This window comes from Anabrus simplex, chromosome 3 (genome assembly GCF_040414725.1).
Source record: "Anabrus simplex isolate iqAnaSimp1 chromosome 3, ASM4041472v1, whole genome shotgun sequence".
Lineage (NCBI taxonomy): Eukaryota > Metazoa > Arthropoda > Insecta > Orthoptera > Tettigoniidae > Anabrus > Anabrus simplex.
Window position 1 is genome coordinate 14,684,228 of NC_090267.1, and position 72,089 is coordinate 14,756,316.

At 39.1% G+C, this 72,089-nt stretch overlaps 1 protein-coding gene across 4 annotated transcripts; it reads right to left on the reverse strand.

The window, feature by feature from the left end:
- Positions 1–257: 257 nt before the first annotated feature.
- Positions 258–54,389, reverse strand: LOC136866946 (zinc finger protein OZF). Of its 4 annotated transcripts, none has more exons than XM_068226958.1 (6): positions 54,301–54,389; positions 51,032–51,102; positions 41,890–42,021; positions 27,611–27,718; positions 16,333–16,415; positions 258–642 (listed from the first exon to the last, which is right to left on the reverse strand). In XM_068226958.1, exons 2-6 carry the CDS (start codon positions 51,095–51,097, stop codon positions 591–593), a joined length of 441 nt encoding a protein of 146 aa, XP_068083059.1. In that variant the 5' UTR covers positions 51,098–51,102; positions 54,301–54,389; the 3' UTR covers positions 258–590. The 4 variants fall into 4 exon arrangements, with proteins under 4 accessions (XP_068083059.1, XP_067000137.2, XP_067000138.2 ...); XM_067144036.2 differs by having other exon boundaries at positions 258–3,623; XM_067144038.2 differs by lacking the exon at positions 258–642 and adding an exon at positions 7,030–7,330.
- Between the last annotated feature and the right edge of the window lie 17,700 nt (positions 54,390–72,089).

Consider the following 72,089-nt stretch of genomic DNA (forward strand, 5'->3'; position numbering starts at 1 on the left):
ACTGGCCGCACTTAAGCGACTGCAGCTATCGAGCTCGGTGATTGTTTACTTTAATAGAAATACAACTGTTAGCAAAAGTGAGACTTTAACTGTGCAGACAACAGAGAGATTGCTAATGAAACATAGAATAAATATTTTCAGATAATATTAATGCACAGCAAAAACTATTGATTCAGTTTCTTCTGGGGCTTTCGCAGAGAGCATTAACTCTATTTAATAAAAATGTGAACTTTACTTTCATTTTGTTGTACATTTATTTCTCACATAAATATTTAGTGTATACTAGATGTTTTATTACATATAAAAGTGCATATTTTCCTTTCTTAATGTACATGTGAATTCGTCCTGTAATTATAATGGTTTAGCTGCAGGCATCCTACTAAGCATGCTGTGGATTAAATTCTGGTCAACGCTGAGTTGAGAGGTTCATCTCAAACATCATGTGGTACCAGGAAGGGCATTCATCCAAAACAAATAAAGCCTTCAAGGCACACAACCATAATAAACTGAAGAATGTTTACACATTTTTCTTGAAGTACAAAGCAGTCCCAGTCCATTCACAGTGAACACCATATTGAGTTTGAACAGCTTTACCAACTTTTCCAATTGGAATGCTTCTTGAAGTTAATCTTTTGAAGATGCCTTTTTGAACAAACAGAAGTAACTGAAGTTGTTTCCAGAAAATATCAGTTTATCACAAGCATTTTGGTATTTACAGGTATTTGCCCGTGCATGTCATGTGAGGGCAATAGCCCATAAGCATGAATACCAGAGAGCAGCTAATTTTAAAAATAGAATATGTTATTTTCTATCTGAACATATGCAAACATAATATATACCATTCTAAGCAGTGGCTCTTAGAACCAATCAAACCAATAGCACTGCTTGCAGAAAAGTCATGTTGCAAAAGTATTCATCCATAATATGAATTGAAGAAACGTTCAGTCATTTTCTAAGTAGCAGAGCACCGAATGCCCTTTGGAATAAATCCTAGCTTGATGGCATTTTGAAATAGATGTCATAATTTTTTCTGCCAATTCCGGGCCTGTTTTGCACCATTCTTCCATGACATAGCATCAGAGCTTCTTTATTTTTAATACTCTTCTTGCTCAGATTACATTATAATTCCAGTGATACAGTTTAAGTCTGGGGACTTGGGTGGAGTCTGCAGCATATGAGGTGTATTGTAGAGTAGTCATTCCCTATCAACCCAAGGAGTGTACATAGGGTCATTATCTAGCTGGACGAAGCACTCACCTTCAAGACATAATTTTGCTATGCTGGGTATGAAGTTTTGCTTCAATATATTCAATACAACATCTTACCCATCTGTTCCAGTATTATATGGCAGTTATTCATCCCAACTGCCAACATACACCCCCCTTATCATTATGGAACCTCTCACATATTTTACAGTTACTTGCAGATTTTCACATTGGAGCTCTGTGTTCTTCTTTCTCCATACATGTTGCTTCCCAGAGCAATTAAAAAAATAGAATTACCCTTGTTAGTAAACAACACACATTACCAAAACTCCGGTGGCTTCCTAATGCACCCTATGGCAAACACCTGTTTCTACTTATGGTTCACCACATATCCAGGGCTTCTTCCGGTTTGTACACCCCAGCAAACTAGCTCCATGTAACAGGCGTCATACGGTGTCGGTGATGATGTTCTTCCCAGTGGAGGCTTGTACATCTTTTCGAAGCACAGGCACAGACACATGGGGGACTGTGCTGGACAGTGTGCAAAGTACTTCGCTCTTCTTGTGTTGTCAGCTTCCTTAGCCAAACAGTTCATGTCCTGATGGGTACAGTTGCATTTCTCTTATATCACTGCATGATTCCTGTATTTGTTTTCTCAGCAATTACTCTCTGAAAATCACCAATTAGATGTAGTTGGATAATTAATTTGCATTCAACAAGAGCTAAGTCCCGTTTCTTAGTCATTGTAAATGGAGCATGTACTAGATATTGACTCACCAACACTGGACTGAGATTGGTGATGAGTCTTACTTCCTCAATGCTGTGATTATTATAAAGACCATCCACAAGATGCACAAATATTCTTGCATTGCCATTTCCTAGCACAACAACCACCGTGACTTTTTGTTAAAGAGTAGTGAAGTGCAAGAGGGTATATTCTGCAGTTATTATAAGAATAAATTGCATATACAATGTGTATAAATTTTTGAAGTACCTTAACATTTCTAATTCATCTTTGGTGTTAAATATAAGAAGAGGGCAGCTGGATGAATACTTATGCAAGAGGCTGCGTTTTGTTTGACAAGCAGAAATGCTCTGAAGGGACAGACTAAATGAACCTAATGCTGTAGGAACAAGCGGCGTTACATGGTAAAGGCCATTGAAACATTTAATCTAAAGCATACACCATCACAATATTGTTAATTCTCAATCATTTATCCACATGTTTTGCAGGATTAAGGCTTTGTCACAACAAGCCTTAGTCAATAAATACGAGGCTAACCAATTTTGTATTCTTGTTTAAATGTGGCACAGCTCTTTCCAAAGGACACCCCTAATGGAGATAACTATTAGGTATACTAAAACGCATACTAATTGACTGGCTTGAAGTCATCAAGTTTATGCATTTCCGAAATGTGAGGATACTCATAAACTGTGGATAGCTGGTAAACAAACAGACGATGCTTTGAATCTTACTACTCCACAATATGTTCATATTTGAAGCAAAATTATATTTTAAGGGTCATTAACCAATTACCAACATCATCAATATCTGGCACTAATGAGAATCGAATCCCGCCTCCAAGGACGGCAGCTATTATCACAAGTTCTTACACTACGGGCGATGTTCTTGAAGAGGATTGACTGTCAACATCAAGACATCTATGCTGCAACAAACTTGGCAACTTCGTAAATGCCTTGCCACATGAAGAACAACAATATGGTTTCACCTTAGCGTGGTTGGTAACATGAACTCTTAAGTTTCTTTTACTATAAAAGGCACGGCCACAAGTAGCACAGGCAAAAGACCTGACATTACTATGTATTTTTTCATGTACTCTGAGCATCGAAGACGTTTTAAAAGAATTTTCACAAATCGAACACCGGAAAGGTCGAATGTCCGTATGAACTTTCTCGTGTGCTCTTAAATTCCATGTATTTCGAAAAGCATTTCCACAGATCCCACAGGAGAATGGCTTCTTATCACTATGAACACTTTCGTGTCTTTTAAGATGGGTTGACCTTTTAAAAGAACTTCCACAAATAGAACAAGAAAAGGGTCTTTCATTTGTGTGCCATAATTCATGAATTTTTAAATCCGCCAAACTTTTAAAAGCATTACCACAAATTGAACAGGAAAAAGTCTTCTCTTCAGTGTGTACATTTCGGTGAGCCTTAAGGGTCTTAGCACGTTTGAAAGCACATCCACAAATTGAACAAATAAATGGCTTAATTGCTGAATGACACAACATGTGGTCTTTGAGTTTACTTGGCCTTGCGAACATCTTGCCACATAATGCACAGGAGTATGGCTTCCTTCCAGTATGAGTATGTATATGCCGTTTGAGATCATATCGGCGTTTGAACCTCTTACAGCAAAGTTTACAATAATGCGCCGAGCTTCCAGCACTCTCCACACTGAAATATATGCAAAACTTCTAACCATTTCTAAACAGCAACATAACACAAGCAATTGCTTGTCCATGAGCAGAACTCATAGTTACCCATACGTTGGTGGTCCTGTTTGAATATAACTTTATCATTAGATTAAATTCTTCGAGCAACAATTAAAAAAGAGGATCTAAAAGTAAAGAGCCAGTTCCGACATAAAATGAGAAAATGACATTTATAAAACGTACTCATTTACATGAAATGAGTTCCTGCTCACAAAATTACTCCTGAACCATGACGAATATAAGAACCAAGTGTGATGACTCAACTGTTATAACGTGGTAGTTTGTGGACCCGCCACTGCGAGCACTGCAAACGTCGGTGTCCAACACGTACTTCAATAGACCGGCAAACCATGTGTTGGAAAAGTGCGGGAGATGTTATCGTACGAGATATTTCAAGTCAAGAAGTTTAATTTCCTTTGCTTTCAGTTCCTTAACTCAGTTCATTGTGTGTTCTGCACTTAAAGCACGTGTTTTATGTGGCCTGATTAAATTAATAGTTCAACATGCCGTACTGTTTTGTGCCTGGCTGTAAGTCAGGCTATGGTAGAGTAGTTAATGGTATAAAATTATTTTCACCACCGAAGGATAGAAATAAATTTGAAAAATGGGTCAGAGCTTTTCCACGAAAGGATACTGTGTTAACGCGTAATAGTAGAATTTGTCAAATTCATTTCTCTGATGATTTGAGAGTAAAATCAGATAACTTTATAGTGAATGTTGAAAAAGTGGTTATGTCTCGTGAGAGATAGAAATTACGTCCAGGAGCAGTGCCTCATATTTTCCCTAATTTGCCGAAATACCTTTCAAGTGAGATTAAGTCCCATGAAACTCCCAACAAGAAAAAAGAAACTAGACACCACTAGGAGAAGAAGAAAGACGGGAGTGTAGCAGCAAATAGAGAATTAAAAGGTCAGTCTAATGTTGATCAAAATTTGGGTTATTCTAGGGTGCTTTCTGATGCCGAAAAGACAATATTATCGCTCAAAAGGCGCCTAAAAATGCTAATCGAAATTTAATTCGAGCTAGATCCAGTCTAAACTCAGCAAAATCGAGAATTAATTTATTGGAGAAGCAGGTTAGAAATACACAGTTCGAAACTCTTTAGTGAACCATTTGGCTGGGTACGTTGTTAAGCACTCCTCTAAATTTATTAAGTGTTCGCCCTGTGCCCATTCTCTACGTGATAATAATCATAGTACATTTTCAGTTCTCTCCGAAATAAAAGACTACGGTTCAAGCAATAATTAAGTGTTTTAACACGCCCTTCGAAAAGTATATGTGACATTCTTTTCCTGGCCGAGAAAGTATTTAGTGAAAAACTGAACTCAAAATCGATATGGAGCGAAATATTTTTTGATTTTATCGATTCTATAGACAAAATTTCAGTTGATCCTTCAGGTGCTGGCTGTTGTCTTCAACATGGTATGAATATATTCCCCAGCCTTGTTTATCATTATCTGAACTGCCGATTTTTCTTCAGAATGAAAGAAATCCGGCGAGATTTACAATCTCGAACATCCGCCAAATCTTCATGCAAGCTTTTGAAAGTCCAGTAACCGACAAATTGAGATTGTAAGTAGAGTATTAAATAGTTCATGGGTGTTTTTTTAATATGTTGGGAGTTTTGTCATTTATGTATATATACACTCGAGTACCTTGTGCTTTTCGCAACATGTGATGAAAGTCGATGCTCTTATTTCCGTATATGATATTTTTCCATTGTTCTCTGCCGTGGTATTTTAATTGTAATCTCTCATTTTTTTATAAAAGACAGTGTATATACTGATCAGTTACGGAGTAATACGTTTCCTGTGTCACCATTCCTAAGACCAGCTGATAGGTATTGTGGAGCTACCAAACTCTAGCGCTGCCTGGCGGGGCGCGCCTGAACTCGATGAGTCATCACACTTGGTTCTTATATTCGTCATGCCTGAACTTTTAAGTACTGCGCACGCATGTATGCATAATCGAAATTACGTTCATGGTTCTGCTACTGCGTAGATGCATGAAAATGCATCTTGACTCTACTGGTGTGTCATCTCTTGTAAAGTACTGGAAACAGAACAGCTCTGTAAGCACTCTTTTGCATGCGAAAATGTGACTATAAAAGAAAGCTGTTTGTTTATTTGAATGCCATAATGGTTGGCCAAGTGTGGGCTGACCATAGTAATAACATTTTGTGTATGATCGAATCTCATCCAGAATAATTCTAACCTCGCTTAAAAGATTATTGGTCAACTGACTACCAGAGCATTTCATTTGCAATACCCCATGGATAAGGTGTAGTGATACCATGTTGGATGACAAATGGAATGTTTGCTCGCATGGAGAATGAAGGTGTGTGCTAGGTTGACAGTAAAAGTGATTATAAGTAAAATTCAAGTCATGATGTTAGTGTTGTGAAAAAAAAATGTGCTCTCAAGTGTCTTTGGAGTGAAAGTAGATTGTATTTGACACATAGAGAAGGCAGCTATCAAGTCAGCAACATGAGCGAATAATTTGCATGCATGGAGTGCATCATGCTTGCTTAACATATTACGTAAACTGTTAAGGCAGTTGTGTTAGAATACTGAACCAATTACATATACCAGAAAAAATTCAGGGTTGGTCCCTCAGGGTCCAAATATACAGTCAGTCAGTCAGTGCCACTGCTTCAGATCATGCAGTTCTAAAAGAATATTGGCAATGGGAATACAGATGCTTTTATCTGCTGCATCATATTCCCCGGCTTGGGTTTAAATAATATATGTCATTGGCTTTGCATCCCACTAACTACTTTTATGATTTTTGGCGATGCTGAAGGGTAGGAACTTAGTCCTATACAGTCCTTCTACATGCCAGTGAATGTACCGACACAAGGCTGACATATTTAAACACCATCAAATAACACCAGACTGAGCCAAGATCAAATATCTCACAAAGTGTACCAAAATTAGTGGGCTCATATAACTCTTCATAGATGCTGAATGCATTCATCTTCACAAAATAGGCAAAGGTGGATCTGGCAATGAGGTAATTGAAGTTTTGTAATAGTAACACCTTGTCAAAGAATCCCAGAACATAAGCAAGATTTTCTAACTACCAAGAGAGATTGTTGCCCTGAAATCTCCCCAATATATTGCAAATAGCTGATATAATCGTGGCCAGTTTAATAGTTTCTCCTCACCTACTACATTTTCTTTAATTCTTGTTTGCTTCTATAGGATCACCCCTTTCCCATCACATTTAATAGGAAGTCCATCAGGCAATTGATTACAGACCCACAGAAATTTAAGAATATGAAAAAAGTAGAGTTATAATTATCATCGAGCATAAACAGTCTATGCAACGCCTATATTGGTAGTTATAGGCTTGTTGCATCATGTACTATTATTATATTCAATGCAAATTTTGGCAATTGTTACAATATGTCAGTAAATATAAATGGTTCTGTTCATAGTCAAATTTGGTCTGCACAAAGCTGTTTCCAACTGTGAACTAAGAACACAAACGTTTTTCTTATTCATGAATAGCTTCGTAATTAGTCTGAGAATGATGACAGATACTGCTCTGAAAATCACGATATTGGGAAGAATGATGAAAAATTGGGAGTCTTCCGCTTAAATCGGGAGACTTGGTACATCTGCGAGACTGGAAAACATTCTTCCCATAATGAGCTGACAGTACGACCTGAGGTGAAATAAACATGAACTAATAAAAGTACAATTCATGTAAGTACATAATAATGACATACCAGCAAAAAAGGAAACTGTACAATATGAGAAGGGCCGGTCATTGAAGGAGTGACCCTGTTAGATTTCTCCAAAACGTTTGTGTCCAAACTTGTATAAGGGACGTGTCTGTCACCCTTTTTCTTGGACATAAACATTGATCCCTCATGGAAGGTTTAATTTAGGCATTGTTTTTCATTTTAGAATGAAAGGCGCAAGATTTCTGCCATCAGCTGTTACAGCAAGCATTGCAGTAAATCGTTGTTCTTCGCTTCCAGTAGTGTGTACGATAAAACATGATGTCCCTTTCTTATCCTTCAGTTTATGCTTCGCAATCACAAAGCAATTAAAATCTAACACCATACTTTTTGGTTGAAATCATTTGGTACTTTTTTGGCATAAGGATTTTTTTTTTTATCAAAGAGAAAGTCCATTTCTCTTCATAAAATGAATCATCCAGCCACAGCTAAACTTCAAATCTGAGAGACTGATTCCATGTGGAGCACCTATTTCCTCATCCCTTAAAATACAGCATTTCATGAGAAAGAACATACTGAACGTTGCAAAATGAAATCATATATATAAGTAGATTCTCCTCTACTGGCGGAAACTTGCCGCTTTTTGGTCCGTGAAATGCTTTGCAAGACTTGTTAGTCATTTGAAGTGCACTCTCTGTTACCAAGGTAGCGAACATTGCATTCAAACATTGAATACTTATGGCTCGCTGCCCTACTCCCATATGATTCAGCATAACTGATCACTGTGAGTTTATATGATATGGTATTACTCGAATACTTGCTAAATGTGGACTAACAAGCAATTCTGAGATCACAGAAAATGCATGTTCCATACCCAAAACACTCACAAAATAAGTTTGTACCAGACAGGAATAGAGCATCACTAGTCACTACTGTGCTGATTCTCTCACTGAACTCGTGCAGTGGTATTTCCTACTGGCTGATAACAGCAGGTTGCCCAGTATTTGGAATGCCTGGTTTTACAATAGGAAGGCTTCTGACTGAATAGTTGAGATCTTTAATTCAAAACGTATCCTGAGATGTGTGATGGATGTTCAAAGAACTGTTGATATTACTTTTTCTCCACTTTGGACCCTAAAATACTGGGGTACGTAAATTATGTAAGGGCGTTAATTATGCGAGAAAATACAGTAGTACATCATAGGGGAAACATTCAGGAGACAATAACAATATCAATTGGCTCCAGTTAACTTTCCAAATACTTATATTGTAGTCTATTATCAGCGCTTGTGAACCACATGTCAATAGAAAATGAACATGGGTTGTATAACTTTGTACAATTTCTTAGTATAGAATATGTTACATCACTGTAGAAATCTGCTGAAATATACGTACAACTGCAGTAATATTCAATGACAAGTAAAATTAGTGATATGAACATGCAGTAACTTTTTAATGACAGCTGAATACATACTGTAGTGTTGAAATGCACATAATATACCACCTACAAATTGCTGCCTTATGTGGTATTTTCTATTAATGGCTAGTAATTTTTGTCATGTCTGCCTCTGTGGTGCAGTGTTTAGTGTAATTAGCTGCCACCCCCAGAGGCCCGAGTTTGATTCCCGTCTCTGCAAAGATATTTGAAAAGTGATAGGATTGGTACAGGGCTCCAATCAGCCTCAGGGCATTCCATTTCCACCTCAGCCATCCTTAAAGTGGTTTTCCATTGGTTTCCCGCTGCTCCTCCAGTCAATTGCTGGGATGGTATCTAACTTAAAGCCATGGCCACTTCCTTCCCTCTTCCTAGCCTATCCCTCCTAATTTTCCCATCCCTCACACGGCCCATGTTCAGCATAGCAGGTCAGGCCATCTGGATGAGGCATTGGTCCTCCTCCCTAGTTTTATCCCCCAAATCAAAATCTTACACTCCAGAACGCAGCCCTTTATGTGGTAGATGTGGCATCCCTCACAGAGTCTGAGGTAAAAGCCAACACAGGAGAGAAAAATGGATTGAGAAAGAAGACCTTTTTGTCATGTTTTATAATGCAATGTAATAATTAATTCATATACTGTCTTTAAGGTAATAATAATAATAATAATAATAATAATAATAATAATAATAATAATAATAATAATTGTACCGCGAGGGTACACCTGTCCTGTCCATTTAAATCAAGCACCTTGCAAAACGACATCTTATAATTAAAACATGAAACAACTAGTGCAGAAGATCAGACGTTGATCAACAGATTTCGCCACTCATGTGATAAAGTAATTTTGTCTTCCTAGGTTTACTACACTGTGTTGATTGTCTTTTGTTTTTGGCATTTTAAAGTTGTCAACACCACAACATCCTGCTGCCAACTTCAAATGTTGCCAATAGAAAATACCTGTATTTAATTTTACACCTATCAGTATTTTCTTCCACATATTTAATTATCCTACAAAATTTGAGGGATGTGTCAGGCGTTAGTCCAGATCTTTCTCAAACCTTCCTCTCAGGTACAAAACCTGGCAATTTTTCAAGCTACCTTGTCTTCTTGATTATCGAGTGTACAGAGTGTGTGCTAATAGTGGAGGCTGTTGATCATCGAGTGTGTGTGCTAATAGTGGAGGCTGTTGATCATCGAGTGTGTGTGCTAATAGTGGAGGCTGTTGATCGTCGAGTGTACTGAGTGTGTGCTAATAGTGGAGGCTGTTGATCATCGAGTGTACTCAGTGTGTGCTAATAGTGGAGGCTGTTGATCATCGAGTCTACTGAGTGTGTGCTAATAGTGGAGGCTGTTGATCATCGAGTGTACTCAGTGTGTGCTAATAGTGGAGGCTGTTGATCATCGAGTGTACTCAGTGTGTGCTAATAGTGGAGACTGTTGATCATCGAGTGTACTGAGTGTGTGCTAATAGTGGAGGCTGTCGATCATCGAGTGTACTGAGTGTGTGCTAATAGTGGAGGCTGTTGATCATCGAGTGTACTCAGTGTGTGCTAATAGTGGAGGCTGTTGATCATCGAGTGTACTCAGTGTGTGCTAATAGTGGAGGCTGTTGATCATCGAGTGTACTGAGTGTGTGCTAATAGTGGAGGCTGTTGATCATCGAGTGTACTGAGTGTGTGCTAATAGTGGAGGCTGTTGATCATCGAGTGTACTCAGTGTGTGCTAATAGTGGAGGCTGTTGATCACTGAGTGTACTGAGTGTGTGCTAATAGTGGAGGCTGTTGATCATCGAGTGTACTCAGTGTGTGCTAATAGTGGAGGCTGTTGATCACTGAGTGTACTGAGTGTGTGCTAATAGTGGAGGCTGTTGATCATCGAGTGTACTCAGTGTGTGCTAATAGTGGAGGCTGTTGATCACTGAGTGTGTGCTAATAGTGGAGGCTGTTGATCACTGAGTGTACTGAGTGTGTGCTAATAGTGGAGGCTGTTGATCATCGAGTGTACTGAGTGTGTGCTAATAGTGGAGGCTGTTGATCATCGAGTGTACTGAGTGTGTGCTAATAGTGGAGGCTGTTGATCACTGAGTGTACTGAGTGTGTGCTAATAGTGGAGGCTGTTGATCATCGAGTGTACTGAGTGTGTGCTAATAGTGGAGGCTGTTGATCATCGAGTGTACTCAGTGTGTGCTAATAGTGGAGGCTGTTGATCATCGAGTGTACTGAGTGTGTGCTAATAGTGGAGGCTGTTGATCATCGAGTGTACTGAGTGTGTGCTAATAGTGGAGGCTGTTGATCATCGAGTGTACTGAGTGTGTGCTAATAGTGGAGGCTGTTGATCATCGAGTGTACTCAGTGTGTGCTAATAGTGGAGGCTGTTGATCACTGAGTGTACTGAGTGTGTGCTAATAGTGGAGGCTGTTGATCATCGAGTCTACTGAGTGTGTGCTAATAGTGGAGGCTGTTGATCATCGAGTGTACTCAGTGTGTGCTAATAGTGGAGGCTGTTGATCATCGAGTGTACTCAGTGTGTGCTAATAGTGGAGGCTGTTGATCATCGAGTGTACTGAGTGTGTGCTAATAGTGGAGGCTGTTGATCATCGAGTGTACTGAGTGTGTGCTAATAGTGGAGGCTGTTGATCATCGAGTGTACTGAGTGTGTGCTAATAGTGGAGACTGTTGATCATCGAGTGTACTCAGTGTGTGCTAATAGTGGAGGCTGTTGATCATCGAGTGTACTCAGTGTGTGCTAATAGTGGAGGTTGTTGATCACTGAGTGTACTGAGTGTGTGCTAATAGTGGAGGCTGTTGATCATCGAGTGTACTCAGTGTGTGCTAATAGTGGAGGCTGTTGATCACTGAGTGTACTGAGTGTGTGCTAATAGTGGAGGCTGTTGATCATCGAGTGTACTCAGTGTGTGCTAATAGTGGAGGCTGTTGATCACTGAGTGTACTGAGTGTGTGCTAATAGTGGAGGCTGTTGATCATCGAGTGTACTCAGTGTGTGCTAATAGTGGAGGCTGTTGATCACTGAGTGTACTGAGTGTGTGCTAATAGTGGAGGCTGTTGATCACTGAGTGTGTGCTAATAGTGGAGGCTGTTGATCACTGAGTGTGTGCTAATAGTGGAGACTGTTGATCATCGAGTGTACTGAGTGTGTGCTAATAGTGGAGGCTGTTGATCACTGAGTGTGTGCTAATAGTGGAGGCTGTTGATCACTGAGTGTGTGCTAATAGTGGAGGCTGTTGATCACTGAGTGTACTGAGTGTGTGCTAATAGTGGAGGCTGTTGATCACTGAGTGTGTGCTAATAGTGGAGGCTGTTGATCATCGAGTGTACTGAGTGTGTGCTAATAGTGGAGGCTGTTGATCACTGAGTGTGTGCTAATAGTGGAGGCTGTTGATCACTGAGTGTGTGCTAATAGTGGAGGCTGTTGATCATCGAGTGTACTGAGTGTGTGCTAATAGTGGAGGCTGTTGATCACTGAGTGTGTGCTAATAGTGGAGGCTGTTGATCACTGAGTGTGTGCTAATAGTGGAGGCTGTTGATCATCGAGTGTACTGAGTGTGTGCTAATAGTGGAGGCTGTTGATCACTGAGTGTGTGCTAATAGTGGAGGCTGTTGATCATCGAGTGTACTCAGTGTGTGCTAATAGTGGAGGCTGTTGATCATCGAGTGTACTGAGTGTGTGCTAATAGTGGAGGCTGTTGATCATCGAGTGTACTGAGTGTGTGCTAATAGTGGAGGCTCTTGATCACTGAGTGTGTGCTAATAGTGGAGGCTGTTGATCATCGAGTGTACTCAGTGTGTGCTAATAGTGGAGGCTGTTGATCATCGAGTGTACTGAGTGTGTGCTAATAGTGGACGCTGTTGATCACTGAGTGTGTGCTAATAGTGGAGGCTGTTGATCACTGAGTGTGTGTGCTAATAGTGGAGGCTGTTGATCACTGAGTGTGTGCTAATAGTGGAGGCTGTGGATCATCAAGTGTACTGAGTGTGTGCTAATAGTGGAGGCTGTTGATCACTGAGTGTACTGAGTGTGTGCTAATAGTGGAGGCTGTTGATCATCGAGTGTACTCAGTGTGTGCTAATAGTGGAGGCTGTTGATCATCGAGTGTACTGAGTGTGTGCTAATAGTGGAGGCTGTTGATCACTGAGTGTGTGCTAATAGTGGAGGCTGTTGATCACTGAGTGTGTGCTAATAGTGGAGGCTGTTGATCATCGAGTGTACTGAGTGTGTGCTAATAGTGGACGCTGTTGATCATCGAGTGTACTGAGTGTGTGCTAATAGTGGAGGCTGTTGATCATCGAGTGTACTCAGTGTGTGCTAATAGTGGAAGCTGGGGCGTTTCGCACTTCATCGAGCAGCCCAGCGCAGTAAGGTAATGGCAGCCATGTTCTAACTAGGTGATAGCCTCTGAAAGCTAAACCGAGGGTAAGGTTTCCAGTCTTTAAGAATGTAACTTTAAATTTCTGATCTCCAATAATCTAAACTTCTTCAAATGTTAATCTCTAAACTAGCCTAGAAACTTAGCTTAAATTCAGGAACAAAGAGTGTGACACCCTCTCGAGTTCCCCATCAACTTGTATTTGAGATGACTATGTTTCTGTAACTGTTTTATATCTGTAGCCTTGTAATTAAAATTTTCTCCATCTAGTCACTTCAGTAGTATGGGATTAGACTCTGTAGCGTTGGGCAGTGAGCCCTACTAGGATTTTAAATTTCTAAGTGTCAGTGTCATGGAGTGCAAGTGTCTGCCTCTGCATTATTTTGGTTTTCAGGCCAGTAGCTTTAACCTGTGTTTTTTCTTCCCACCAAGGCCCAGTAGAATGGGTATTCGATACCCCTGTATCATTCAATTCCTTTCTTTTAGGTTAAGTAGTTAGATTGTTGTGTGTCTAAGACAGTGAATACTGTTGGAATTGTAAATAGTAGGTGGTACCCTTGACAGGCCTGGTCGTTTCTAAAAATTCTGTGTCCTATTGTAAAGTTTTAATAGTGCAAAGATGCTCTTTGTCTCTTGATGATTAAATGATGCCTTTTGGAAGGTGGTAACGTTGTGGTGGAGCAAAAGTGCTCTTCGAAGAGTTGTACCTTGTTAAAAGATATTGGGAGATCTATCTCATTGAGTGTGTTAGAAAGGAGAGTCAGTGCTCTTGGAAATTATCAATTTAAGGGGGCTCATACACCGCTCATAGCCATCTCTATATTGTTACGATTCAAAACTCTCTATCTACGTTGTTTTTCAATGTAACTGCATGAAATTTTGTAAACCAACAAAGGAGACCTTCTAATTGCGTTTACTGTCCATAAACTAAATTTTTTGGTAGTATGATGAAAATATTTACGAAGAAAAAATTATCCAATTTTTTTATGATAACATCTCACAAAAACACGATTTCAGCAAAACTACTCATCATATTAATTTTAATTTTGTTTTCTGATTAGCAAACGACATGTAGCCGGGGATAAACTAGTATGAATGGTGTGGGACTATTACTAAAATTTCTGCATATTTTTATGTTTCAGTCAGGTAAAACTTCTGATTTTTCCTTTATACATCTATCAATACTTCAATGATTTTCTGATTGTTTGTAATTATCTTAGTATGTCCTCTAGAATCTGTATAAGGTAATGTACTTGCAAGTTTCATGGAATTTGAGCGGTAATTGTGACAGTTATCATGTCTTTTGTAACCAAATTAGCAACTTTCGGGGAATCAGCTTTAAAAGTAAAGCAAAAAAACTTGCTTTCATACTTCATTAAAATGCTCCAGCAGAGTATGTTGCGCCTTCCTTCTCGATGTTTTTGTTGAGCTGTTCGAGTCTCAGCCTTCTCCTTGTCCTGCTTGCCTCCTTAGTGGACTCACAAAGACGCTTTTCTGCTGACCTCAACCTTTCATAGTCAAGCTGACCCCGTGCACTCCTAGCAGATGCACTTTTAGGTGTTTCGTAACTGTTGGGAGAATTTTCATCACCCTGACATTTTGAATACCTATTACCGCGAAAAGTTCTTCTTTTACAACGAGCTACGCCCCCGTCCTTATTCACAATTCACCAATATCGCACAGACAGAAAAAAATCAAATCAACTTAGCACTATGTGATGGTAAATCACAGAACACCAGTGGTAAATCAAAACAAAAAATACCCAGTCGCCAAGGAGTAATTAACAAAGCAACCTTCTATTCCATGGTTAAAAGAACATCTCCGTGGTTACCAGAACACAGCAGCCATTGTTAGTCCAATAAGATTAAAAGGATGCACTGAAAAAATTACTGAAAAATAAATCTGCTTGTCATGCCATGCCCACTCAGCTGACAGAACAGCACATAGTATTATTAAAACTGCGATAACTCAGCGAAATATGAATATTTTTAAATAAAACTTCATATATATGTCCCGAAAGAAAATGTCTTTCAGATGAGACCACAAACAAAAAATCGATAATTTTCTAATTAAGCAGTGTATGAGCCCCCTTAAAGAGCGACAAGCTCAGGTTCCTAATGTGTTGCTTGTTGAATGTTTTTTTGATTGTACCTACATTGTGCCTGATCTAACCAACTATTTCTGCAAATGAAATCCTGTTTTTGCTAAGTGAATTGATTGTTAATATTTAATTTCTGATAATAAAACCAAACGTTGGGAAAAAAAGGAATATAACTTTGATTTTTAAAGCTTTAATTAATCTTTTTATTATAGTAGATAGATCCATTCTGACAAGCACCTTCTTTCACCTCTGTCCACCACAAAAAAATTTAACAATAATAATAAATATCCTGCCAGTGTACTAAAATTCTATTCAAAATTAAATTTGAATAGATTTATAAAATTCCACCTTATACAGGATCTTCTCAATTATAGAGCTGTCATCTTAACACTTAACTTATGAGGAAATTTATCTTAAAATTATTAAAACACTCAAAACCAAACACGCTGATTTGCGTTTTACAATACTGGTTCAAATGGCTGCATTATTTTGTGCTGATGGCACCCTAATAGATGGATACTGGCTATATCAATCACTGAAGGTTTGATTTCTGTGCTTAAATACAATATTTAGATATTTGTTTGTATTCCAACATCAAGAAAGATCAAACTTGTAGGTCTTGTATAAAAACTGTAGAAACAGCTTCCTCTGCTATAATTGCCACTAAAAAGGGAATTCACAAATGTTTTCAACAAAATAGTTGATGACATTTCAGATAGTGAATATAAAATGACAATATATGCAGTGACAGTTGTTAGGTACTGAAAGCAAACCTGCTTTAGAAATGTATTGGTCAACTTCAAGTACTTTTCTTCAATGAAACTACTTCCAGAAACAGGTTTAAAATGTAAATTCCCTAAACATTTTGCTCAATTCTCTTTCCTACTTCTTTTAAGAAATTAAACTTTAAGTGTAATATTATTAAATAAAGGATGAAATTGACAAAAATGGCAAGCTCAGGGAGTTCCAATAATCAACACTGAGGATAGCTGTCAATGTATAAATGACCTGCTCAGAACTGTGTAGAGTTAAAGTTACCAAACTGAACCAAACCGTACTTACTTGTTGTCTTCTTCAAAACATGGAAAATGTTGACCAGCTTTATGTTCGTCTATAAAGATTTCATCCTTAATGCCCGTCGAGTGCTATAAGAAGTAAGAATATAAGTTAATAAACAAGGTAAAGAGGTAACAAGAATAAATATATATAGAGAGAAGGAACAATTGAACAAATGATAAAAATAAATTCCATACTTGCACAACAAAGTTACCTTCCAAAGTAAAAAATATGAATACCATACATATACGAGAAATCCTGGATTATTTTTTCTCAAAATCTGGAATTGAGATGTTTGGGAGGAAGTATTATTTGCACTAATGTTGGTAATATGCTCCTAACACATAGAAATCTGAAAGTGTGTATTTTTCCATTCACTGTGTTGGCAACTCTGTTCCATACACAATCGAGAAGCATACCGCGTAGATTTCCTGTCATTTGCAAGGTGTCAGCTTAAGAAGAAGCAAATGTTCAGGATGGCTGGCGAGAGTTTCCATTATAAGTCGTTCACGGCTTTAAAAAAATTGCACAATACTGAAGAGGAAGAACAAATTGGTCATTACACTGTGGAAAGAATGTTGAAGTATATCACAGGAGGAAAAATATGACTAGTTTTTAACATAAAACGAATAACTGCTAGAATTCATGGCACAGAAAGCAAAGTCTCAATAAAAACCAGGATATTATAATATGTGATTGACAAGGGACAGTTTTGATGTGCAGACACGAGTGAAATGCGTCTGATGAAAACTATAGCAATAGAATGAGGGTTAAAACTGATGCGTTTTGAAGTTAGCTGTAGATGGCTCGCACACATTTTTGAATGAAACAACTTCAGTTTCATTAAAAAAATGTCTCGTTATTAGTCAATGCAAGAGAAATTCGTATTTACGCTCGCAAACTGGAAATGCAGACCAGACATCTGTCATGACAGATCTATTCTTTATTGTGTAATTATTTGTACTGTCATATTTACAGCTTTCAACATAAATATCTAACAAAGTTTTTTTCAATATTTCCCTTCCTAAAATTAGAGCTCGGCAATTATTCATGTATATAAAGTAATAGAAAGGAGAAAAAAGGGCAGTGTCAAATCAAGTCATATAGGCAGAGAAACATGAAAAGGATCGTAAAATATTTTAAACACAACGAAGAACCAGAGTGAGAAGAGGGAGCAACAGAAAGAAGAGAAGGTGTGATGTTGTGGACAGCATGCCAAGAGTACTGGCCCAGGTATATAAGACAGGCGAGACTTGTTGGGGCTTAGGAGCAAGTTGGCCGTGATAACAGAAGGACGTACTTCCTTCCCGCTTAATCATACACTGTCCTTTAATTAATTTACATTACTGTCCTTAATATTAATTTGAGCTAATTAGCATAACTCATTCAAAGGTTTTTTTGACTAGTTTTGATCAATACAACGATCACCTTCAGCATATAAAATAAGATAAAAAACACAACTAAGAATGAAACATAGCTATCTAAACACATAATGGTGACATGTCCATTTAAAGAAGTCAAGTGACCCCATTAGTGTGTTGGAAATGTGGTGGAGAAAAAAAGAAAAAGAAGAGTGGCTGAAGTCTTACTCAATCAAATGAGGCTTATTATTCTTATTATATAGTATTATATAATTCAGACTTTTTTGTGGAGTTTTGCAAGAGTGCTGCTGAAGGCATTTTGATTCCAGTCTACAACACCAAGGCTATAAACTAGAAATTTGTCAGATACCTGTAATTCTCAGTGAACACATAGTGATCGGGTGCATACGGGTTAAGAGAGGGGTTTTATTTACAACAATGAAAGTTTTAATCCCACCTAATCAATACATCAATTTGAGCTAATTAGCATTAACTCATTCAAAGGTTTTTTGGACTAGTTTTGATCAATAAAATGATCATCTTCAGCATATCTAATAAGATAAAAAACACAACCAAGAATGAAACATAGCCATCTAAAAACATACAGTAATAGTAAAATGCCTATTTAAAGTCAAATGGTACTGTGAAAGTCCTATAAGAGAAGAACAGAATAAGCATGAGAATAAATACAAATTATGGGTTAATGATTCTAAAAGTTACAAAATTGTCAATAGTGACAGACGAGCAACCGTGCAACAAATCATGGCTCAATTCAACACAGGCCATGCTAGACACATCTTCCAGTGCACAATCCGTAGGAACAGTGGTTTTATGGGGTATGGGAGCCGGCGCCACACACGGGTGCCACTGTTAACCCAACGTCATAGGGCACAATGACGCGCATTTGTTGCCAGTCACCAGGGATGGACACCGGAACGATGGCAGAACGTAATATGGTCGGACGAATCACGATTTCAACTGCACCATGCCAATGGGAGGCATGGACTATGGTGCAGACCACATGAAGCGATGGATTCCACCTGCCTCGAAGGTGTGGTCCAGTGCGCTGGTGTCTCTGTTATGGTCGGGGGTGCATTTTCCTGGTATGGAATGGGCCCCCCAGTTATTCTGGAAGAGACTTTGAATGGTACGCGGTATGTTGAGCTGCTCGGAGACCATCTCCACCTAGTTTTGGCCTTCCAGCGCCCAGACGGTTCTGCGGTGTTTCAAGATGACAACGTGCCGCTACATTGCTCCCACGTCACCCGCGAATGGTTCCAGGAACATGCAGCGGAGGTCCAACGACTGCCATGACCACCCAGGAGCCCCGGTATGAACCCTATTGAGCATATCTGGGATGTCCTGGAACGCAGGCTCCATGCCATGGATCCTGCACCCACGAACAGACCAGCATTGGTGGCTGCTCTGCAAATGATTTGGTGTCAGCTGCGTCTAGAGGACTACCAAGGACTTGTCGACTCACTTCCAAGGCGTCTCACTGCAGTTCGCAGGGCCAGAGGAGGCCCCGCACGCTATTAGGTGACTATCCCATGACATTTGCTAAGTCAGTGTACAAGTAATAATGTTTGAATATTTCAGATATGGGCCTCAAAACCTTGTAGTCAGACCAGGCATTGGTTATTGGGTTTAACACTCGCTACAATGACTGGCAGTTCATTGAAGCTGTGCACTGCAAGTCAGGTGCAGATGACAAAGCATTCACTGGGGACCTATTGCAGAATATCTCTGATGGCCAGCAACTCACTGAGACTGTGCAATGGGATTCAACTAATGATGGCAAGCTAGGGACCTCTTGTAGACCATCCCTTATGACCAGAAACTCACTGAGACTGTGCACAGGCAGTCAGCTGTAGATAGCAAAGCTAGGGACCTCTTGCAGACCATCTCTCATGACCAGCAACTTACTGAGACTGTGCAGTGGGAGTCAGCTGTAGATAGCAAAGCTAGGGACCTCTTGTAGACCATCCCTTATGACCAGAAACTCACTGAGACTGTGCACAGGCAGTCAGCTGTAGATAGCAAAGCTAGGGACCTCTTGCAGACCATCTCTCATGACCAGCAGCTTAATGATACTGTGCAGTGGGAGTCAGCTGTAGATAGCAAACCTAGGGACATCCTGCAGACCATCTCTCATGACCAGCAGCTTACTGAGACTGTGCAGTGGGAGTCAGCTGTAGATAGCAAACCTAGGGACCTCTCGCAGACAATCTCTCATGACCAGCATCTTACTGAGACTGTGCAGTGGGAGTCAGCTGAGGATCACAAAGCTAGGGACATCTTGCAGACCATCTCTCATGACCAGCAGCTTACTGAGACTGTGCAGTGGGAGTCAGCTGTAGATGACAAAGCTAGGGACCTCTCGCAGACCATCTCTCATGACCAGCAGCTTACTGAGACTGTGCAGTGGGAGTCAGCTGTAGATCACAAAGCTAGGGACATCTTGCAGACCATCTCTCATGACCAGCAGCTTACTGAGACCGTGCAGTGGGAGTCAGCTGTAGATAGCAAAGCTAGGGACCTCTCGCAGACCATCTCTCATGACCAGCAGCTTACTGAGACTGTGCAGTGGGAGTCAGCTGTAGATAGCAAAGCTAGGGACCTCTCGCAGACCATCTCTCATGACCAGCAGCTTACTGAGACTGTGCAGTGGGAGTCAGTTGTAGATAGCAAAGCTAGGGACCTCTAGCAGACCATCTCTCATGACCAGCAGCTATTGAGACTGTGCAGTGGGAGACAGCTGTAGATGACACAGCTAGGGAACACTCGCAGACCATCTCTCATGACCAGCAGCTATTGAGGCTGTGCAGTGGGAGACAGCTGTAGATGACACAGCTAGGGAACACTCGCAGACCACCTCTGACCACCAGCAAATTGTGGAGGATATGCTCTAGGAGTCAACTGTAGATGACAAAGCTAGGGAACACTCGCAGACAATCTCTGACCACCAGCAGCTCATGGAGGACGAGCATACCCAAACAGATAGGGTGCATCGCACAACCGACTTTGACACGATTTGCCGAGTTGCCACCGAGCACTTTGTTGTTGTGTTAATAGACAAGTTTCGTTATGATTGTGATTTATGTGACAGGCTGTGATACATGAAGAACGTTAAACCCCAACACTCCAGAAATCTTGGAAAACAGATGTGCAGCTTGGATCATCATATGAAACCACAACTGTAATCACATTCTAGATCTGATGTGCTCCAGTACTTACGTAAATCGCAACAACTTCCTCCTCTGGGCGTAATAATGAAGAGATCTCTATTGCTTCAACTACCTCAACCTTCTCCTTTTGTCAGAAATATGTATTCTATGCCATAAAACTTGCAACAATATCCACACAGCCCATCATTTTTTAAATAAATATGACATGATACAGAACCAATAGAATTTATTTCACCTTAATTTATTTCACTCATTATTCCACCTCCCTGGAAGAACAGACATACTAAATATGTCCAATGATTTACCTGTTCCAGTTTGGTACTCCTGACCTGATATTAGCTCAACTGCATCAACATCGGACAAATTATGGTCAGAAGTTTTCCAGCCCACTTCACTGCTTCTTCCTTCCAAACTTCAGATAACTCACCTAAATTCAGTTATGCTTTCAAATTACAATTAATTTGGGCAAACTTATTTAACAGGATAACTGTCACAAGGCATTTATCAGCCTGACATATGAGACATACATAGAAAAGAATATTAAAACATGGATAAAAAACATGATAACAATTATAAATCCGTTGTAAGAGGGAACAACAAAGAGGATACAGGAACAAATACAAAAACACAAATAGAAGCAGAAGATTTTTAATTGAAAAGGATAGATGGTATGAAGATGACACTATATTAAAATATGAAAACTGCCCTTGTCTTTCTGTATTTTTATGTTTGTCCTACTACACAGTGCACACGACTTAACTGCACAAATAAGCAGTATTTTTGCACCTTAACTTGTTCCTTTTAACTTAACGAAATGAGACATAAATAGAATTCTTTGAGCGATAGCTCAATAAAAACCCTGATAAACTGGGGTTTAGGATCCGAACTGGATGACAGCAATAATGAATGATTTCTTCTTTCTGTCAGTAACTTGAGTAAAGATTCATATTTAATTATAATGATAAAAGCAATACGCTTCCCTGTTTACATAATTTTCTTGAATTTTATGACACAAAGTGAAAATGTTCTTAATCGTACTGTAGAAGAAGGATTAATTTTACTGATCATATTTTGTCTTTTAGGCAGTGTATTACCCTCTTAACTGGGTATTTTTGATGTGCTTGGTGTAACATGCCCTGTGTATATTTTCAGCAGATTGCTATTACACTGCAGGATAGGCAAAAATGTTACTAATATCATTAATCAGTGATACAAACAGTAAAATAAAGGAATTTTAATGAATTCATTATAATGTAAGAGATATATTTCTTTTCACCAGTTTTACACAACTGTAAGGTCATTTACCTGGTTAGAATTTGAGTGCTTTGTTCATATGTTAGCACCTAAAATTAAAAGAAATAAAAGCAAGGGATACTTTTGAAAATATTCCAATATATTGAATTCATCGTCGAAGTCCACGTACCCAAACATCCCTACCAAAGAAACTGTAAGAATCATCAGTGATAATATCAATAAACACAGCGGCCTTAGTAAGATGGAAATTGAAGAATTCATGAAGATATTAAATTTTGTCTTAAGCAACAACTTTTTCTCTTTCAATGGAAAGTTTTACCAACAAACGGGCTTAGCGATGGGCTACCCTCTTACTGGCATCTTAGCAGACATTTATACGGACACAATAGAACACACAAAAATTATAACACAAATAAAAGGTGTATGTTTATGGCTGAGATTTGTAGACGATACTTTCATAATTTTCGACAAAAATGTCACTAATAGTGACGAGATCTTGGAGTCCCTAAACAAAATTGATCCCAATGTTAAGTTTACTAAAGAGGATGAGGTTAGGAACTCATTAAACTTTTTGGACTTGACTATTACACGCGGACATAATACCTTCGATTTTCGAATATACAGGAAACCTACACACTCTCCCTTAACTATTATGAATTCATCCCTACACTCCAAGTCCCAAAAACAAGCCTCTTTCTATAATTTAATTTATAGAGCTTTAAAAATTCCTCTTTCTCCCAACAATTTAAAAATTGAACTGAAGTACATAAGGAATCTTGCTCAACTCAACGGGTTTAAAATAGATATGGTCAACCGTTTGATTAATAAAATCAAAATTAAATTGTCCACAAACCTCGTCCCAGAAAAACCTAAAAAAAAATAGTTTCGCCACATTTACATATAACAACCCAGCCGTCCATCAGATCGCAAATACTTTAAAGAAGCGCAATATCAATATAGCCTTCAGGACAGTTAACACCAATCGAAACATATTTTTTAACCACAACAAGGTCAATCACAATAGCAACCATTATTCAAGGTCCGGCATATATAAACTAACATGTACACAATGTGATTTTTCTTATATCGGACAGACTGGCCGGAGCTTTAACACGAGATATCTGGAACATTATAACGCTCAAAAACACAATAAGTACTCAGCGATGAGCCAACATATGAGAGAAACGGGCCATCACTTTACATCCATAGAGAAAGATCTTACCATCATGAGAAGCATAGGTAAAGGGAAATTAATGAATGAACTGGAAAATCTACACATCTTTCTAGACCAAACCTACAATAAAAATAAAAATCTCAACGACGTCAATGAAATTAAAAATCCTTTGTACGAATTAACACCTAGATTAATTAATATTGTGAATTCAGATCAAAACAAAATCCCTCAATTATTTAAATCTCCACACTCAAATGCTTCATCCACCATGCCAAAAGTTAAACCCGCCCATATCGCTTCTAGAAACTCCCCTCCAGCAACAGCACACACGCCCACAGACCAGCCTATCCCCACTCTACCTCCATGCCCCGCCCCTCCATTACCGCACCAGTACAACACCAGGAGTAGAAATGGTGATAAGACAGGCGCTGCCGGAACAGACAGGTCCATCTAGTATTCATTGAACAAGTAAGTCATTTTACAGTTAAGAAGTGTTAATTTAATACATTTTATCACAACGCGTGCTCTAAATTTTTAATTCAATATTACTTTTCTACTTCATTACAGATATTCTTAAGATCCCTCCCAAAGACCAAGCAACACACCAACGGGAACAATATTCACACAAGACTGTGTCAAGTGTCTAGGATGTTCCTACTCAATTAAGCAGCAGCCTAAAACTATGAAACAGCTTATTATTGTACTCTTGTCAATTCCTTGACGTTACATGAGACCAAAAGTCAAGACGCTAACAGTTTCATTCACAACGTTCTTAACCAGTCTACCTACTCCACTTGTGCATGACAACACATTTAAATTTTAGTTACGTCAAGAACATGAAAATGAAAATCGTGGGTCAAATAAGCCCCAGTTTTAATATCACCCCTTCTCAAGACTTATGAAAAAAGATCCATCTCATTTTATTTTTATTTTTGAACATTTTAAGTTAACCAGAATAGAACTGCCAAGTTAAAAGACATTTAATTTAAATTTATATTTTCAATCTTGACCAACCTACAAGCAACAATCAGTTCAAATCTCCAGTTATTGTTGACGACACATCCTCTCACCAGATGCGGTACGTCAAGAACTTAATATGATATAGGGGTCACATAAACCCCGATATGTAACCCTCTTTACCAAAAGGAAGATCCATTTTAGTTTTGGACATTTTTCATTTTAGATAGATTAGGAACAAAAACTTAACTGATTAACTTATGTTACCCAACTTAAGAGTTCATTAATGTTTATATTTATTGTATATAATGTATATATTGTATATAGTGTATATTTTGGTATGTTTATATTGGTTAAAAAGGTCTCAAACCTTGACCTAAAGGTTGTTTACAGGCTGAAGATGCCCAGAATAATGGGTGAAACATGTACCTGACCTAAATAAGTCTACATAAAATCATGTAGATAATAACCACATTAAACGTGGAAAGTATTGAATAGGTGGTTTTTTATTAAATTATCCTTGATATCTATGCCTGAAGTCCACGTTTACACCACCAGTACCAGAAAATGCAAACTTCTGAAGTGAAATATCATGCAGCAGGAAAAGTTCGAACACATCATCATTATGTTCATCTTTTTCTCCATTCTCATTATCGGAACCACATTCACTCTCAGACCTTCATCTGTATCAAATCACTCATCTTCGGATTTCTGAGAAGATAAATCATCACACTCATTCTCTTAAGTGTTGAATAATCTCATCTTCTTTGAGTGTTTTGAACTTATGCTTTCTATTAGATGCTGACATATTTGGCCTACTGTGAACAAGTAGCGCCGCACAGTAGTAAAATAAAAACAAATAAACTTCAAGATGTAAAATGTGGAATTTGCTGCCATCCTCCAGAGAAAACAATGTTCCATGACGCGGCAATGTAGCTCGTCATAACCAGGAGATATTCGCAGTAAAAGATTGAGTAAGTATATGTTCGTCATGCCCATTAACCTGTAACATGGAGCATATGAATATATATTTCATGCCCTGTTAAGAGGTTAATACTAATGTAGCAAATTTCAATGTGAATATGAAAAAAAAAAAATTGCATGCATGTTTTAAAATAAATGGAAACAAAAAAAGCTCAAGTCTGTAAGTTGGTTCTGATCGAGTGCTGACAAAATAACAAATAATACTTACAAATATCATACTTGCTCGCATATAACCCGCACTTTTTGACCAAAAATAAGTGTGAACATTTTCGGTGTATGATATATGCAGGGATTTGTGTGTGAAAGATCATATTCCCAAAAAAGAAAAAAGTCAAAACTGCATTAGGCCATTGAAACAAGACAAATGGCATACTTACTTTATTCATTGTCACTACCTTCAATCTCTGCATCATCCTGACTTCCGTCCAACGCATTTGCTCTGCCTGTATTCAAGAAACTCTTCACAATAATGTCTGCCAACACCACAACCCATGCCCGCATAGCCAATCACACACGAGTTCAACTGACAGCCTCTTTCTTGCGGTACCCTCTTGCCATCCATTCGGCATACAACCTACGTATATTGTCCTTGAAGGGCCAACGGCCGTAGCCACGTGAAACACCGGATCCTGTGAGATCTCCGAAGTTAAACAACATTGGGCGTGGTCAGGAGTTGGATGGGTTGCCACGCGCTGTTGGTGGGGGGTAAGGGAATGGAGGAGCGGAAAGGAACTGGCCACACCCTACCGCACGTAAACTCCAGCTCAGGAACACCTCTGCGGAGGTTCAGACCTGCCTGTGGGCAGAATAACCTTTACCTACCTTGAAGGACTTGTTGACAGAAACATCTAAGGGCTGCAGACAATATGTGGGTCCACCAAGCGCTGAAGCAGTGCCTCTGCCTGTGCTCCCCACACCGTATGGACCCAGTCCAGGACAAGAGCTGTACCCATCCATCCTTTCTCTTGAACCCGTACATGAATGCCTGTGGTGAACTTTGCTTTAGGCACTGTTTTTCTTTTGAAAATAACGTACGGTGGCAATCTTCTTCCATCTGCAGTTATTACTAGCATGACAGTGACACACCCAGTTGTACGTACAAGCACGCTAGATTCTCCCTTCTTGTTGATGGTGGTGTTGCATGGCATGTCGAAGTTTATTGGGGTTTGATCTGCATTGCCAATTTGAGATAAAAGGCAGTTGTTTTCCTTCCGTATTGTTGTCATGTGGCAATGAGAATCTATGATTTTGTGGCTGAAATCGCTTGGCATTCTCTGGCAGAGAGATGTTCGACTTTGCAGACACAATCCCTTTCATGTCATGAATGTACGGATCCAACCCGGCTCACTTTCAATCTGAACAGCTGTTTCCTTCTTTAATCGCTAGTTTGCGTGCTTTGAAATGTAATATCTCATGCAAGATATTAAAGCCATCATTTTTCAAGTCTGTAACATAATGAAGCAACTCGTCTTCCAGCTCAGGAAACTTACCGGCCCTCTGAATGCCTTACGTGTTCAGTTGGTGGTTTCTAGCACAGCTTTCTGTTTATGCCAGTACCGAGCATTAAACTCAGTCACACTGAAGTCTCAACCAGCAGCTCTGTTACTATGTTCTTCAGCATATTTTATTACTTCGAGTTTAAACCCAGGCGTATATCTCCCACGTTTCTGTATACCTTAAAGATCGATCTAAACAGGAAAACATAACTGAGAAACAACAATGAAAAGTGAAGACCGAATACTGACACTTGTCAACAATACAACAGATGGACGATACCTAATACCGTAATCACTTGACTGCCTGGACAGGTAAACACTCTCAGTTCGCACGATCAGCTCTGCCGGACAGGTAGCGGAAACCATATTGACGAAGACAGAAGAGTGAGAGGGATGACCGAGTGTTACTGGCTAGCTAGGGGTGCGGCCTTGGGGCGGGGCTTTGTGAGTTAGGTATTTTTGTTACAACAGCTAGCTTCAGCCGTTCTGCAGGTAGAAGGAAATGCAGCTTTTTCTTGTACTGTCACGTACAAAGTACCATAACAGCAATTGGGACAGTCTCGATATTTAATGTAAGCACGTCCATGGAATACCCAAACTTTATTTTGTGTAGGCACCATATATTTTTATGATAAGATCAGACATGAATGAGAGTTATGTGCAGGGAATTTTTTCCTTGAAATTTCAAATGGTAAAAATGGGATGCGAGATATACGCAGTGGTGAGTTATATGCTTGCAAATAAGGTATTCTCAGGAACTTGAACACAAGAGAAGAAATCATGCAGAAAATGTAAATCTGGACATGTTGACCTGTGAAGGAATGGGAACAAATCCCCACAATTTCACAATGTTACTCCTGGAGCACATACCTCTTTGACTGCATCTACATCAAGCTCTTTCTCAAATGTGGAAGTAAATGGTTTTAGATCATCCTTCCCCATCACCTGGTTATCTGTTGAAGGGTGGACACTTAGATCCTTAAAGAAAATTAAAACAAGAATAAGGTTTTTAAGTTAAAACAATTATTAATTAGTAATAAGTCTACAGATTGTAGAATACAACAGAGACATGTGGAACAATCAATATCACAACCCCACCACATTCAGAAATGAAAGAGGACAAGCAAATAAAATGGAAGCCACATATAGAAAGACAGGCAAGTGTATAACATGATAAACACGAAGAAAGGACAGGCAATAACAGCAAGAGGAGATGAGGACATGTTTTGATAGTTGTTGCAATCCTTCTTGTTCCCTTTATAATCGATAGGGCCGGTTACTGCACAGTTAAAAACAGCCCCGTATAACACCATTAACTAAGAGATAAAAACCTCAAGAAAATATCGTAATGAATAACCCTGGGTTAAAAGACAGTAATTAAAATAAAACCATGAAGGACTTTAGAAAAAAATTAGACCTCGAGTTCATTCGCCACTGATCTGCATTTAGTCGCCCAGGTGGCAGATTCCCTATCTCTTGTTTTCCTAGTCTTTTCATAACCCTTTCGTACTCAGCAAACCAATCTATCGGGCCAAGATGTTATGGTGAAAAAGCTCACGGTGCCAATACATCGGCTCTGTCCTATTTAGAGATTTTAGTCATATGAGCGGCTGTTAAATGGTAAGAGTTGATCGTAACAGTAACTTAATGTGTTAAATTTGCATTTTACTTTACAGATATATCCACCAGCCCTACAAAATATTTTTATATTCGACAAATGAAATCTGTTGACCATGAATGTTTATGTTGTGGTTATTCAAAGTTGTTTTTGTGTTGATCAGTTTTGGCTGGCTTATGAATACAAAAATTTGATCTTGCTATTAGTTTAGTTTAGAGTTTATTTTGCTTCTTTGGTATATCGTGTGTTCGCTGTACTTCGCAAACAATAATTTTACTCCTTCACATTACTCTGTTGTTGCAGGTGCTTGCGTCATCTTTTTATCGCAATGGCTAGGCTATATTCAAGGCCGAATGAGGCCGATATCTTTGAATTTTCAGATGATTTATTCAGTAATAATGACCTTCTTTTGCTCATTATGTGGGAAACGGCACAGTCCCAGCTGCTCACCGTGCATCGGACCGCGAGGACCTGACATCGATGAGAGTAACGTGTACAGTGAATAACTTTGTGCCATGCTTCATGAATGAATTGCAGCACACACATCATATTGATATCAAATTGTTCTGAATTAAATGTTCTTTCTTTCAGATCTAACAGTAAAGAAGCAAAATGCAATAATGTCTGATCTTTCTGTCATTGCAAACCATAATTTATTTTCAAAGTTTAATATTATTTTTTCTCTGCAAATAACATCAGCCTTTGTGGGTAAGGTTAACTTCTGAAAGTAACCAGGGGAACCCGACCTCTACAGAGTGCGTCCCCAGGTGGCGGACAGGGGGGCTCTAGAGTATGAAGGGCTGGTTGAAATACCCAATATAACCCACAGACCAACAGGTACCCCAATTCCTAGGGACATTAAAATACGGGGACACCCTCTCTCCAGGGGTCATAAATATGGAGGGCTCCTGCCCTTGGTTATGGGTAAAGTAATCAACGGTATCTACAGCGGAAGAGATGAACTTTGGTAGGTTGGAGAAGACGGAAGGGGCAAACCTGTACAACCTGTACTCCAGAGGAGCAGCTATGAAAGGCATGTCTCCGTGTTAGGGGCGGCCAAGTTTGAACCTGGTAGTAGGTATAAAATCCCTTTGGGTGTGACGAGCCCATCGAACAACAGCCTATATGGATAAAGCAGATATGGTGCCTCGGAAAAATTAGGGCGACCCTGCTAAAAGCGATGCACAGCTCTTTGGGTGCTAAGGAACTGTGAGAAGTTGGCAACCAGCACCAAACTACATCAATATTGTGATAGTAAATGTCCTGACTCTGACGGGAAAGACAGAAGAGCTGGTTGACTTCATGAAAGAAAAAGATATAGCCATACTTGGACTGTGTGAGACAAAGAGAGGGTTACGGGAGAGATTCCTCTGAAAGGAGGATACAGGCTGTATTACAGCGAAGGACCTGAAGCAAAAAATTGAGTGGCCATCATACTTAGAAAAGAAATCCAAGAATATGTGGCATATACAAAATGCACTAGCGATAGGATGATGGTAATGAGACTCCAGTTTGAAAATGCCATGAACGGTCTATTTCAGTTGTATGCCCCACAAACGGGTTGCACAGATGAACATGTAGAGGATTTTTTACAGGAAGTGGATAGACAGATAGAAGATTAGGAAGTGCTATTGGTGGGGGATCTAAATGCACAAGTTGGAATGGAAAGATAAGGAAAAAGATGTTGTAGGATCCTTTGGATATGGAAATGTAAATCCAGAAGGTTGGTGGATTTTTGCATGTTGGAAATACCTGGTTTAGGAAGAAGAACAGTCAGAAGATTACAAGGTATGGTTGGAGAGACAGACGAACAAAGACCATGACTGAATATGTAATCATCGAGAAAGAACACCAGAAGAATCTTTTAGATGTTACAGCCATGCTCAGACAATATTGAAGAATGTTGAAGATGAATGGAAAAGATTTAAGAAAGCACTGGTTGGATGTGCAGAAAAGGTATGTGGTAGAACATCAGGAAATGTGAAAGACAAAGAGACACACACTGCTGGAATGATAGGGTAAAGAATAAAGTGAAGGAAAAGAAAGTGTCATGGAAAGCATGGAAAACATCTTCTTAAGATTGAAGAAAGTAGAAGAAAATATGTGGAGGCAAAGAATCTAGCCAAGAAAGTAGTGAAAGAAGAAAAGAGGAAAATCTGGGCCTTATTCACACTCATATTGAGAGATGATATGCAGGCCAACAAGAGATTATAGAATGGTATCCTAAGAATCAAAAAGACACATCAAGTAAACACCAGATTTGTGAAGGATGAAGGTGGCATATTCACAAAACCAGAAGAAATAAGAAATAGATGGAGAGAGTATTTTCAGAAGTTGATGAATTTGAGAAATAATGACAGTCATTCAATGGACCATCAGGAAAGGCAAATAGTTGATGAAGAAATGGATAAAGAAATTACAATGAATGAAATTGAAATGGCAGTAAGAAAGATGAAGAATGGCAAAACTGATGGAATAGATGAAATTTCAGTGGAGATGAAAGGCAGCTGGAACTGTATGCCTGCAGTGGAATATCAAGTTCTCAGGATTGTCTGGCAGAATAAGGAAGTCTCTGTGGATTGGCAAAAAGGAATAATCACCCCAAATTTCAAGAAAGGTGATAAGAAAGTATTGAAGAACTACAGGGAAATTATTCTGATATCCCATGTTGCTAAGATAATGGAGAGGATACTGTAAGATACGGTCGAGGGTTAAAAATATGATACACGAAAAGCAGTTTGGTTTCAGAAGTGGAAAGTCAACAAAAGAGCCCATTTTCATTATGAGACAACTAATGGAAAAGCAACAGGAGTATGGGAACGATATGGTGATGACATTCATTGACAACGAAAAGGCATATGAGTGTCCCGAGGACTAAAGTTTGGGACAGTCTGGTGCAAAAAGGAATTGGACAGGGATTAATAAAAATGATCATGACAGTATACAAGGAATGTTCTAGTTGTGTGCAAACACAAGTTGGCAGGACAAGTTGGTTCAAAATCACCAGTGGGCTGAGATAGGGAAGTGTTCTATCACCAATCCTGTTTACAATAGTAATAAATGACATCATGAAAACAGCAAAAGCAGCATATGGAGGAAGAGAAATGAACATGCACATGATATTGTGATTTGGGGAGAAGATGACATGAAGGTTCAAGAACAGTTGGATGTAGTGAATGGGAAGATCAAAGAATATGGATTGAAAATAAGTGTAGAAAAGAGTAAAACTCTTCTTATGACTAGAGGGGAGAAAGAAGGGAAAGGTCAGATTAGACTTGCAGACAAGGTCCTGGAAGTAGTGAAAACATTCAAATAACTGGACAGTGAATTAATGGAGAATGCTCAACTGGATGCTGAGATTATTAAGAGGATTCAAGCTGGAAGTTGTTTCTATCATAGTGTAAGAAACATGTTATGGGACAAAAATGTGCCAATGGAAGCAAAGGAAACTATGTACAAGATGTATTACGTACCCATAACAACTTACGGAGCAGAAACTTGGACAATGACAAAGAAGGATGAGAGTCGAATACAGGCAGCCAAAATGAAGTTTTTGAGGAGATGACACAGAAGAGTAGATGAAGTAGAAGAGACAAATAAGGAATGAGAAAATCTGGGAAGAAATTGGAGTGGAAAAATTAATGATAGAATAGAGAAGAGCCGATTAAGATGGTTTGGGCACGTAAAGCGAATGAGTGATGAAAGAATGCCAAAAAAGGTGATGGAAATGCAAATGCAAGGAAGGAGAGGCGACCATTATTGAGATGGAAGAACACAATCCAATGCAGTATTAGAGAAAGAAACCTGGACTGGGACACAGTGTTGGAGGAGGAGTGGTGGAAACACTGAAGAAAGTGAAGGAGGAACTATATTTGCCATTACCTGGCTACAGCTGGTTAATGGGAAATGATGATGATGATAATGATGATAATTATTTTTTGCTTTACCAGTGATAATACCTCCAAAGTATATTAATTTCTGAAATGCTCATATTTTGCTGGGTCTTTTTTCGAGCAAACCCCTGCATATAGGCTAACTGCAAAAGTGTTAAATAATTGCAAGGTATTTGGAAAAAATTTTAACATCTCCCTTGGTCAATCATTCCAATCTGTAACTCGCCTTCCTATAAATGAATATTTGTCCCAATTTATCCTCTTCATCTCCAACTTTATCTTCATATTGTGAATTTTCCTACTTTTAAAAAGACCATTCAAATTTGGTCATCTACAAATGTCATTCCATGTCATCTCTCCACTGACAGCTTAGAACATAACACTTGAACCAGAACCTCATCACCTTTCTTACAAGTCATTCCAGCCCAAACTTTGAAACATTTTCCTAACATTACTATTTTGCTGGAAATTGCACAGAACAAATTGTGCTGTTTTCTTTGAATATTTTCCTGTTCTCAAATCAAGTAATCCTGGTGAGGGTGCCATACACTAGAACAAACTCTAGTTGGGGCCATACCAGACTTACATGCCATCTCCTTTACATCCTAACTATAACAACTAAATAACCCCATAATCATGTGCAGAGATCTGTACTCTTTATTTGCAATCCTGTTGATGTGATTGCCCCAATGAAGATCTTTCCTTATATAAACACCTAGGTACTTACAGTGATCCCCATAAGGAACTTTCATCCCATCAACGAAGTAAATAAACTTGAAGGGACTTTCCTTATTAGTGAATCTCACAAAGTGACTTTTAACCACATTTGCCAACCATTGCCTACTGTCCATTGTTGATACTGTTATGTGTTGGCAGGGTAAATAAATGAGCACAGAACCCTGCAGCATGCTATTTCTAAGATTCATTAGCTAAGCACTAAACTACACACAACTTTCCCTCATACCACACATTTACACACACTCTCTCCCACTTGTTATCTCACTACACAGTTTTACATTCACACACAAGGTCCCACGTCGCACGGCTACATGTTCTCCTCTTTGCCGTCAGTGTGCACTGTGGCACGCTAGTCCGACAAACATGGCAGTTCACACACTTCGTAGCACTGGCAGTCGCTCACAACTGAACCACACCAACTGCAACCCAGGCTAGTCACTCCTCCCTTAAACAGTCCGGATGTCAGATGTGTCCTGGAACCTCGCAAGATGGAAGACTCCAGATTAATCGTCTGGTAATTTCCATAGTTCTATGCCGTGCTAGCATGGACGAAAGCGAGTGGGGGGCCGGTCTAGCATTTAAGTCTTGCTCATGATTGATGTGGTTGAAGCATAAGCGGGTGGGCCAATACGGTGACATCCCCACACATATGAATTTGGCATGGTGGACGCTATAACCATGACATTGGCCCCTCCTTAAGGCTGCTTGTCCTGAGGTGCTCCACGATGCGTTGCCAGACGGTTTGCTCGGTTGGACACCACCTTCCCTCATTCCCGGTGATAACAATCCACAAGTCCTCACGTGGCAGTTGGTGGTTTTCTTTTGTCCATACCCGCGTCTACTTTCAGGGCTTCAGCGCCTTCGTAGTCCTCCAGTGTGATGCACGGGACTGGTTTGCTTGTCCCGGATTTATTCCTGCTGAATTTCCTCTTCTTCTGGGGTGCAGAATTCAATGTTTGTATTGGCATGCAGCTTCATGCTGAAACGAGCATCCTCGGTTTGTCTTCCATTGGTACTCCATCTCCTGGTAGGGGTCCCTCCGCTGCCTCCATCTCCTGGGACATCGTCAGAGCCTTCCCATAGTTCTGCTTCCTGCTGATCATCCTCCCTGGACAGACCTCAGCGCCGCGCAGCTTATCACAGGTGACAGCCGCCTTGAGCTTGGTGTCAACTCGGGGTAACTCTCCCACAATCACATCTCCTGTTCGCTTGATCTTAGCGTTGAATACCCGCAGCGTACTACCGGCGCGATTAGTCCCCTCCTGCAACTGCACTCGGTAGGCGGCTCTCGGTTGGTGAACACCGCAGCACCCATCGACCACTCCCACAACTTCCTCGTAGAACAAACATGGCCGGAGCTGCGTCGTACTGTCATCTTCTGTGCACGTACTCCGGCGATCAGATATTTGGCTATCTTCTTGGACATCAATCCGGTCTCGATCTGGGTCTGGCACGTTCTCCAGGAAGTGATCCTGTTGTCCCATGGGGTTTTCACCTTCACGATGGTGGAGCCACCATCGCTGCTAGCAGGATTCATTAATGTCTCCACAGCCTTCGTGTTCGCTCGCAGAGCACTCACTTCCACCACTGAGCCTCGAACTCCGGGCTCCACAACCGCGAGCATCTCTTCCGACCGCTTCTCGTCCAGTTCGTTACCATCCTGCAAGTTGTCACTGTCGACCTTGGTTTTGAGAGAGTGCAATTCGCCTTCATCCTTTAACTGTTCGTTCTTCCGTTCACTTAAGTCTGCTTTCAGTTGGTCCGGGTTAGATCTCCGTTCAGATCTTAAATCACTAATGAGTTCCTCATAGCCAGATAAGATTTTTATTTTCATGTTCACTAAACTTAGAAAAATCTGAAGCTGTTTGGAATTCATTTCACTCGAAGAAATTTCTACCAACTACAAATTACGCTACCAGATACTCGATTCTGACACCAGTATTAAAGTAAGAGATTATCCACTAGTTTATCACACTCATCCATCCCACTTCTGACGCCAGTTATTACGTCTTGGCAGGGTAAATAAATGAGTACAGAACCTGGCAGCATCCAATTTCTACAATTTATTAGCTAAGCACTAAACTACACAGGACTACACACAACTTCCCCCTCATAACACACACTTACACAATTTGCATGCTCTCTCTCTCTCTGTCTTAATTTCTCATGTTCTCACACTACACAGTTTTACATTCACACACAAGGTCCCAAGTCACACGGCTACACGTTCTCTCCTTCGCTGTCAGTTAGCACTGTAGCACGCTAGTCCGACACTCATGGCAGTTCACACATTTCACAGCACTAGCAGTAGCTCACCACTGAACCACACCAACTTAAGACTTGCTTGTGATTGGCATGGTCGAAGCGTACGCGGGTGGGCCGATATGGTGACTTTCCTACCCATAGCAAGTTGGCATGACGGACGCTATAACCATTACAATATCTTTTTGCTGTTGCTAACAATCTTATAACTTATTTATTTCTCTAATAAGATCATCTGCAAAAAGCTAAAACAGCTGTGTCTCCCTTTAGGTATATTCAAGAAATACAGATAATTATAGCTCTTGAGTTAGTCTGGTATATCTCACTGATTCAGGGTCTAGTAAATTTCATTCATAAACTGAATTGTCCTGGGATCAGAAATTATTTTGCACAGCTAAACACTTGGCTACTGATGTGTGTGGGCAACTTTAGAACTACTTGTTTGGATCAGTTGAAAAGATGACCTGGTGTCTGAGTTTCTTCTCCACATGGGCATGCAGGTCATGTAGATTTAACAACTCTACAAAGGTACTCAAGTAATTTCCGTAGTTAAACAGGAATTATGTTGGCATGAATGAGGAGAGTTTGTGGACATGGTAATGGCAATAGACATCTGGAAAGAATAGTTTTGTGGATGAAACTTCAGGAAACCTTACATTTCCTAGATACTTGGGTTGTTCAATTACATAATATCAAGTGTATCCCCAGATCCGGTGAAGTGCGATATTATTGGTAGTATGTACAGCATGGAGATCCTTTCTAAACCGAATGATCATAGGGTTGCTGGATTCACTGGATTAGACAGCTTTTAGTGCAGACTGTGAATAGACGATTTCATATTTGTATCTTTCTATGTTCTGGAATATCCAGTTTACAGCCATCCGAATTCCTTGCCCTTTTGCTTGAAAAACTGTTCATTGACAAGAAAGATGAGAATGTAGATAAACAGATGCAGAATGATAACAAAGTATAGGGAAAAGAAGAGAAAATCTTTCCCCTAGTTTCTACCACCACTTTCACCTTCTGGCCATCTTTGGAACAAATTCCCCAACACTAAGGTTCTTCCAACAGAGTTCTCGAAACATAGCAAGGACACTTCAGTTCCTTTCTTCTTGCATTATATCAACAAAAGCAACATCAAATATTTTCCACATGTAACAATGGAGGAAACAAAGAAAGAAAGATTAAGTCACTTGCATTAGTTTACACAGAATTCTATCAACATTTTGATAAATCAGCAATTGGTTGACAATGAACAACAGAACCTATTTCAAGAAGAAAAGCATACATGCAGGATATTCTGTTTTTGAGCTTTAGTGTGCATTACCACATGAGTGTATGATACAGATGTTGATTCCCATAGGGAACCTGAAATATTTGTCTCAAATGAGTAAATTTATAATACCAATATAAATGGTCCGTTATTGGACGTTACACATTTTTCAGCTAACTCATTCCTGGTTGCCAGCGTTTACCCCAGTGTGGTAATTTGGGCTCATCAGTTGCTAAATAGCACATCTACCAAGACGCATGGGTAGTGTGTACCGTGTAGGCCACTGCATAGGCTACTTGGAGCCAACAGCAATGCCACTGCACTATGAAAGATTTGTCCGACTCGTTGCCTGAATGGTCAGCATGCTGGCCTTCAGTTCAGAGGGTCCCAGGTTCGATTCCCTGCCGGGTTGGGGATTTCAACCTTCATTGGTTACCTCCAATGGCTCGGGGGCTGGCTGATTGTGCTGTCCCCAACATCCCTGCAACTCACACACCATACATAACACTATCCTCCACCACAATAACACACAGTTAGCTACACATGGCAGATGCCGCCCACCCTCATTGGAGGGTCTGCCTTGCAAGGGCTGCACTCAGCTAGAAAAAGCCACACAAAATTATTATATGAAAGACTTTGTCTCATTGTCAACAATTGATGCCTGCCTGGCCATCAGATGATACAGAGACTGATTCCCATTGGGAACCTGAAATATATGTCCTGAATGAGTAAATTTATATCTATACTTCTATACTAATATTATAAAGAGGAAAAATTTGTTTGTTTGTAACGAATAGACTCAAAAACTACTGAACCAATTTTAAAAATTACTTCATATATACAAAGCTACATTGCCAGTGAGTAACATAGGCTGTATTTTATTTTCAAACCAATTCGTGGTGGGAGGCACAGGGCAGGGTGGGGGGATATAAAAATAATAGGCTAATATAGGCAAAATATCGAATTTGTTGTATAGATACGAGGCAAAGCTCAATTTAATCCTCTTGACGCAAAGAACAAAACTCGGTAAGCTCTACGGGCACGAAAACAATGATTTAAGGCCCTAAAACCAACCGTTACAGAGATATTGGCACCACACTATCCCTGCTCTAGGAATTGGATAAAGTAATGAAATGCCGTAACCATGGCAACGTCAGCTCCAGGATTCTACAGCAGCGAAATTATCTACAATAAATCACAAAAACCTAACATGTTACAGACATGAAAATTGATATTTGGATTCCCTTAAAAATAAAAGAACACAAATATTCGTTTCCAGAAAATCCACTTAAGGGGGAGGGGGTGTGTGAAAAAAAGTGAGGAAGGAGTTCAATTATTTATATGAGGATACATATTTCTCCAAAAATGAAGATGTTACAGACTTTAAAATTGGTACTTGGAATCTCCTTTTAAAAATGAACACACTTTTTTGGAAAATCTACTTAAGGGGGCAAAAATAATAAAAAGCGGGTGAATTTTTAAAAGGAGTATCTTCTTCTATCGCTTTACCCACACCTGTGGGGTTGTGGGTGCGAACTGTGTCGCACATTTGGATTTGACCCTGTTTTATGGCTGGATGACCTTCCTGATGGCAACCGTATGTGTAGGGATGTAATCTATACTTCTATACTAATATTATACAGAGAAAAAATTTGTACATTTGTTTGTAACGGATAGAGTCAAAAACTACTGAATCGATTTTAAAAATTATTACATCTATAGAAAACTACATTGCCAGTGAGTAACATGGGCTGTATTACATTTTCAAAACAATTCAAGGGGGGTGGTGACTGGGGGAGATATAAAAATATTAAAATAATAGGCTAATATATGCAAAATTGAATTTGTCGTACAAGGACGAGACAAAGCTACTTTAAGCCCCTTGACGCAAAGAACAAAACTCGGTAAACCCTACGGGTCCAGAAACAATGTTTTAAGGCCCTAAAACCAACCATTATGGAGATGTTGGAACCACACTACCCTGCTCTAGGAATCGGATAAAGAAATGAACGGCCGTAACTTTGGCAACGTCAGCTGCAGGATTCTACAGCAGCTAGATTATGCATGTACGTTTGGGCATAGCTGCCAACCAAAATTGATACACATATGACTTACTATCTGGAAAAAATAAACTGATGTGTAAGACACTCATAGCACTCCTTTGGGCGGGGATGGAAATGGAGTGAAGTATAAAAATAATAGCCCTGGGGATCTCTGTAGTACAGCGACCAGCAGTTGCCGACGGGCCTCCGTTTTTACGTACTGGCTTAGGTTTCAGCATTTTGCGGAGTCTGTTGCCTATAGTTTAAACCATTTTCTATAAGATCATGGACTAGTAGTATCACTGATGTTATTAGCGCCGATACTTTGATCCACTTTCACGATCATTGTAACCATGAAAATAACCTATATTCTCATCATTTATACTCGGGTTCATTCTATGATGTGGGACATGAGTGACAAGCCCTGAGAATTATAATTCTCGATATTTATAGTAGTTTTTATGCATCGCGTATTTCCTTGATCGTTTGTAATAGTTATAAAATGTCGGATCAAACAAATACATTCAATAATATTTAAAGTTGTGGTACTATCTAGCGGAAGTATACTTACACTAAACCTGCAGCCTTGTGAAGGGAGCAGGTATATCTAGATGAGAATGAAGAAAAAACATGGTAGCAAAAGATCTTAGATGTCTACGCTAATTAAGAACTAATATTTAAAGGCCCGCATGAAGGAAAGGACAAGAAGATACTTACACTATAATTCCAAACATGAAAAATAATTTCTATGTACTTAAGTAAATACACCAGTGATATAAATATGTAATGAAGTCAGTCACACCGGTAGTATGAGTAACTAAAGCCAGTTGCTAATAATCCGTACGAAGAACTGGTACTTCTGCTAGTTACTAATATAGTTGGTCCGTTATTGGACATTATAAATTTTCCAGCATCTGTATCGTCTGATGGCCAAGCAGGTATCAATTTTTTAAAATGAGACAAAGTCCCTCATAGAGCACTGCTGGTGGCTCTAAGTAGCCTATTCAGTGGCATCTACGGTATGCACTAGCCATGCATCTTGGTAGGTGTGCTAAATACCAACTGATGAGCCCAACTTAGCACACCGAAGCAAAACGTTGGCAACCAGGAATGGGTTAGCTGGAAAATTTATAATGTCCAATAACGGACCAACTATAGTGGTATTATAAATTTACTCATTAGGGACAAATATCTCAGGTCCCCTATGGGAACCATCATCTGTATCATCTGATGGCCAGGCAGGCATCAATTTTTGAAAATGAGACAAAGTCTCTCTGAGTGCACTGGCACTGCTGGTGGCTCTAAGTAGCCTATGCAGTGGCCTCCACGGTATGCAGTAATCATGCATCTTGGTAGGCGTGCTATTTACCAACTGATGAGCCCAACTTAGCACACTGGGGTGAAAAGCTGGCAACCAGAAATGAGTTAGCTGGAAAATTTATAATGTCCAATAACGGACCAACTATAGTGGTATTATAAATTTACTCACTTGGGGCAAATATTTCAGGTTCCCTATGGGAATCAACATCTGCATTACCCCAGTGAAAGTCTACTGGGGCTACAGGAAATATAGTAGTAGTTCCAGTCCTTGGGAGAAAGGAGATGAGCTGCTCGATTAAGTGGTATGTTCCGAGCTGTCAGTGGAGAGATTGCGTGGGAGAACATCAGTAGACATTTGAGTGGTGTCTTTAAAAGTAGGAAAGATCACAATTTGAAGATAAAGTTAGAATTCAAGAGGACAAATTGGGGCAAATATTCGTTTATAGGAAGGGGAGTTAGGGATTGGAATAACTTACCAATAATTTTCCAATTTCTTTGCGATCATTTAAGAAAAGGCTAGGAAAACAACAGATAGGGAATCTGCCACCTGGGTGACTGCCCTAAATGCATATCAGTAGTGACTTATTGATTGATTGATTGATTTATTGATTGTTGATGGTCCTAATTTTTAGATGGCACTGGAGGTCATTCACAATGTGTAGATAGATAGTTGTACGAAGGTTCTGTAGATGGCAGGCAAGTGGGCATGAAAACAGCAATTTTTGTAAATAAAGTTTGTTTGCCTCGAAGTGAAGTATTTCAAGTCTAACCTCAATCAGTGGGTCCTTCTGACAGAGAATCAGTCATTTAACATCAAGTATTATAGAAATAATATTGCTGGATTGCACTGAATCCGACTTTACTCAATCAATTAACTTTGTTCGAACTAATATTGATTTGAAGCGATTTCATGCTACACTATTTGTGTTGTTTGAATTCCAAGTGCCCATATGCCCACGCTGGAAATCTTTGTTCCCTGTGGTTGTTTATTGGAATGTGTCTTCACCAGTCCTCCTAAAATCCTGTATTTCCTGTCTGAATACACCTCAGGGGCTGGAAGCTGAATGGTTCTATTAATGTATTTATAAATACTCAGTGCACTTAATTCTGTTATTTTTATTTTTGTGTGGTATTTGGATAATGATATGATACCTGTATCTTGCACTTGTCATATTTTTTATTATTTGACATAATATCAACTTTGTGGTAATGTGTCAACCATTCATTTTAAAGTAAAGCTACTTTGTTATGCGAGGTTATGCTCTCAATATCATATTATAAGATCATTAACATTATTTAGGATAGAGCAAGTACTTTAAAATAAAAAATATATAAATTATAATGTATTGGGAATGGAAATAGTAGAACTAAATTAAAATCATCATAGTAGGAGAGGGGGTATGGTAAAGGAGGGGAGAATAAGACAGAAGGTGGGAGAGAGAGGGAGGGTAAACCAGTTGTGTGTTACTATTGACTTCCATCTCTATCCTATTATATCCTCTTTGAGCTGTATCATCTGATGGCCAGGCAGGCATGAATTTTTGAAAATGAGACAAAGTCTCTCATAGTGCATTGGCACTGCCGGTGGCTCCAAGCAGCCTACGCAGTGGCCTCCATGGTATGCACTAGCCATGCGTCTTGGTAGGTGTGCTATTTACCAACTGATGAGCCCAACTTAGCACACTGGGGAAAAAGTTGGTAACCAGGAATGTGTTTGCTGGAAAATTTATTATGTCCAATAACGGACCAACTATAGTGGTATTATACATGAGTGTATGATTCACTGTTTTGGTTTCTTCTGATCACTCCTTTGACAGTAAAATACAATTTCCTCAGGATCTAATATTATTTGATTTTCAATTTTTGTATCAGATACTTCCTACTCACGAAAAGGCATACAGCTTTGTGTAAGGCTTCAGGTTCAATGGCTGTGATTAGTGCCTGAGCTTGGAGTTGAGGAAGACAGATCTATAACTATTATTATTACTGGGAAAAACACTCACCTCAATTTCATATTCCTCCTTAATGCTTGTACCATCCTCTTGATCATCGTCTTCACTGGAAATTACAGGAAGTGGTTCAACCTTCACAATAGGCAGCATTTCATCAGCAAGAGGAGACGGCACATTTGGCTGCTGAAAATGTTCAGTAAATGACTATAAGTACACAAGGTGAGTCTCTCCTCTATGGCTAAAAGCAAGGATGTGATTCAGGAAGTGACAAGGAAGACATCACTGCCAAGGTGTATGGTCCAATTCACTAGCAATTTTTGTTCTAACCTGTCTGCTGCAGAGACAGCAACTGTGTATCGAGGTCTGAACTGTTAGTTCTTGGTTACAGTTATATTGTAACTAATGAAAGTATAGAGGATGCTATAGATGAACTGCCTTTAAGGTGTCCATGTATGGTAGAATTTTCCTCCCTGTACCGTCCAATGTAAGTTTGCCAGCGGCGGATATTTCAGAGCTAGTACAGAAAAATCAGTGAGCAAGTTGGAGTATGAATGGGGTCTTAAGACCTAGTATCAGTATCAGTTTTAACTAATTGCTTCAATTGCTTCTAGGATAATGTTGGACTGGAGAATCACACCTTGAACATTTTAAATCAAATTCATCCAACTGTACCATGAATGTTCCACTACTACTAATCTTGCTCTCATAACACAACACAATACACAACATGTACTCGCAGATACCTACCTCACTTACCTCTCTTCATAAACTGCCATGGATGGACTAAAACAGTTCGGAGCTGGACCCATGCGTATACAGAAGGGGAGCGAAAGGACAGGAAGGCAAGAACCCGTAACCCCATGAATAAAAGAATGGATCAAATGAAAATGGATTTTATTATCAACACACATAATATTAAACTGAAAACAAAAATGGGAAGCTGCATCGAGAATTACTTACATAACTGCAGGAAAACTGTACATCAAGTAGGATCCCATTCAATGACATAGTAAGTTTTGTGCATACGATCGCACTATTCACTTCCGTGTGACTACATTAAAAAAAGACTCGTTTCAGAAAAATAATGCGACGTGGATCACGTTATCGAGGGAATCAAAAAATGGAATCAGCACAGGGATAATACAATTGTACAAATGCACATATCAACAGTTAGCATACTTGTGCTCCAAACGAGCATCCACTCGATGCTAGCACGTCACAACAATGCCAAAGCACAGTCTCCCAAAGGAGCAGAAGCAAAGAACTAGAAGATGTTGCCACATTTACAGAAACAAAAACTTAGCACCGACAATGGAGCAGATGACAGCCTGAAAATATAAAATAGCAAACCACACATGGCCCAGGCTGGCCAACTAAAACGAAAACAGAAAAGAAAAAGAAGAAAAATTAAAATTATGAGATACGGAGAGTACTACAAACCAGGGGTGGCCACCAACCTTACTTCTGGGAACCGCAAATTTAGAAGACAAAAAATTGGGAACATGTTTAGAAAATGGTTTATAAAATGAAAACACGTTTTTCATTTTATGACAAATGAAGGGACATTTATTTTCTACACTACACAGAACATTATTTTTCAGGTACACATCAATGAATGAGATTTAATTTTTGAAAAGTGCTTTTTGAGTGTTCATTTTTGCTGTTAGTTTTTTGAAATTTTGCTGATAATTGGTAAGCGCAGTTCGCACAAGTTCACTTAAATGTTCATCAGTTCGTTCAGATCGATATGTAGATTTAATAAATTTAATCGTTGAGTACAGTGATTCACACACATAAGTAGCCCCAAAAATTGTGATAAGGCTCTTAGCACACACTTTTGTTAGTGGGTATTTTACTTCTGGAACATTCTTCCAAAATTCTATGGTAGAAATGCCACTTCGTTTGAGTCCTTTTAGTCCTTCGTCCTCTTGCAGTTCTTGTAGCAACTTTACAGGTGCTGTATCCTTTGTTATTGGTGATGAAACAGGACTGCCATCGCCCACAACATCAAGAGCAAAAGGATTTTCCGGGAATGAAAATGAAGTTTTAAGTGATCTCAAATATTAAATCTGCATTGATTTCTTCAGCAAACCAGACATTTTACTCATGTAATCTTCAGTTTCCACCTGAACGCCAGGAAGGCTTTCAGTAATTTTATTCAAACATTTGAAGTGAGAAGATGTTTTAGTCTGAAGGTCTTTCCCAAAAAGCTTCAACTTGCTATGAAAGCTAAATACAGTGTGGGCCAATTCGGAAATATCTTTACAAGGAAGATATTGCTTTGAGCAGGAGTGTGTATCAGTAAGCCAGTGTCGTGAGGTGAAGCCAGTCGCGTTCACGTATAGGCAGTAGCGAGTGTCGATACTGTACTGACGTGAATGCGACTGGCTTTACCTCACGACACTGACTCACTGACACACTCTCCCGATGAAAGCACTATCAAATGGAAGGCGCCGGAACTATCTTCACCTCCCATGTCTTACCACTGACCTACAGCGCTAATAACGTTAAGCCGCACATCACTGCTACTGACTGCCGCCAGTCGCGAGATGTCGTTAGATTCCATTAATTATATCATTTAATTTGATTCTAAGGTTGGTGCCATGAGCTGCACAAGACTGACTCAAGAGCCGCATGCGGCTCGCGAGCCTCGTTGTGGCCAGCCCTGCTATAAACCATACACAGGCACGCACACACACGTATGAACAAGAACAGAGACCCAATATAAAATCGACCCAGACCAGGCCAGCGTGTCAAGGCACGCGACGTATATTTTCACGAGGATGGCGACGGATATCATGGACTCACAAGCTTGGTTCGAACACCACAGATACAATGCTTGACTGCCGCAAAAACAGGCAAAGCTGATCCAGATATAATCGTAGCACTCATAATTTTCGTCGACCCGCTACCCGGGACATCCAAATTGCCTCACATGGACAAACACGGATTAAACTCCGCAGCGTCAAATCATACAATATAGCAAAGCTCAGCCATGATTCAGAACGATGAGGAAACAGAAGTGTATGGTCTCAAAACCCACAAACACACAGGCCCAAAGAAACAGATAGGTAAATACCACTCTCCGTTCTCGCGCGTGTGTGCACACAAAGAAAGAAAAATTTAAAACACATAAAAAATTAATTAACTAAGAACCTGCAAAGACAGGGTGATAAAAGACTATGGAAATTCAATCACATAGAACCATTCTTGTAACTACAGCACGTGAAATGAAATAAAATGAAATAAAATACCTGGGAGCAGCACATCTGGAATCTCAAAATATTTACGTCAATCAAAATAATGATTCCCAGCAGAGAGCCAAGCACTGAAGAAAGTAAATCCACGATAACAACAATTCGTAGATCAAGAAGCACACTTTAAATCCCAATTTGTTCATCATTTCTGACCCCTCCATTGTTGGTATCACGAGCAGACAATTTAACACTCGGAGAGCGAGAGACAGACTGTGTATCAGCACAGATGGCTAGAGCGCCGTCTTCGATGAGAAGCTATAAGTTTCACGTAACATTCTAATGGCGACAATGACAGTCAAGAAGAAGTAGGAATAAAGGAAGTGCACCACCAAGGCAGGCTGAAAGGTAAAGAGTATTTTGGTCATGAACAGCTACGTGTTATTCATTCATTCCAGTTTTGTAATGTGATAAACCTCTTCCACATTTGCCTGTCCATAGCCAAGTTTTTCATGTATTTCTTTCCACTGATGTCCAGCATTTTTGATATGTTTCCCTTCCTTTTCTTCGCTTCCTTTTGTTCATAATTAAACCCTGGGCAACAAAAAAAAAAAGCAGTGGTAAAAACAATTCACCACAAAGTTTTTTTAAAAAACTGAAGAAAGTCCAGGAATCTCAGAAGTTAGGCAATGAAACAGATGACAAAATATCCAAAATATGTGATATTATAAGGACTTAGTGCTTTTAACCTTTTAAGTGCCGAGTTACCAGTTGACTGTTTACTACCTCAGTCCTGAGTATTTTCATTCGTATGTAAAGAAAATAATTGTAGAACGGGCGAGTTGGCATGCGGATAGAGGCGCACAGCTGTGAGCTTGCATCCGGGAGATAATGGGCTCAAATCCCACTGTCGACAGCCCTGAAGATGGTTTTCCGTGGTTTCCCATTTTCATTTAATTATGTACACCAGGCTTGCACCGTACTGCATATATCACAACAAAGGCAGAAATATATAACATTAAATTGTGTGAGGGTGACTTTATTTCCTTAATTCCCCATTAACTGACTTAACTATGAATATCTTGATTGACCATTTATTATATTGCCATGCTGAGTGGCTTAGGCAGCTGAGGCACTGGTCTTCAGACACCAACTTGGCAGGTTTGATCCCTGGCTCAGTCCAGGGGTATTTGAAGATGCTGAAATACGTCAGCGCCATTTCTGTAGATTTACTGGCACATAAAAGAACTTCTGTGGGACTAAATTCCAGCACCTCAGCATCTCCAAAAAAAACATGAAATTAGTTTGTAGGACGTACAACAAATAACACAATGGCATGTTTCAAATGATAATGCTTCACATCTCACTAAATACTTTTATGGTTTTTGGAAATACTGAGGTGCCAGAATTTAGTCTCAAAGAAGTTCTTTTAGATGCCAGTATATCTACTGACATGAGGCTGGCGTATTTTAGCACCTTCAAATATCACTGGACTGAGCCAGGATCGAACCTGCCAACCTAGGGTCAGAAGGCCAACACCTCAACCCTCTGAGACACTCAGCCTTGTGGGCATGTTTTATGTAGCTCATTGTCCTCAGAATACAGTTCCTTAGAATCTCCTTTAACATGTCTTCTATTAGGCATTCCATAAAAACCTTTAATCTCCATCAGAAGATTGGTTGCTGTTTTTACATTTTGTGGAAATCTGTTGAATATATAAATCTTAAGAAACTTAGAACATTAGTGCTATTACTACCACTTTTTCATTTTTCAAAAGGCTAGATGCCAGAATGTTAATGATGCGAGTACTAGAAATATTATCTGACTCCTAGGTTTGAGTGCTGACACCTAGTTGTTTTTTTTAATTGTCATAGCCTGCATTATTCATTGTTGCTGCTGCGGAACTGATACTTGCATAACCACTTGCACCTTTCCAGGGCAATTCATCCTTCTTCCTATCTAATGTGTACAAGATTCCTGCATTCTTGAACCTGTTTTCAATGAAGTCTGACTCGGCTGCGTGGTCAGGATACTAGCCTTCAGTTCAGAGGGTCCCGGGTTCCAATCCTGGCCGTGATCAGGAATTTTAACCTTCATTGATTAATTCCAATGGCTCAGGGGCTGGGTATTTGTGTTGTCCCCAACATCCCAGCCACTCACACCCACACATAACACTATCCTCCACCACAATAACCCGCAGTTACCTACACATGGCAGATGCCGCCCACCCTCAATGTCTTACAAGGGTTGCACTTGGGTAGAAATAGCCGCACGAAATTATTATCTTCCATGAAACTATGTTATGAGAAACAACACAAACAACGTGATGCAACAATCATATACTCAAGAGGTTCTTCTTCTGCTTGCAGACACCTATATTTTCCGAGCTTCAAAATGCTTTATGGCAAATTTTAGTAGAGGGAATAATATTTTTCTGTTTCTGCTAGTTTTGTACTAGCACTATGACACTAAAAGCTTGCAGCCCTCTGCCCAATTAATGTGAATCGTGGCATAACTGGTAGGTGTACCAAGAGATTATATGATGCAGATTACTTGAAAGCATATATTTTGTCCTGCATAGGAGGGAAAACAATACTAATCCACCTGCGGTAAAAGTTCATGTAACAACACTTCAGCTGAAAATTGTAGTGTAGATATAGTATATTTAGATAGTGCTGTATCTTGTCTGCTATATTCGTGTGTTATCTTTCGTGTGTATCTATTAGAGCGTAGTTCTAATAATAATTTGTCTAAGCATTTAGCTTTGTTAGTAATCTCTGAGTACAGTAGTTTTGGCAAATTTCATTTCTGTTTGTGCTTAGTAGTGAGATAGGGTACCGGTAATGTAACTAGGACACATCTGAAAGTAGCTTAAAAATTACTGTAGTGTACCGTACAGTAGTATACGAGTAGCCGAATATCCTATCAGAATTTAGTGTGCTTATTTTATTATTGTAAAATATTTGTGTAGTACTGGTGTAGTAGAGGTATCCGTAGAAACTCTTACTAAAATTCTGTTGTTGTAATTAGGATAGGCTTAACTGCAGTTTGGAATTGTGTAGTTCTTGTGTATTCCTTTAGATATTCAGTAATTAACAGCAGTTTTTATCCTGTTAGGGGTTGTAGGATAAAAAATAGAATAGTATTGTAGTGTAGTCGTATATTAATTACCTTATTGTTGTGTGATATTTGAGTACTATCCCAGACAATATATCACCCCGTTCATTTATTTTTTTCAAATAAGTTATTTTATTTTTATTTTCATTTTTTTCTGTAAAGAATGGCTAAGGAGCGAGTGTACGAACTGTGGGTGTGGCGAGGCATTGAGGGGTATGAGGGAGTAGTAGGAGAGTTTGAGGGAGATAATTAGGAATCTTAAGGAAGACAGGAAGGAAGATGGTACTCCCTCAAACAATGTACAGGTTACAGTAGGTGTAAAAGAGGGAGGGGAAGGAAAGGGGGGATTTGCAGAAGACAGGTGGTCTAATGTTCTAAGGGGAAGGAGATTGCAGGCCAAGGGCTTTATTCAGGATCAGAATTCAGGACAGGTGTCTGTGCGAAATTGGTACGAGTCACTCCAGGCAGAACAACAGAGGGAAGATGAGGGACAGGGAAGTTGCTGAGATGTGTGGAAGTAGGAGGAAGGGAAAAGGTAGGAATGGGAAATGTAGAGTAGAGGATAGGAAAAGACAGGTGGAACAGGGTCATGGGAAGGAAAAAAGAGAGGAGCAAGTAGCTTCTGCAGCTATCAGGAAAGATAGGGCTGACCAGGAGGGGAGGGGATCAAATGAAGTGGGTAGGGTTGAGACTCTGGTCATGGGGGATTGCATCGTTAGACACGTGGGGAAAGTGTGTGTGGAGGAAAGGGAACCAGGGTAGAATGTTATCCAGGAATTAGGTTGAGGCAGGAGTTGAGGAAAGTAGAAGAGAGGGAGGAGGGGGAGGAGAAGGTGGTAGTGTTTCACGTTGGTACCAACAATGTAAGGCAAGCTGATATAAGTACCAACATAGTTAGAGATGTGTGGGATCTTGTAAATGCAGCACGGGTGAAGTTTAAGAAAGCGGAGGTTGTTATTAGTGGAATACTGTGTAGGAGGGATACTGACTGGAGGGTGATTGGGGACTATGGAGTGGGTATGTGGGACACTGGGAGTGAAATTTCTAGATCCTAATGGGTGGATAGGAGATAGGGATCTGCACTCAGATGGCCTTCACTTAAACTGCAGTGGTACGTATAAGTTAGGAAATTTGTTTGGAAGGGTAATAAGGAGGTACATTCAGGGAAACGGGGTGGCCTAGGGAGTGGTGATAAGGGAACAGGCAACTGGAAATCAAGTAGGGAAAACATAAAATTGTTAGTGTTGAACTGTAGAAGTATTGTAAAGAAAGGAATAGAATTGAGTAATTTAATAGATTTACCAGATATTGTAATAGGAGTTGAACCATGGCTGAGAAATTATATAATGGATGCAGAAATTTCTCGCAGAACTGGAGTGTGTATCATAGAGATAGGATAGGAATGATAGGAGGGGGAGTATTCATTCTGGTGAAAGAAGAATTTGTAGGTTACAAAAAAGTTAAAAATGAGACACTAGAAATTCTAGGTGTATGGTTCATTTCTAAAGATAATAGGCAACTTGATATATTTGGAGTGTACAGACCGGAGAAGGGTAGCACTGACATGGATTCAGACTTATTTCATAAGATAATCAGCTATGTAGGAAACGACAAGGAAAGAAATGTGATTGTAGCGGGAGATCTGAATTTACCAGATGTCAATTGGGAAGGAAATGCGAACGACAGGAAGCATGACCAACAAATGGCAAAAAAGTTAATATGGGAAGGACAGGTGATTCAGAAAGTAATGGAACCAACGAGAGGGAAAAATATCCTGGATGTGGTACTGATAAAACCAGATGAGCTCTATAGAGAAACTGAAGTAACAGATGGCATTAGTGATCATGAAGCTTTTTTGTCGTAGTTAAAAATAAATGTATTAGAAAGGAAGGTCTTAAAGTAGGACTATTAGGCAGTACCATATGGCTGATAAAGCAGGCATGAGGCAGTTTCTAAAAAGTAACTATGATCGATGGAAAATGGTACATAAAAATGTAAACTGACTCTGGGATGGGTTTAAAGAAATTGTTGAGGAATGAGAAAACAGGTTTGTACATTTAAGGGTGGTAAGGAATGGTAAAGACCCACCTTATTATAATAGAGAAATAAAGAGACTAAGAATGAGGTGCAGACTAGAAAGAAATAGAGTTAGAAATGGCTGTGCAAGTAAGGAGAAACTGAAGGAACTTACCAGAAAATTGAATCTAGCAAGGAAGGCAGCTAAGGATAACATGATGGCAAGCATTATTGGCAGTCATACAAATTTTAGTGAAAAATGGAAGGGCATGTATAGGTATTTTTGTCTGTTAGTGAGCAAAACATGAACAGATTAGTTTTAAATGATTCTTTTAAGCTTCCTTGATAACATTTTATCATCATTAGGATATTTTATCAACTGCACAACAGCTAAGGAAGTTGAGATCTTGCAGCAACTGAAAGCAGCATATGATCCAGAGAAGCTGCTGCTCATGATTCTAATTCCTTACAAGCAGGACTTTCAATGCACAGATTTCAACTTACTATCAGCATTGTGTGAGGAGATCAACATGAAGGTGTACTTGTAATGTTGTCATTTGAAAGTGATGCCTGGACATCAGTGACGGAAACTGAATGAAAATTATGGACTAGCTGATATCTATAGACTTATTTTCATATTAATATATTCAATACCCATAAATTGGAGAACATTCCCTATTCTGTCCTATTACAAACACATTTTTAAATATATCCACCTTTTGTGAGTAGCAGTTTGAGAGAGTCCTCACACCTGAAGTTTTTACATTCAATTGCTAGTGAAGGTGATTTTTGTTTAAAGAGGAAGTATGACTAGGTAAACATCCCCTTTTATCATTTGGACACAACTATAATAAAAGTTCACTTACACAATCAGCGATCTCTGATGCACCCATCAGCCATCCTGACTCACACTTGATGTGTGGCTCGTCCATGCCGTCTGAACAACATACAAAATTTAAAAATTAATGTTATAAACATGGGAAGATCAAACAATATCTTCAACAGAATTATTTAAGCCCTTTTTTGATTATTGAATTCAGGGCTCAGAATAAAAGATATGATCAACTTCTGAATTTATACCTTATCAAAAAAAGTCAGACAGCACAAAATCACCTACAACTTGCGAGATTGTCCAGAGCATTGATTACTTGATTAAGAGTGACAATGAATTATGTAATGGATTACAAATAAGGTTAAAACATATCCCCATTCACGACTATATACTACCACATTTACCAAAATATGTATGCAGGTTTGATTACTTCAACAGTCTTCAGTCCAAAGGCAGTTACAATCCCCTACAGTTTCATCAAAATCTGGAATGGAACTTATCAAGAAACTGAGTAATGTGGTAGTTTTGCATGGTTTTCCGTACTGAACGAGGAGCTAAGATGTATGTCAACGAAACCAACTGAAATCAATATTACAACTTTACTTAATATAAACATAACATCAACCACACCTACATTGCCAGACTTCTATACAATATATCACAGAAATGGTGAGTTACTGGCATCATTTATACCTCAGTCACTTTGATAATAAGGAATAATCAAGATTAAAGTGAAGGAAAAGAAAATGGCATGGAAAGCATCTAAGACTGAAGAAAGTAGAAGAAAACATGTGGAGACATAGAATTTGGCCAAAAAAGTAGTGGAGGAAGAAAAGAGGAAACGGTGGGCCTTATTCACACAGAAATTGAGAGATGATATGCAGGGTAGTAAGAAATTACTGTATGGTATCTTAAGAAACAAGAAGAGAGATCAAGTAAACACCAGATTTGTGAAGGATGAAGGGGGCATAATATTAACAAAGCCAGAAGAAATAAGAAATAGATGGAGAGATTATTTTCAGAAGTTGCTGAAATAAGAAATGATGACAGTCATTCAGTGGATGACCAGGAAAGGCAAATAGTTGATGAAGAAATGGATAAAGAAATTACATATATAGGCATGATTTAAAGTGATTCCATTGAATATGAGGATGTTCACGCCATTCTTTGTTTCATAGAGTGTATTTTTTTACGCTAGTTACATGAAAATACTTTAGGTACCGAAAAGAATACATTTGTATAATTCCAACAAACGAACCACTTCGTGAAGTAGGCCTACCGCAAAAAACACAAAAGTGAATACAACCCTAACATGAGTCATGACTCCATCTGAATACAGGCAGCAAGGGTGCAGTCGGTTTTGATCCTAAACTCTTTTTCATATGAATATTTTACCAGTAACTGAATTCCGATTCCAAAGTCACATGCTTCACTTCCGAGAGCGCAAGGATCATATAAGAGAAATAGATCCGTCACTCCTGTGTAATAAAGTTGGCTGAGAAAACAGGTCATGGAAGCTACAGTGGCCACTTTCTCTCTGCCAACATAAGGAAATAAATCCCACGATAGTTCCTCGTAGTAAGCACGATGATGATAGTTGTTCCTTTGTTAAAATGTTAATTGTGATAGAGATAATGATTGTATTTCGGTAGGAAAGTTGTATCTAAAGCTTCTCTCGTGTCTTTTACTTGAAAAGTAAATTGCAATTACCGTATTTGTATGTTGGCAATACTGTTATAACGCTAGCTTGTATCGTTGTTTCACCGTTCGCATTTTAATGTAAATTTACATCTATTAAGTGATAAATTCAACATTGATTACTGAAAATGTTAATGCAATTCATATAAAACCCCAAAACGCCCATACTTGCCTAAATCACGATCTAACATAACCTCATTCTTTCGTTCCTTGAACACTTCCCACGACTTTCATGTATGGGAATGGAAAACACGAGAAGGAAAGGATGAAGGTAAAACACAGCATAATGCACACAGTTTATATTTCGAATTTATTTATTCTAAACAGCAGGTAAGAAGCACAATCACACAGACGTTTACTCGCAACAGCTAGGTAGTTCAATGTGAAGTATGTTCATGATCATAATACTATTTCTTCACACTAAGAACGCGCATAATTATAATTTCACACCATACTCTCAAAAAACTGGATCAAAAATCTCGTTCAATGCGAAAGAATCTCAACAAATTTTCGTCTAAGAAACACTATTACATACCGTACGACCAAGGTCCCTTCGCGCGCAACGATAACGGTGTTGTGTTTTGAATTTGCTGTACCACGCAACTGAATGTGTAATGCCAACTTCTGCCTTCTAAATTAACCCTCTGAAAGAGAATTTTAGTTTTCATTAGTTGGCAGAGATCGATTGGCCCATCTCAGAACTGCTTCGGGCGCTCCCTATGAAGTGTCACCCCCCTGCGAGAGCGCAGGGGCGAGCTGATTTGGCAGCTGATGGGAGCCACGACAGCTCGAGACTGAAAACCCTGGCGAAGATCACCTATTCTCACATAACGCACCCTTCGAAAGAGATCTCCTTTTATTTTCACTTTCTTTAATTAATCCGCTACAAGTGATACAACTTGGAGCCTCCATGGCTCAGACGGCAGCGCTTCGGCCTCTCACCGTAGGATAACGTGGTTCAAATCCCGGTCAGTCCATGTGAGATTTGTGCTGGACAAAGCGGAGGCGGGGCAGGTTTTTCTCCGGGTATTCCGGTTTTTCCTGTCATCTTTCATTTCAGCAACACTCTCCGTTATCATTTCATAGCATTTATTAGTCATTAACTAATCACTTTGGGAGTGGCGACCCCATCGTACTAATAGCCTATATATGGTTCATTCATTACATCCCTGACCCGGTCAATGACTGCAAAACAGGTTGTTTTCAAATGATACAACATAAAATTAAATATTTCCTTAAAAGAATGGTTAACATTTCAATATAAAATGTGTTCATATTGTCGGCACGACTTCCCGAACTGGAATAAATTTTCTCATCGCTTACTTCAGCTGCAGTAGGCGTACGGTACCGGTAAAAGTAACGTTTCAGTGTTTAAATTCCAGGAGGATAAGAAGATTTAATTGTTGTTGTCTCTTTAAGTACTCTACACAATCATACCCAGAATGGTGATAATTAGACTAAAATAATTGCATGCACTATTTCACCGTTAATGTGGCCGGATGTGCTCTGAGATTTTATCCCAGATAATCACCGCACTGCTAACCGAGTTCGAACATTTATTACACTATAATTACAGTAGCCTACGTGTATTTATTTTCAGCTTACCTCCCGGCAAGTGTGTCTTCTAGGTTACCTGAAGTTCTAATAATCACGTTTAGCTGTTAAATTGTTCTGTTCTGTTCGTGAAGTTGATTTGGGCTCGTTATTTCACCCAGACACAATACTGTATTATTTTTGTACTAGTTCTACACACGCACACAATTTCAATAAAGTAGTACACCAATGCAGTTGACAATGTTTGCTGAGTACGAAGTACGTGAAGATTGAGGGAAGTAGACCATGCAGCAGACTCACAAAATGGGTTCAAAGCACTTGAAGTAGTTCAGGAAAAGACGTATCACCTAGACAATTGAGAGGGAGGAAATACGTATACAAGACTAGGAGATATAGGAAAAGCACAGGGACACAAGGTATACCAATCTTCACGCTAGAGTGGCCGTCTCAGCGACTTCTACAAAACATACACACCGGGCCAACATATAAGGGACAAGCAGGAGAGGGCAGGTGGACGACGGAGGGGTGGATATATGTGAGAGTGTAGGACTTCGGACAGATGGAAAGAAATATCTGAGCAACGTATATGGGGGATGTAGGGAGGGCAAAGTGTCAGTAAAATCGTAAACAAAAGATGAAGAGGGGCGACAGTGTGTTGATATGAACATTAATGAAAATGTACACGCGATCGGTGGAGGGGGAGATGAGAATAAACGGTAGCTACGTGTCTTGATTGAAGAGGAGGCGTTAGGGAGGGCGGGAGGCAAATGAGAATACGATGAAATATGTAAGTAGTGTCAATGTATTGTGGGAAACTGGGGTTAGAGTTGTAAATTAGAGTGATCTAAGAACAGCTGTTAAATTGTAAAGAACACGGTCTGGTGCATGTAGCAACGTCGCCTGCATCCGAGACAAGGTGGTATGGACAGGACGACTACGATCACTGTGACATTTTGTATAGAATATTTTGCTTCAGCTGCAGAAAGGAGTATGTGTCTCCTGAAAGCTGCTTGTACTGTACGATGGAATGTACGTGTGAATGTAGTGATAAGCAATTTGCAGCAAGAAAGAATTTATTTGCTCGTGCACGAAACATTCATAAAGTAGAACATAAATTACCGGTACCGGGTTAAAAGAAATTGTGTTGTACATTTGACGGCCTGCGAGATTATTATGTCGAGTTACCTAATAATGAAATCTTCAAGGAAACAGAAATATTGGGTTCATTACCCAGTAAGGACATGGGTCGAATCCCCGTCAGGAAGTCAAAAAATTTAGAAACGAGATTTTCAGTTCCGGAGGTGCACATGACACTAGTAGACAAATAAGGGGTTGTGTGGAGCTTTTAAATGTAGAGCAGCTCAAATTATGAAAGTAAAAACTTTACATCCCGCAGCCCAACGTTTATAACATTAAAGAGGACAAATTGTGGCAAAAAACCATTTATAGGACGAGAAATGAAGGATTGGAAAAATTATCAAGGGAAATATTTGACAAATGTTCAAATTTTTAGAAGCCATTTAAGGAAACACTAAGTACGGTAGATGGTAGGGAATTTGTCACCTGGGTGGCAGCCATAAATGCATATGAATTATTACTGATTGATTCATTCATTAATACAGTGAATTATTTTAAGCCACTGTATTCACACCACACACCCGTCATAAATGTTCAGTGAAATACGTAGATATTTCCAAAAGAGCAGAAGTAGAAGTTAAGTTGATCTTCATATCAGTGGCAAAGCGTGAACTAAGTAAGGAGAGAGACAGATATTCTTTTATTTAAACTACCTATTTTAATCATATTAAATACGGAATTTCGTTTTCGACGGATGCAGACCTGTGTTCAATGTTATATTAATGACTCTGAAACTAAGACAAACCCCATAACAACCTACGAACACTCGTTTTATTTTTAAATACCGGTATCGACTAAATAGGCAGCGGAAGTTGTCAAATGACAACATACTTTTAGAATAAATGAATATAAATGTACGGTATGTCATTGTTACATAAATTTAATAAGAGAAATAAGAAATAAATAGATTTTTGTACAAGTCACCTTAAACAATTTTCTAGAAAATGAGTTCAATCCGTCTGTCCTTCACTTCAGCAAATAATATCTATTACTGTCGTCTTGAAGTCAAGCGTCTTGTTAAGATGCCACAGCAGTTCCTTCCCTACAGCTAGAGTTCCCAAGTTAATCTCTGGTTGGTCGCCGAATTCCTTAAATAGGTTTTAATTCGTTTGAAGGCACCCATAGCGTGTTCACGATAATAATAATAATAATAATAATAATAATAATAATAATAATAATAATAATAATAATAATAATAATAATAATAATAATAATAATAATAATAATAATAATAACAATAATAATGGCGCGTGGCTTTTAAAGAGACCTGGTGCAGGTCTTTCAAGTTGACTCCGTATAGGCGACCTGCGCGTCTGTGAGGGTGGGGCCCTACCTATGATGAATCCTAATGATTAAGATGGCCCCTGAGGCATTGGAAATAACCAATTAGGGTTAGAATCCTCGCCCCGGCTGGGAATCGAACCCGGGACCCTCAGGACCAAAGGTCAGTGCGCTAACCATTTAGCCATGGAGCCGGACAGCGCGTTCCCTAGACACTGGTGTTAACGAAATATACAGCATCAAGTTAAGCAGTTTTCGTATGCGCACTCTGGAGTTCATTATTAAGAAGTAAGCCAATAGTATGTTGTTGGGGTTATAATACCGTAACTAATATTGGCGGGCAAGAAAATGCATGTATTTGAAGGATTGTGAGGCTGTCATTCCTTTATTAGGTGTAAGTTTGTTATACTTTGTATTTGAATATTATTATTTTATTTTTAAACGTGTCTAATAATAAAGTAAATTCAAAAAATTACATTATAAGCATGTCTGTGATGGTAGCCAATAAGAGGACCGTTATAACCGAGGTCCAAATACTAGCCAATGAGAGCAAGAAGTCTGTCTACTGGGCGGAGAAATCTCGCTATAGGAAAGTCATAGTTCCACAGGCACCACCTACAATTAGCGTTAGTGTTGCTCTATCTGAAAGCTTTGAAAATCAAAGGGACCCTACACAGAATGGACAGCGTCTACTTTCGCCTACGTGCTTCGTGTAACTGACGCGAGCCCTACCATTGCCGAAGTGAGATAAAAATAAGTAAAACGGGGAATACCATTATGTCCTGAAGGTGGAAATAATTAATGTTTTAAAAATTATTCAATTAACTAGACAATATTTCCTTCACAAAATGTTAAGGGTACACGCTGTCTACCCTGTCTCCCCTGACGCTTCGCCCCTGCTTAATATATCGGTACGTGCTACATATTCATGTTTTAGATGTTGACAATATTATTATTAATATTATTACTGTATTATGTCACGTAAACTTCAGCGGCATATCTTTCAATAGAACCCTTGATGATATCCGAGGCAACATAAATATGGAACAGTCCATGGAAATAATCCATCTCCTAAGTTGACATGATATATTGAGAATGAAATGTTGTTAAAAGTGAATCTCAGTTATGCTGTAAGTGTAGACGTGTCAGTTCACCAGATGTCCAAGTTTTCTGACTGCTCTTCTGTGTTATTTTATTGATGGCATGGTAGGGAGAGCGGGCCGGAAATGCTCGAAAATAATGCTTTTATTCTAATAATAATGACATCAGCACAATAATCACTGAAACGATTTGGAAACAGTAAGATTTGCGTGGATTCCATTCACAGTACGGTACTGTCAACGGAGATACTTTGTCCCAATATTTTCCAACTTTATTTTTAATATTGACATATTGAATGAAAGTGCTCTAATAATTTTAAAAACACATTTTCCTAGTTGGTAAGTACCGGTACCTACTCAGTACGCACAGCACGTTAGGAGCTTCTACAGCATTTACTGATGTATGATTTTACTTTTTCAAAATCTGGGCCAAAGTATCACCAAGTTGGGGCTACATTGCCCCAAATAAGCGTTTCAATCAGTCAGTCAATCACTACTGACCTGCATTTAAGGCAGTCGCCCTGGTGGCAGATTCCCTATCTGTTGTTTTCCTAGCATTTTCTTGAATGATTTCAAAAATACTGGAAATTTATCGAATATCGCCCGTGGTAAGTTATTCCAATAATTCCTAACTCCCCTTTCTATAAACAAATATTTCTCCCAATTCGTCCTCTTGAATTCCAATTTTATCTTCATATTGTGATCTTTCCCTACTTTTAAAGACACCTCTCAAACTTATTCATTTACTAATGTCATCCACGCCATCTCTCCACTGAGAGCTCGGAACATACCACTTATGATATAGAGGTTTCCATAATTAATGTTAATTTCCATTATCTCGGGCCAAAGAAACCTCTCAGGATAAGTAATTCAGGTAATGTAGCAACCAAACATAGCATTATTTTAAGAAATTTGAGTTTATTGTAGGCTACGTATCCAACTTCTCGCTTTTGTGAAAGACGCTTCGTTCCAAATAAATCATTACCGTACTTCGCCAAGAAAGAGGTACGTTCTAATTCTATTTGTAATTGCAATTCACAATGTTTCCTTACAATTTTGTTAATATCTACCAAACGGCACTTATTATGCGCTTTTTAAATCCATTACGTCTGTGATAAGTAATCTCTTTTCTTTATCTCCTTTTAATTTTTGTTCGCTTTGCGTTTTTATTTGAATTCCTACTTGTGTTAACAAATTTATAATTTTGATCCAATTCTTTTATTTGGGGGTGCGGGTTATCACCTTGTCTGCTTCCTATCGTTGATTGATGAGGTGCGAGTCCAGCTCCGGGCTGTTTTTAGCTTGTTCCGACCAGTCCACGAAGTAGGTATTTATGTTCGTATATATATATATATATATATATATATGTGTGTGTCTGTGTGTGTGTGTGTGTGTGTGTGTGTGTGTGTGTGTGTGTGTGTGCGGTGAGATGCACAGGAGTGAGATAATTCTTCTGTGTTCTGCACTAAAATAATTGCAGGTACGTTATCTGTACCGGAAGCAGCACTAGGTCGATTCTTCCGAAGGCTGTTAATTACCTCGATTTCCGTGAAGTAAAGTTTGGAGAGGGAGAATAGTAATGGTTGAGTTAATCAAAGTTTCCTTTAAATTTATCACGGAACACTCTGGCAATAGCCTCAGGGGTTGTAACTGTTGCCCCATTAGAGTAGAATGCACTTTGTGCTGAGTTGCATTGCTTTATGTTCAGGAATTTCCACATGGCTGTGTTGTTGTTGTTGTTGTTACTTACCTCATTTATGTCGTTTTTGTATGGTTTGCGGATGAGTTTCTTGGTTGTGGTCCTCATGCATTTATATTTCCCCCTTATAAGGTAATTTGAATCTTGTTTCCATTCCTGTAAAGTGCGTTCTTTTCGCGTATCACTTTGACTATTTATTTTGTGATCAGTGGAGAGTTTTCGTTGGTACCTACCGATTTTCACTTTAATCACCGCTTTGTCTACACGGTGAGGTGTTTTAAGAGGAAGCACAAGTAGGCAACCATCGTCTATGTAACACTAATCAGAGAGAAAAAGTGGCTGGGGTCCAACACTTCGAAAAGTGAAGGTATCGGCCAAAAGAAGACAAGGGCCGCGAAGGGCATGAAAATGACAGACTCTCTAGACCTCTATACATAATACCGTCGGGGTCAGAAAAGAACAAGAGTTGACCAAGGGAGGTCAGATAGGATAGATGAAAGTGAGGAGCCTGGCACAAGTAAGTGGAAGCAATGTCAGGACTCAGCTAAGGGCCCAGTTGTCGCCATCACATGTTTCAAAGTTCAGAGCCCCTGAGGCCCTTTTAGTCGCTTCTTACGACAGGCAGGGGATACCGTGGGTGTTATTCTATCGCCCCCACCATCAGGGGGATCTACACGGTGAAAGAAACTTTCTTGCCGTCTAGACAACACTGAATTAATGTCCACAGTGTTTGAAATATAAAGCCTTGGATAGATGGTTTTCGAGAAAGTATGATAATACTTCCCAGGCAACGTTTTTCTAATTATATACTTCTCTATTATATTTTATTACTGGTGGTTTCTTGTATTTTAGGGTAACTGTAACTGCCAGGTAGGCGGATAAACGGAGGATGACATCTGTCTACAGTACTGACGATGGTAAATTAGTAAGGAATACATCGTTATAGAGCTTTATCAAGAAACAGGTCATAGAATGCCCTAAGGCAGTGGCCCCTATGTATCTCTAAATTATTTCAAGCCTCTCCCCACTATTGACTTACACATGCTCTACTTTTCTGTTAGGGTTAGTATTACAAAAATGTTGTATATAATGTTTTATTATTATTAAGTTTGAGTGCTTAATACACATTATTACATGTTCAAAGTAATAATTATAATGCGATAAATTTACAAAGAAAGTCACGATTAACAAATAATAATACAAGAGAATAAAACAAATTGTATGGATGTTGGGTATCCTTTCTTCAGTTGTACTCCTGTTACTTTTCAGCTGTTCTTGAGAATTGAATGGATGAAAACCATAACGGTATAAGTAGCATTTTGGTCATTCAGAGAAAAAGGCATTTAAACATCTTAACACTCATATAAAGCATGCTATTTGTAGTGATACCACCCATCGCTAGAGCCCAGAATATTACCGCTATCACTTGTATCTCTTTGCTGGTGAAAGGATACATCCTGCCGGAGTTACATCCCGCACTTAACTCATTTTTTAAAAATGTCACTTATACTTATGGTTTTCATCCATTCAGTTAATGTAAATCTTAAATCAATTTATATATATATTTGTTCACTCCATTCATACTGTACAGTCTTTATATTTGTAGTCAAAATCTTATCAAATAGTGGTTGCTTTCCGCTGGTTCGAAAAGAAGTACTGTATTTATACACATGCTATTTGAAATTCCGATATCTTGTTTTGCCCGTATATCCTTCGGTTCTAAACGTCCTCCTTATCTAACATTGAGCCCCTTTATTTTCATTCTACTGCGTATATATATATATAGGATTCTAATGAATTCAACTTTTAGGTAATAATCATTTACATATGCATTCGCGTTACCCCCATGGTGACGTTACAATTGGTAGCCGATCGTCACACGTATAAAATTCGTAACAAAACCCAGTCCCCGTGCCGGAGGAATTAAGCATTTATGGTTAAAATTGCCAAACCTACCGGGAATCGAACCCGGGGCTCCAGTGACCAAAGGCCAGCACGTTAACCATTTACCATGTATCTGGACCATTCCCCAATGAGGGAGAGTATTGAAACATTTGAGACATTTGCATAATTATTCCTTGATTTCATCATGTTTCATTTGTATTATCAGTTATCGAACCGTAGTCTAAGAATACTAATATTCCGTATACCGTCTACAATATCAGACGCTAATGCAGCTAAAAAGGCGTCACATTCGGTTTGCACAAGCATGAGCGAGCAAGCTGTTTCTGTGGATTTGGTTTGATTGGAAAACGTTAGTGTAATGATGCTTTTATTGAAATTTGGTTCTGAAACTAATGTATTAGGACCGTATCGTTTGTGTTGTGTGCCTGGATGTAAATCACATTAAAGCAGATGCACTCACATAGAATTCAATTGTAGGGGAGAGTGGTCCACAGAGCGACATCGTCCACAGTGAGACACGGCTGACTTTAAACATATTTCATTATCTCCGGAAGGAAGAACTCTGGTGGTTAAAACAGGAACTAAATCAATGTTGGCTATCCTGATCCTACAAGTCTTGAAGAAGAAGTTTGCTTTGTTATTCCAGCAGATTACCTTTGAGGAAAGTAAAGTAAACTTTTTAATGTTCGCTTCGTGTGTTCTAGCTTTTTATAGTAAACTATAATCACTTTTCAAAATATTGCTAATAGAATGTAGCTAGCAATAGGTATAAACTGCTGTAGAAGAAACTTTGCTATCGGTTGTTTTTAGGTTAGAAAAACAGTTGTTTACAAAAGCACTACATGTGGGTCACAGTGAGACATAGCTAGGTGGGGTACTATGAGACAACTTAAAACTGCCTGTCTCACTGTGCCACATGCAAAAAATGAAAGTTAACTTTAATAATAAACTTTTATTTAACCCCATTTTTTATGTTGTGATATGATAGAAGCTTTAAAACAAATTGACTAATAAAGGACTACTAGTTTTCCTCTTTATTACAGACGATGGCTGGAAATCGGAAAAGGAAAATGAGCGTTGGCGCATTTCCTTCTGATTGCATGAAAGAAGCAGTTGAATTGGTTGTGAATCAAGGCTTCAGTATTCGACAAGCAGCTCACCAAAAGTATCTTTCTTTTCAAACATTGGCAAGGTAAGATCGTTATTCCTGTTCATTAATACAGATGGCAGACCAAGAATTTCTTCAGTAATAGACCTATACCTAGTGTAGATACTTTCCTTCTCTCAGATATGTACGGAAAAACGTACTAACCCTGAGGGTGTTGTTCGTATGAGTCCAAATTATACCTGCCGCAAGATAATGTCAGATAAGGAAGAAGCTGTCTTTGAATACTACATTTTAACGAGGGCTAAAATGAATTATCCTTTGACAACATTAGACTGTCGCCGTCTAGCATATGAGACAGCTGTGAAGAACAATATTAGAATTCCAGATCAGTGGAAAGAGAACAAAATGGGAAGTTTAGAATGGCTTCGATATTTTTTGAAAAGGCACCCAACTCTCGGTATAAGACAACCTGAAGGTTTTAGTCTCTCTAGGGCTACTTCTTTCAACAGATTTAATGTGGATAGTTTTTTGACAAACTTGAAATTGTTTTGGAGAGGAATGATTCGTTTGCAGATGGTTCTTGCATGAAGAATTTAGATGAAACTGCAACAACAACTGTGGAAAAGGAAAAAAGGTAGTGGCAGGAAATGGTACAAAGCAAGGTAGTCAAGCAAAAAGTGGTGAAAAGGGGACTTAAGTAACAACTTGTTGTTTCATTCATTCCACCAGCAATGGTATTTCCTCGCACACATTTTAAAAACCACATGATCCGTGAAGCACCTCCAGGTACACTTGGCTTAGCTGCACCATCTGGCTGGATGTATGCAGAATTTTTGTTGATGTAATGAGACAACACACATGCTCATCTAAAGAATATCCAACGTTGCCCCTTCTGGATAACCATAAAAGCCATCTTTCTGGTGGCTGTTTGGATCTAGCAAAAGAGAATGGGGTTACACTGCTAACATTCCCCCCACACTGTACACATAGACTCCAACGCCTCGACGTAGAGTTTATTTCTCCTTCAAGTCTCATTACAAATCAGCAGTCAATTTCTGGCTTGTGCACCATCCTGGAACTCCGCTCACAATATGTGATATTTCCAGCTGTGTCAAAGTAGCTTTTCAGCATTCAATGACACCATCCAACATAGCATCTGGATCTAGGAAAACAGGGAGATTTCCTTATGATGGAAATATTTTCACCGACGATGTTTTCCTTCCCTCCAGCGTCAGAGGGGAATGTGGCTGCTGAGACAGAGGAATCCACGACACTTTGACAATGTTCAGACCATAGTGATTCTCAAAGTGATAGTACCGTAATATAAAGCCTATTCATGAGTCAAATTCAACTCATGAATTAGCAACAGATGAAGGCACATCACATGGTGAAAAGAATAGCAACTCACCAAGTCTTCATACACCTAGTAAAGATGTAATTTCATGGCTAGACTCTGAACATCATAAAATTTTAAAGCCCACATGTGTTTCGGGGGATCCCGAAGGCTCAACCTAGGAAATCCAATCCAAAAGGAAAGGCAGAGGCATTTTAGCCACTGGCACAGCGGAAAAGAATGAACTATCAGAGAATGCTAAAGCGTAACCCTCAAACAAAGTCAACTGTTTTACGGAAGAAATCAAGCATGTGAAGATTGTTTGAGGAAATGGACACAGATTCATATTCTTCAGATGACAATTTTGAAATCTCTTCCGGTTCTTCGGTTATGGATCGTGAAAAAACATTTTCAGATTTTAAGAACTTAATAGGCCCCCAGTTGTAGCAGATTACGTTTTGATTGAATCTCAACGAAAAACGACTTTATCATACTACACTGAAGAGGTTTTTAAAGAAAGAGATATAGATGGAGATATTAAAATATCATTCCTTAGAAGGTTTAACAACACAGACAAATTTATACATCCAGAGACTCCGGATGTTGCATCAGTGGATGAAACAGACATTGAAGTGATCCTACCTAAACCAAAATTGTTTGGGAAACTGTTACCTCTTCTGCAGTGGTAACACAAAACAAGGCACAAACAGAGTTAAAAGGGAAGGTAAGAGGAAACTACACAATATAAGAAATCACTACACACTCGGAAAAACAGTAGCTGGCATTACGTGGATCTCCAACAAAAACATGTACGTAAATATCAGTAGGGCCAACTAGTGGACAAGAAAACGGGAAGATGAAAAAGGCTTTGAACCTACCAAAGGCATGGAGATGGCTTAGATTGCGGATTCTGAAATAAATCGCCGTGATCCTTAGATTTGAAAAATATTATTTACAAAATAATTTTACAAATACATTCCAAATACAATTCCAAGTTACGAGCTACAAGTTCAGTGATATACATAGCTTAGAGGTTCTTTGATATTGCTTTCGTAGCAGTGTAAATTCAAATTTCAAATCAACTATACATCTAGTTACCAATGCAGTTATACAATGCAATTTACAGTGGACTGAAACAGGTTCTCCAAAATCTAGCGTACCTCAAGTGATACAGAACTACCAGAGGCAAACCCCAAAGGAAATAATATTAAACTACAACCTACATATCTTAGTGAAACAAGAAATGGGAATGCCTCGGAAACGAACAGGTAAGCCCAGCTGAAAAACTAAGGCGTCATAAGTAACTAATTTGGCGAATCTAGGAGAGGTTAGGGCAAACTCCTGTATGAAAAGCAAATCGGAACATTACGGAAATTTTAGCAGGAACGGAATTCAATAATGCTTACCCAAAGGAGTGCCGTCCCGGTAACCGGGCGACGTCAACCAGATAGGCTGCTCACAGAGAGACAGATAGACCAAGACCGACAGAATTCAGAATACCGAATTAATTCGAACACTGCATCGCTCTCTATATATAGGAAATTCCGGCCTTGGAGCAGCCAATCAGCGTGCACGAGTTCCCTATCGCCACCTAGACTCACCAATTACAACCTTACTTTCGGTCGCGAACTTTGACTAACATTCTAGAATACGCCTGATCGCGAATGTTGTATTTCCAGAACAGTCAGAAATATTTTCTAGAATACATTACCCACAAAACAACACACCCTGTTCCATAATTCATGTAACTTTCTGGATCCGTCGAGGAATTATAGAACAGAATTCTACTATTTACAAATGCACATGTCACCAATCTTACATAGTACAGGTTAGGACATTACGTTATATCATCCTTTACAAATAACAGTACAGGTTAGGTCATAAGTGAAACAACATATTGTACTTCACAAATAAAGTCTTAAAAAACACTTTCCACTTGCACTACATAGTTTTTTCTTCAAAATGGCGCCCGGTAATGACGACGTAGTGTTTTATCCTCCGAGTAAATTAACCGTAAAATGTGACGAAAGTGCGGAAAATGTCGAAGATTAGTGAAAAATGGAGTGTTGTGTGATTCATGTGATCGATGGTGGCATTATAAGTGCGGAAACTGCGCTAGAGACGTAAACACTAATGAAAATGTTGACTGGACTTGTGAGCAGTGTGTTCGGAATGTTGTTGTTGGTGACGGCGTTGACGAAGCACCGAAAACAGTCGATGAGTAATATAAAAGTACATTAGAAATTATAAACATTCTAAAGAAGGACAATGAGACTCTTAAAGTTGAAAATCAAGAATTAAAAAAAAGACTGCGATCGCTAGAAACTCGAGCACGTGGTGTCAGGTAGTTCGTGGATGGCCGGCTAAGAAGACATCTACAACTGAATTTCCGGAAATAAACATCAGAAATAGGTTTTCTGCCCTAAATAAATTAATTCTGGAAGAAAGTGATCGCGCGCGTGAAACCAAATCATCGCGATCCGCTGCCGTTGCCGTGCCGAGTTTAAAATTTAGGCCTAGAATTCAGATTCAAGACCCAGTTAGGCCTAAATCAGCGAAGGTAGCTGTGTTTGGTGATAGCCAAGGAAGGGGAATTTGCGTGAGTGATTAACGACGAGAATATAGCAGCAACTGGAGAAATATATCCAGGAGCTTCTATCAGCAGTGTTCTGGAAAACGTAGAAATAGCAACTAGGAACTTCAGGAGCGGCGATGCAGTGCTTATCATCGGTGGGACGAACGACGTAGCTCACGACGACGCCAAGAATGTAAGATCACAACTTAAACAAACACTAGGGAAGCTGACCCACACTAACGTCTTTGTAGTGAACGTGCCCCACAGGCATGATTTGAGTAGAGACTCGTGTGTGAACATTGAAGTGGACAAGGTCAATACTGATATTGTTATAATTTGTAAACATTTTCGGAATACTCAGGTTATTGAATGCAGCAGTTTTGAGAGATACTGTTATACAAAACATGGCCTCCATCTAAACAATTCAGGTAAACTAAAGATAGCAAATATTGTTCTAGATTTTATTAATCTTAAGATATGTACTGTAAAACAGGCAACTCCCTTGAGTTATAATACTGACCAGGAAAACTAGTAGAAAGAGCCAGCTGTACTTCAAGCTGGCTCAGTCATCTAGAAAATGAAACTCAGAAAAGTAAGGAATTTCAAGTTACCCAATTGCAACAGTCAAGTTTTATGGAGGAAGGGGGTCTGAGATTGCTCTTGGTAAACTGTCAAAGTGTAGTAAATAAACAATTAAAATTCGGTACATTGATGGAATCTTATGAGACTGATGTGGTGATAGGAGTGGAATCGTGGTTGAAAGAAGGGGTGGGTAATAGAGAAGTATTTCCAGAAGGGTACACAGTCTATCGTAGAGACCGAGGAGATAAAAAGGGAGGGGGAGTGTTTATTCCGGTGAAGGAAACTTACTGTTCACATGAATGGTTTACCGATGAAAGGGATGAAATATTAGGGATAAAATTAGTTTGACATAATATGAAGGAGGTGGGAATTATAGGAACATACAGGCCTGGAAGAGAGGAAAGAGACATGGAAATCTTGGAGAAAATAATAGATTATACTCATAAAAACAAAAATAATGATATGGTAATAATTGGGGGAGATCTAAACTTGCCTGAAGTTGAATGGAACGGAGATGCAAGTGAAGCCCATGAACAGAAACTGGCAAATAAGTTAATTTGGGAGGGAGGATTTACACAAGTAGTACAAGAACCGACTCGTCTCAATAACTTACTAGATGTATTCTTGGTTAAACCATGGGAAATTGTTGATAAAACTGAGGTAATTGAAGGAATAGGAGACCATAAGGCTGTAATAATGGATGTAGGACTCGTTCCAAAAACGCTTAATAAGAGGGTTACACAAGACAAGAAATTGTACAGAAAAACTAAAGTTGATGAATTTGGGACTTACCGGTACCTTAAATCACAATTCAGTTGTTGGATAAGTGAAGGGAGTAACGTGGATACACTATGGGCTAAATTTAAAGGAATCAATTGGGAAGGAGAGAAGAGATTTGTATCTGTTAAGAAGGGTAAAATGACCTCAGACCCTGTTTATTATACAAGGGAAAGAAGAAAATTATAAAGAAAATGTAGAATAGTAAACAGGAAAATCAAAGAGCGTAGGGATAGTAGAGAAACTAGAAAACAGCTAATGAGGGAACTGAATAGAGTGAAAAAGGAAGCAAAAGAGAATTATATGAATGGCATACTTCTTGAGGGTAATGACCACAAAGGGAAATCGAAAAAGCTGTATTCATATATCAGGAATCAAAAAGGAAAAGGAATCCAAATTCCTACAATGGTGGGAGAAGGGGGTGAACACTATTTAACAGATACTGAGAAAGCAAACCTCTTTAGTAGGGAATTTAGAGATTCAGTAGATGATTGTCAAGAGTTGGAAACCGAAACAGAAGATTTTTTATTTTTTTTTTTTGCTAGGGGTTTTACGTCGCACCGACACAGATAGGTCTTATAGCGACGAAACAGAAGATAGAGAGGGAGAGAGACAGAGGGAAACAAGAAGCTTCTCATTCACAAATGAAGAAATTTTCAATGAAATCCAACTGCTTCAGCAAGGAAAAGCAGCAGGAAGTGATCAAATTACTGGGGAGGTATTAAAGACAATGGGGTGGTACATAGTGCCTTATTTAAAATTTATCTTTGACTATGTCATAAATAATAGTGTAATACCAAAGGAATGGAAGGAATCTATAATAATACCAATTTATAAAGGAAAGGGTGATAAAAGGAAACCAGAGAACTACAGACCAATCAGCCTGACCAGTATAGTTTGTAAAATACTGGAGAGTTTAATATCGAAATACATCAGAGGGATATATGATGATAAAAATTGGTTCATGAGGAGCCAGTATGGATTTAGAAAGAAATTTTCTTTTGAGGCACAACTGGTGGGATTTCAGCAGGACATATCAGATCAATTGGATTCAGGAGGTCAGTTAGATTGCATAGCCATAGATATTTCCAAAGCCTCTGATAGAGTGGAACATGGAATATTATTAAAGAAATTGGAGAGAATAGGATAGGACATAAGGGTTACACGTTGGATAAAAACATTTCTAAATTCAAGGGTTCAGAAAGTCAAAGTAGGAAATAATGTATTTCAGGAAGAGAAAGTTTGGAAGGGAATTGCATTGGGTAGTATAATCGGTCCGTTACTTTTCTTAATATACGCAAATGATTTAGGGAACAATATAACATCAAAAATAAGATTGTATGGAGATGACATAATTGTTTATAGGGAAATAAACAACTTTGAGGATTGTTCAGAATTACAAAGGGACCTTGAAAGGATCCAACAATGGGTTGAAGAAAATAATATGAAGGTTAATGGAGGCAAATCAACTGTTACAACTTTTACAAACAGGAGCTTTAAAACTGAATTTGAATATACTTTGGATGAGGTAGTTATCCCAAAAGATGGCAAGTGCAAATACTTAGGTGTGAGATTTGAAAGTAATTTGCACTGGAAGGGTCATGTTGATGACATTGTTGGGAAAGCATACAGATGGTTACATGTCATAATGAGGCTACTTAAAGGATGCAACAAAGAATTAAAAGAAAAAAGTTTCTTGAGTATGGTTCGTCCATTATTGGAATATGCAAACAGTGTTTTGGATCCTAACCAAGAATACCTAATAAAAGAAATTGATAGTGTGCAGAGAAAAGCAGCAAGATTTGTAACAGGGGATTTCAGGAGAAAGAGTAGTGTATCAGAAATGTTAAAGGAACTTGGGTGGGAAACTTTAAGTAAGAGAAGGGAGAAAACTAGACTTGTAGGATTATATGGAGCCTATACAAGAGAAGAAGCATGGGGAGATATCCGTGAGAGGCTTCAGTTGGAAAATAATTATATCGGCAGGACTGACCACAAATATAAAATTAGAAGGAATTTTAGCAGAAGCGATTGGGGTAAATGTTCATTCATTGGGAAGGGTGTGAAGGAGTGGTAGAGTTTGATCCTTTTCCAAAATATGTAGAGATATTCAAGAAGAGAACAAACAGCAACAGAGGAAAATAAATGAAATGTTAGAGGGCATTCGACCAGTGCAGGTTATTGTAAATAAAAAAATGTGTGTGAATAAATTAATTCCATCCCCTGGTCTAAGGAGTTTGGACAGCCAAAGTAGGGGACTGCCTGTAGGGGTGAAGTACAGTGGGGATTTCAAGGGCCCTGGGACTGCTACGGTAGCTGTGAAGGCCCTTCAGGAACTCTGAAAAGTGGTGGCAAAAGGGGCTCTGGTTAAGACGCAGCAGGTCGTTTGCTACTTAGGTTCCAGAACGGGTAAAAAAAGTAAATAAGTAAATAAATGCAATGTAAATATTAATCTTATACCAGTTGTGTAGTATCATTTGAAGTAATTCCACATACTGTATATCAGTTGACTATATTTGTAAGTAGTACAGGAGATATAATTAGTAGAATTTTGTAACCAATATAAATTTATTAAGGATGAGCTGTGTGTTTAATAGAAAACATTGTTAGCGTAAATTGTATAATATTGTATTATAGGAAAATTTTCTTCTCTTTTTAATTTAATATTTAGTGCTTGACAATAATGTATTTTAGTGTACAATTTGCCTCCGAGGTAGACACCTCATTTGCAAATAAAGAGATTTTGATTTGATTTGATTTGATTTGATTTGATTTGATTTGATTTGATTTGATTTGATTTGATTTGATTTGATTTGATTTGATTTGATTTGATTTGATTTGATTTGATTTGATTTGATTTGATTTGATTTGATTTGATTTGATTTGATTTGATTTGATTTGATTTGATTTGATTTGATTCGATTCGATTCGATTCGATTCGATTCGATTCGATTCGATTCGATTAGTTCACTTGTGACATCTTCCTCCCCCCGCAAGTCGAGCCATGCTCGACCATTAATATAACCTAACTGGGGAGCAAGCGATGAAACGTTCTCACACAGTACAGATCGTAAAGATACCTCACTCTAACACACACGATTTCTTGAAGTAGACTTTCTGATAACAACAACACAAACTGTCACATAATTTTCAAAAATAATATAGATCCACCTCTTCAACAAATATCACAATATCCACATGGATAGTCAGATGATTAGACAATTTGTACTCTGTCCACCAAATCATGTACACCATTCTTTCCGCCAAATGTTAGAAATACAGCAGAAACTTCTCACTTCTTGCTAAATAGGGTTCAAAGCCTCCTATTAGGCGAGTCATGGACTAAGTATTTTGCACTATTCCACACCAGTCACAGCACAGCTAGGCCACAGGGTCTCGCTGATGATGCGGCTGCCGACACGGCCGTTTGCCGCCAGCCTCCATTCAACTTCAGTCCGATCCATGTAGCTATGTAATTGCAGTCCAGTGGTATCTTGCACCAGATAAGCAGCAGGGTGAGACACCGTCCAGGCAGACTGCCACCACTAGATCATACGCCACAGGACCGTGGTGCGGCATGGTAGCGCCCAAGGCACAGCATGTGCCTCCCAACTTGGCACTTCAGGTTGCTGTCCGAAGCTCGTCATTGCAGCCCCTATAACACAAACAAACCACAGCAGACAGGGGAATACTTAAGAAAAGTATGCTGCTGGGCTCATAGCTCTTGCGCAGTCATCCAAAGGGTGGATTAATAAGTATCCAGGAGGGACTCTCCCTCGCACACCCGGGATATTAGAGCGCTAGCCTCAGGGTAAGCACTGCTATCTAGAATACATCTCACCAGATTATGGTGGGGGCGAAAGGGAACTACAAGAGGGTGCCCTAAACCTGACAGTAAGGGAAAAATTTTCAAGGAGTGACCCTAAACTAAAACCTACCTAACTTATAATACTAAATCAATTACACTAGAGGATACCAAAAGTATTCACTTACACAATTACTTACAACTAACTTACAATTAAACTTATTATCTCAAGGAAAAACAACTTTAACATACTACACTGAAGAGGTTTTTAAAGAAAGAGATATAGATGGAGATATTAAAATATCATTCCGTAGAAGGTTTAACAACACAGACTCCAGATGTTTCATCAGTGGATGAAACAGACATTAAAGTGATCCTACCTAAACCAAAATTGTTTGGAAACCAAACAGCAAAACAATTATTTAAGTTTCGAGAGTATGTTTGGTAACCTGAATGTAAAGTAGGTTGTCTCACTGTGGACCATACACTGTCTCATTGTGGACCACTGTTGGGTACAACGAGACAACTTCTCATGGCT

Coding starts and splice junctions, on each gene's coding strand:
- LOC136866946 (XM_067144036.2), bottom strand. CDS start 51,097: ATGGACGAGCCACACATCAAGTGTGAGTCAGGATGGCTGATGGGTGCA. Junction 42,022..51,031: donor CATCAGAGATCGCTGATTGT/GTAAGTGAACTT, acceptor GAACATTTTCAG/CAGCCAAATGTGCCGTCTCC. Junction 3,624..16,332: donor TGTTTTGAAGAAGACAACAA/GTAAGTACGGTT, acceptor CATATATTTCAG/TGTGGAGAGTGCTGGAAGCT.